Source organism: Ixodes scapularis, unplaced genomic scaffold, assembly GCF_016920785.2.
Source record: "Ixodes scapularis isolate PalLabHiFi unplaced genomic scaffold, ASM1692078v2 PGA_scaffold4__175_contigs__length_147842914, whole genome shotgun sequence".
Taxonomy (NCBI): Eukaryota; Metazoa; Arthropoda; class Arachnida; order Ixodida; family Ixodidae; genus Ixodes; species Ixodes scapularis.
In genome coordinates, this window is record NW_024609879.1 from 82,875,316 (window position 1) to 82,947,404 (window position 72,089).

The 72,089-nt window shown below is 45.2% G+C and overlaps 2 protein-coding genes and 1 long non-coding RNA gene across 5 annotated transcripts; 2 read left to right on the forward strand and 1 right to left on the reverse strand.

The window, feature by feature from the left end:
• The first annotated feature begins 8,854 nt into the window (after nucleotides 1-8,854).
• LOC120844512 (sulfotransferase family cytosolic 1B member 1-like) lies at nucleotides 8,855-23,126 on the forward strand. The gene is made up of 3 exons (XM_040216321.1): nucleotides 8,855-8,980; nucleotides 10,454-11,225; nucleotides 22,915-23,126. The coding sequence occupies exons 1-3, from the start codon at nucleotides 8,855-8,857 to the stop codon at nucleotides 23,124-23,126; spliced, it is 1,110 nt and encodes a 369-aa protein (XP_040072255.1).
• A 4,418-nt stretch (nucleotides 23,127-27,544) lies between these two features.
• LOC120844521 lies at nucleotides 27,545-32,492 on the reverse strand. Of its 3 annotated transcripts, XR_006078247.1 has the most exons (5): nucleotides 32,299-32,492; nucleotides 31,338-31,445; nucleotides 29,542-29,600; nucleotides 28,920-28,992; nucleotides 27,545-27,747 (listed from the first exon to the last, which is right to left on the reverse strand). It is a non-coding gene; the product is annotated as an uncharacterized LOC120844521 (long non-coding RNA). The 3 variants fall into 3 exon arrangements; XR_005716420.3 differs by lacking the exon at nucleotides 31,338-31,445; XR_006078248.1 differs by lacking the exons at nucleotides 31,338-31,445; nucleotides 32,299-32,492 and adding an exon at nucleotides 29,976-30,128.
• A 349-nt stretch (nucleotides 32,493-32,841) lies between these two features.
• On the forward strand, nucleotides 32,842-34,871 carry LOC121046067. The gene has a single exon (XM_040499765.2). The coding sequence runs from the start codon at nucleotides 32,880-32,882 to the stop codon at nucleotides 34,101-34,103; it is 1,224 nt and encodes a 407-aa protein (XP_040355699.2). The 5' UTR covers nucleotides 32,842-32,879; the 3' UTR covers nucleotides 34,104-34,871.
• Nucleotides 34,872-72,089: the final 37,218 nt, after the last annotated feature.

The following is a 72,089-nucleotide window of genomic DNA, read 5'->3' on the forward strand; positions in this document are numbered from 1 at the left end:
TTAGGCAGCTCTCGCTGCTCACGGGACCGCCGTTGTGGGCACTGGCTGCGGAAGTGGCCACGCTGTCCGCAGTTGTAGCAGGAGTCGTTCTGCCGCTGGGTTCCCACGTTGCCCCGTTCACTTCCCCGTCGCCGGCTGCCTCTCGGCTCCGCCGGATCATTCCCACGATGCCAGCCGCCTCTCGGCTGCCGCTGGGGCCTTCCGGCCATCTGGAGATCTTGCAGGGGTTCGTGCAGCCGCTTTCGCCGTCACGGAACTGCAGCCGGCCCCTTTCGGGGTTTTGCGGCACCCGCGGCGGGCTTCCACCCATGTGCGGGCCCTGGGGGAACCAGTCCCAGGCGCCTGGGGCTTCCCTCGGTCGGGAATTTAAGCTGTCGCTAACCCCGCCCGATGCGTAGGCATCGGGGTTCTCGTCGGAGGCGAAGGCGCCGTCCCTTTCAGGCGGGCGCCGAGTCGGAGGGGCACGGACGTGGACGCTGCGTTGCTGTGCGGGAGGAACCCATGCGCAGGAGGGTTCGAGGGCGTCTTCCGCTGGAGGCGGCGGCTTGTACTCGTCGCTGGCCAGGAGCAACTCCTGGACGCCGCGCGCCGCGCGTACGAGGTCTTCCACGTCGGTAAAGGTGCGTCCATGCAGATACACGTGGAAACGGGGGTGGCATTGGCGGATGATGCGTGCGACCCTCTCCGACTCAGGAGCAGCTTTCGCGGCTCTGTTGTACAGCTCTTGCATAGCCCGGATATACTCAACGAGGCTTTCTTCTGGGTGCTCAGTGCGACGCTCGAGCTCACGCTGGACCCTGACCGCGTACCCTGCTGGCAGGAATTCTTCGCGGAAGGCGGAGGTGAAGGCTGCGAGGGAAGGAAAAGCGGGTTGCTGCACCCACCAACGTCTCGCGCTCGCCTGTAGGGCCATGGGGAGGATCCTCTCGAGGACGTGGCGCTCCGAGGAGCCGGACGCCCGGGCGTAGACGTCCAGCTCTCCAAGGAAGTCGGCGACAGACTTCCGGTCGTCGAAACCCGTGTAGACGGGAATCGTGAGTCGTGGATGAAGCTCAGGCTCACGCGGTTGCTGGCCGCCGGTCCCGCCCGTGCCGGCTGCCAGGCGCTCTGTCACCAGCGTGAGGATGGCGGACATCTGCTGCATCAGCGCCAGGACGTCCGCGGTGGACGGGCCGAGCTCCACGTCGCTTTCGCTGTAGTCGCCATCCGCGGGCCGGTCCGGGGGCTGCTTCTTGGGTGGCATGTTCAAGGAAAAAGAAAAAGAAACACGGCAAGAGAAAAAAGAAAAGGACGCGAACGCGAAAAGGGGAAGAAAAAAGTGAAAGCTGCTTACAACTCCCTGTAACGCCGAATTAGAGCGCAGCTCTTGAGGAGGAGGAGGGAAGGGCACTGGGGGGGGGGCTAAACTAACCAGGGGGGGTCACTTGACCTTGGGGGGTCACGTGACCCCCAATGTCGATGATGTCATCACTGAGGTCACTGATGACGTCATCGTTGACGATCACGATGCGGGTACCGATGACGTCATTAGGGACGTCACTGATGACTTCACCAGTGATGATGACGATGACGATGCGAATGTCGGTGACGTCATCAGTGACGTCGCTGATGACGTCATCAGTGATGATGACGATGACGATGCGGATGTCGGTAACGTCATCAGTGATGATGACGATGACGATGCGGATGCCGGTGACGTCATCAGTGATGATGACGATGACGATGCGGATGCCGGGGACGTCATCAGTGACGATGACGATGTGGATGCCGGTGACGACATCAGTGACATCACTGATGACGTCATCAGTGATGATGACGATGACGATGCGGATGTCGGTAACGTCATCAGTGATGATGACGATGACGATGCGGATGCCGGTGACGTCATCGGTGATGATGATGATGACGATGTGGATGCCGGTGACGTCATCAGTGATGATGACGATGACGATGTGGATGCCGGTGACGTCATCAGTGATGATGAGGATGACGATGTGGATGCCGGTGACGTCATCAGTGACGATGACGTCATTGGGGGTCACGCGACATCGGCGGGGGTCACGTGACCTCAGGGGAGTCACGTGACTTTGGGGGTCACGTGACCTCGTGGGGGACACGTGACCCCGGTGGGGGGCTCGCGCGGTGCATTATGGGACATTTCCCATGATGCACCGGGGTCACGTGACCTCGAGGGGGTCACGTGCCCCCCCACGAGGTCACGTGACCCCGGTGGGGGGCTCGCGCGGTGCATTATGGGACATTTCCCATGATGCACCGCGCGGTTACGCCGACGCCGACGGCGACGGCGACGCTAACGGCGACGCCGACGCCGCTCAAGCCGGAAACGGGCCCCTAAGAGCTGCGCTCTAAAAAACGTAGAGTAGAAGAATTCACGACAAAAACCGCTCCGTCAGCGACGTGCGAACCGCGAACACTGTACTCGCCGGGCACAAAGAAGATAAGAAAATACAGGGAAAAGAAGAGACACTCGCGCGACAAATACAAAATAGGAAAACAGTACGAACCGTGTGGCCCGGACGATCCCCCGACGACGGACGAAGGAATCCCCGTTGGGCGCCAGGTGTGGCGTTCGACTTCCGTCGTCCGCCGCGGGAGATCGACCAGACGGCTCGTCCTTTTTACAAACTGAGTTTTATTACCATCGGCCAGTACGCTTGACAGCTGGGCGAACCGAACAGTCCTCCTGCTTGCTGCCGCACGCGCTTATGTCTTGTCCGCTGAGCCGAGGAGCCGCCCCCCAGGGCGGTGGCGCGTCGTTGGCCGGATGGGCGCGGGGTGACGGGCCGAGCGCCCACACAGTCGACAGGAAAGCCGCCTCTCTTATGTAGTTGACAAGGTGGATGGCAATCGCACGTTGGTCGACACGGGAGCAGAGGTCAGCGTTCTACCGGCCCCTATTTCAGACCGACAACGCAAACAAAAAACCTCTCCGCTCCAGGTGATCAACAACTCGCCCATCGCCACCTATGGTCAGCGGTCCCTCACAATAAACCTTGGACTGCGGCGCACATTCCGATGGCTCTTCATCGTTGCCGACATTAAGCAGGCCATCCTGGGAGCGGACTTCCTCAGTTTCTACAAGCTGGCCCTCGACATCTATTCACGACGCCTCAGTGACCAGACGACACACCTCTCCGTGAACAGCGTACTATCCACGACCACGGCAACAAGATTTCGAGCATTTTCATCATCATCGGCCTATTAGTAAATTCTTCCAAATTTTCCAAAGATCAAAAGGCCACAACCCAGACAGTCGCCGGTGAAGCACACCATCACGCACCACGTTGCCACCTCTGGATCCCTTGCTTTCGCTCGTCCCAGGCGCCAGTCTGGAGAACGCCTGGCCATTGCTCGTCGTGAGTTTGAGTATGTGCTCGAATTTGGTATTGTTTGTCCATCATCGTGCGACTGGGCCTCCCCACTGTATAAGGTCGCCAAGAGAGACCCAGGCGACTGGAGACCATGTGGCGATTACCGCGCCCTTAACGCCAAGACCCAGCCTGACCGCTACCCGCTTCCTCACATACAGGATTTTAGCCCGATTCTGGCTGGCTGCCAGATATTCTCTAAGATCAACTTGGTGAAGGCATACCACCGGAATCCGGTGGAGCCTGCCGACATACCAAAGACCGCCATCACCACACCAATTGGCCTCTTTAAGTATGTGAAGATGCCGTTCGGTTTGCGGAATGCCGTACAGACATTTTTACGTACCATCAACGAGATTACTCGAGGTCTAGACTTCGTCTTCGCTTACCTCGACAATCTTTTGGTCACCAGCACCTTACAGCCCGAGCACGAAGAACACCTGCGCGCTCCTTTCACCCTGTTCGATGACTACGTGTTAGTCATCAACCCAAACAAATTCACGTTCGGCGTGCTGGCCATCGAATTCTTGGGACATTTAGTGCCACCGTAAGGAATCAAGCACTTGGATGCACAAGCTACGGTAATTCGAGAGTTTCCTCAACCATCTCTCAAGAAACTGCGCGAATTCCTAAGCCTCCTAAATTTTCATCGTCGCTTCCTGGTGGGACGCATGAGGGGCAAGTTGGAGAGAGATTATGGAAGCGGCGCGTATACTTGCCTGTGGACCAGACCACTGTATTAGTGTCGTGTCAGTGCATCTGACCAACAGGGAATTACAATTTCTCAATTGTGACCGCCCTTAGTATACTGTACACTCAATTTTTAAAGGTCTAATTTGTGTCCTGAACGCGGTGTGCACGTGCACACTAAACATCGTAACACCCATAATCGTGTAAAGAGGGAGTAAAAAGGGTGTACGTTAGGAAACACACCCTTTTACACGATTTCTGGATATCAGTGGGTGTTAAAAGGGTGTGTCTTACACCCCTTACACGCCCTTTGTACGGGTCACTTGTAGCGATGGTGTCTGAAATCATGTAAAAAGGGTGCATGAGCGACTTTTACGCCCTTCATTCACACGGTGTGAGAGGGGCGTAATGTTGATACTGTCGAATACACACATGATTTCATAACCGTTCATGTTTATTGCTTTGGCGAAGCGGTTGCTGATGTACGGCGGTACAAACATCGAATATAATTAATCGTCACACGAAGGCGCGTATGATTAGGAAGTGCTAGAGAATATTTTGGCAACTCCGATCGAACTCTCCGTCCGACAGGAGCCGGAAATTGCGTGTCGCGCGTGCATCCGTTTTATCAGTTCAACTTCAATTTAAAAAAAAAAATCCCCTCCGCTCGCAAAACGTGACCGAAGACGTGTAAATATACAGCCCAGGCAACACACCGTATGTCGCCGATATTGGATCTAATCGAAAAGATTGTGCCCGCACCATTTTGGTTTAGCCGATATTTAACGAATGGGATGAGTCGCGCCGGTGATATCCTGACATAACGTACGCGACGCCGTTTTTAGTTGAGTGTTGAGAGTATCCTGCGGGACTCGGCTATGCCGGAGAGGTATTTCTATTTCTTTACCGCCTAAAATACGACGTTACAAAAAAAGATTAAGCGAAATGGAATCTGCTGCTTTTAGCGCGAGAAGTCTTTCTCGGGCAAAAAGCGACCAAATTACGTTTTGCTTAATCATTTTTTTAACTGAGCTGTAGCTTGGAACAAACTGAGGCGCCCTTATTTCGGGTAGCACAAACTCGACTGACTGAACCAATAAATACACTTCCAAACACTTTGAGGAAAAAAAAAAGGACAGGGAAAAAAGGAATTCAAACGCATAAACAAGACGACAATAAACGAGTTCTACCCAGGCAACATAAGCCACTCCTCGGCTCCACACTTTTCGAAAGGGAACCGCCACTCGAACAACAACAACTTCAAGGTCCCACACACAAGGCAACCCTCCCTGTGCTGTCCAGGAGGCAGCAGAGGGAGATTAGCAGCATTGCCCACCCCCTTTGATCTTTTCTCCTGATAAGCTTCCCAACTTTCTTTTCTGTCCGTGTGGCTGTGAGAGAGTGCGAAGACAACTTCTAGCGAATCAGAGGTGTGGAGCAAAACACGTGATCACTCTCCGTAGGACGAAAACGCTTGGACGAACATTTGTCACGCGACTCACTCTGACGCGCTAATGGGCTCACTGGGGTCATAGCTTTCGCCGCTTGCCAGTTTATAATGAGTTGTGGGGATCACGGAAGTCCGGTTTCCAAAAAGCGTCGGTCAGTGTTCTGTTTTTCGTGCAAGTGGGTCCTGAGTCCTGACGAGTTCCATTTCGCGAATGTTCTTATCCGTCGTGAACGGCCGGAATACATCTATGCCAACTTTTTTTATCTATTGGCCGTTTATTTCATCGGAGTCTATGGAATTATTGTGCTGTGTTTGTTGGACGCGTTTCGACATAGAGCTGCTCATCGGCGGACGCGACACTTCCGTTCAATGTAACCGACCGCTTTCATCCTCGACATTGTGTTTGCCTTGTTTCGTGCTGCTCGAATCAGATTGTGAATCTATCACGACAGACAGCTGCTCATCGGTGACCGCGAGACTTCCGTTGAATGTGAGCGGCCGCCTTCATACCCGGCATTGTGTTTGCGAATTGTTCAGTGCTGCCCGAATCAGATTGTGCATCTTTCACGAATTACATGAAGTCGCTCTCTTATTTGTAAGTACTTTGCAAGCATGCTTTTGATAGTAGTCCTGCGTCTGTCTCAATAGACCATTTTACTGTTTTCAAACATGAGCTGCCGCTTGCCTCCCAAGTAACTTCCGCTTGTTCCGTCTTTGCAAGCCTGTGGAGTTTTGCTTACGTCGCCAGTGCTAGAAAGAATAAATGTCGCAAGAAAAGTACAGTTGGAGATTTAACTAGGGGCTTGGTCGGATGGAATGTTCATGACCTTACAGAGGCGTACTGGTCCTAGTCTGGCCCAAGTATACTCGCACGGACTGCCACTGACCCAGAAGCGTCTTGGCCGTGGTAAAATTGCGAGGATAAAGGGGAACTATTTCTTTCAGTCTTGCCTTCGCCAAGCTTGATGATGTGCGCGTGAACGTAGTTTTGCCCTTTTGTAAGCCTGTAATTGCACGCACGTGCCCGCACAAGCAGAGTAATGGCTGCGGCCAGATGACCTGGTTGCAATCGTCTAAACAGACTTTAGTAGAATCTTTATCGAAAAATAAAAAGTGAACCCGGCATGTTTCGAGTCATTCACAGTCATTTCTTTGTTCAGTCTTTTGGGTTATTACACCCTATCTTATAAGTGTTGGTCATTGCGTTTTTCTTTTACCTGTCTTTCTGGCGGTGGTACACCCAATTCAGAGGGTGTACTGGGCAGTCATAACACCCTAATAAAACGGTGTACTCTGATATCACACCTTAATTTAAGGGTGTTCGGAATAGCGCCTTCATTTAGGGGCGTTAGGAATAACGCCCTTCTCTTAGGACGTTTTGCTACACCAATGAGGGTGTTAGTTATAGGACAAGCCATTTACGCCTTGAGGGGTGTAATGATGTTTAGTGTGTGGTGCGAATGTGGAGCGTACGCAGCGCATAATCTTCAGGAAGGACATGGGTGTTTGGAGCCAAAAACTTCATAAAACTGAATTTTTTTTTATAAACGGCGATGGCTCTTGTTTTTTTTAAATCTACCAAGTTTCTAATTTCGTGGATGAATATTTGAGTTATAACTCAATTTATAATGTCTATGCAGGCTGAATGTGCATTAAAGTTGACTCTAAAACATTGTTTTCACATAACACAATTTTTGGACTCGTTGAAAATTTGCAGGAGGGATATCTGAGCGTCTACAGCAGTCAGAAATATAACCTTTCTTGAAATGTGTTGCTAAATGTGTGAAGCATACAATGTTGATAACAGCTTTTCTAATATGAGTCTAAACATTTTTTATTTGATCTTTTGGTTTATTACTTGTTACCCATGCATTGAGCACTGAACTTCAATATGTTGTAGAATCACTAATATTGGGTGTATCTTAAAAGTACTTCCAACATTGTATTCTTCACACTTTGTAGTATATGACCCTGTGTTTTTTCCCTCTCATTCCTCCAAACAAAGGCAGGCAAGTTTTAATTATCTTCAGGACAATTCTAATGAATGAAGAAATTACCAGAGATATTAAAACAGCACAAAAATCTGAACAAGCTTATGCAGTTTCATTGAGTTTGGTCATAAAATAAGAAAAAAAAAGCTCCAAGACCAGTGTTCCCCAATAATGGTTTCTCGTGTAGCTGTCATAATTTTAAATTTTTTTAAATATTTCCTCTGATCACGCGTTTTGCAACGTCCTCCTACTGTCGCTGTTTCTTTCTTTATTAACTTTTACCTCTTTTGAAAAAGAAAGAAGAGTTTGTGCTTGCGCGGGCCACTGTGCGCGCGTGGAAGTAAGAGTAAACCTTTGGTTCATAGCGTATGTCCTGTGTCCTTCTACTTTGTGTCCTGTCCCTTTTGCGCTGTTTCTCATTATGTCGTTCAACCAAGCAACCCAGCAAGGTATTCTGTTACTCGGGCACCGAGACGCCGCCCAGGAGATTGATCCGGCTGCGTTCGGCTTCAACGTCGTGCATTTGTGCTGCGAACCACGTGCAAAGCGAACAGACGAATTGCGTCACATCGCGTGTCGCGAATTTATTTGGTGGGGTTCGGAGGTTCGGACTCGAACGGCAAGCATTTCGAGCCAAAAAGCTTCAAGAAACAGTCTTTAGTCGCGCTGCATATGCAATGTGAGCCACCCTGGCCGCCCGCTTCATCTATCTTATCCAGCCCATGCATAAGTGGCACCCTCTTGAATCGTCGACACGGAGTGCGGCAGCCGCGAGCGCTAGTTGAGCTCACTACCCCTCCATTAGTTCACAGCCACCCAAGCCAGGACAAGGGACGTCACGATGAAGGATATTTTTTGAATGGTTTTTGTAATTTTAATTTGCCTATAACTTTTAAAACAAAGCCAAATTTGAGGGACGCAAAGTTTCACTAAGTCATACGTTCAGCGCCCTTAGGTTCGGTGCAAATTAAAATAAAAACAGTCAAAAAGTCGTTCCAGGGCCCCTTTCAGCCCAGACGAAGTCCACACTACGAGGTGATGGGCCCAATCAGACAGCATCAAAAGGTGCACCACCATGGTGTTCCTCATGTTTCTGCACGTGTTCTATCACCGCAAAACGCTCATAAACACCAAAAAAATGCCTAGTAACCTGCGATTTTAACGCTACTTGATTGGTCCCTTCAACTCGAAGCGTCGGCTGCGTCTGGACTTAGAAACGAAGTGTAGTGTTGTTTTTTAGCACAGCCGAATGTCTGGCTGACGTCCAGTGAACGTTCACTGTGCATCAAAACCTTGATTACATTCAAAGTTTCAGATAATCACTTTGTTCAACTATGGATAATTTCAAACTTGTTCCTGCGACCATGATAATCGACGGAGATGCCTGCCCCAAGTATTATGATCGGAATCTCTACCGGCAAGCCATGAAATTCGTGCCTACTGAGAGACATATTATAGAGGTGAGTGAGGTTGATCCTTTTCGATTTAAACCAGCTCAGTTTCTCTTTCGGGTCGCTCTTCTAGAAAAGTACCATCACCGACATAACGAGCAGAAATCCTGAGAACGAATACAGGCTGGTGCGGGTACAAGTTATGTTTTCTGTTTCTCCCCTTTTTTACGTGCCTCATTCTTGGTCAGAATATGTTAGACAGAGAAATTAGTGTTTTTTAAAACAAACATGTCACAAAAAGACTTCCAATGAGCTTAAATACCGTGAAACAAGGAGAAATTGGTTGCATCGAGTATTCGGTAATAAACGTGGATTTCTTTTTTTTTTTTTTTTTTACTTTTTATCGGAGGCTGCATATAACTTTTCTTATATTCGGCCGGTGCAGTCTCCTCAATACAGTAGCCACAGTTAGTAAGCTTTGCATATTATGAACAAATGTATTCATGAGTGGACCACTGCGTCTGTCACCTATTGTTTGGGGTTCCTGGATTTATTGCATCTAGCCAAAGCACATGTAGTTGGCACAAAAAACTACACCTTGATAACATTTTATTACGTAAAATAAACGTTTTCTTTAACAAGCTGTTCTTGCCAAGGCAATAAAGAGGCATTAAAATACTGCATAAGAGGTTATGTACGATTTAATACTACATTAGTAACTAATATTTTCCATCGGCTTACAAGTTGCACAAAAAAAATAGTATGAGAAATCATTCGAACAAACCTTAAAGGAAAAAAGAAAACGAATCACTAAAATCTATTTTGTGATCATATGTGTCGTCTTTAATCAGCCGCCAATAGTAACCCCCTTGTTTCTTTAATATTTGGACATTACCGCAACAAGAATTGCAGGAATGCCTGATGAACGAGTGCACGCGACATCACCTAGAAAATAAGACCTAAGCACGAAGACGTTCTTATTGGATCCCCGACGCGTCCCGAGCGGCCAACACGCCAAAGCTCGCCGAGACACGCCGCAAAGCGGCAGACGCCTCCTTCTTGGCGTCACCCCATGCCAGCGTCGCGCTCGTAGTGAGACGCGCTGCACGACGCGTTGGCGTCGGCGCTAACGCGCGTATAAGGCGACCCCGCTTTAATCCACTAGTGGTAACGTGTGTGTGTGTGTGAGGGGGGGGGGGGAAGGAAAGCGCCGGCTTTGCGTTCTAGGTGGTTTCGGCTGTATACGGAGCGCAAGTTCGTCTGCTTCTCGCGCAGGGGTTGCAGTGACGTCAGAACGCTTAGTTCTAATGGGCTCCGACTGGAGGGATAGCGGGCAGATCTCAATGCTGACTGCCTTCAGGTCTACCCACAATTGTCGCAATGGGATCCAATCACAGCTCAGTGTTCTGAAGTTACCGCAACCCCTGCGCGACAAGCAGACGAATTTGCGCTCCCCATAGCCCGGGCACCGCCAAAGAAACGCCGTGCCGTTTTCATTCCGTAGATGACTGTAATCAACCGTGTCTCCTTTTGTGCACGCAGGTTACCTATCCCAGAAGTGGAACGCACTTGGTGCAACAACTGATTCAGCTCATTGTGAACGGAGGTCAGTCGGCAAAGACGTTTGCCGAATTCTCCCAGTCGGCCCCGATTCTCGAGCTAAACTCCCGAGAGACGGTGACTCGAACGAGACTCCTGCGAACGCACCTTCCGATGAACAGAATGCAATTCAGCGACGAAGCGAAGTGCGTGTACGTTGCCAGGAATCCCTGGGATTGCTGCGTTTCCAACTTTCACCTGACCACGGATTTTCCCGTGTTCGATTTTGGGAAGGGAAAATTCGAAGACTTCCTGGACGCATTCCTTCATGGACGGGCCGGCTTTGGCGACTATTTTGACCACGTACTCTCGGGCTACGCCCGCAAAGATTGCCTGAACGTTTTGTTTCTGACGTACGAAGAGATTCAAAAGAACAAGACCGACGTTATTTTGAGGTTGGCCAACTTTTTGGGTGACGCTTACGGTGCAGCGTTAAAAGACGACCGGGCAGCACTTGCGCAGGTTGTTGAGAAGAGCGAATTGCCTTTCATGAAAGAGTTAATTCCGAGCAGTTATAGAGATCTAATGGAAGTGTTTAGCCAGACAACGAGCTCAATAAATTCAACTCAATGTGTTAGTCAAGAAGGGACAAACGACGACATTAAAGTGGCAAACCTTGTGCGCATAGGAGGTGTCGGAGGCTGGAAAGCATACTTTTCGGATCAAAGCCGGAATAAAATGCAGGCCATGATTAGCGAGAAATTTAGGGGGATAAGTATTATGGATATTTGGAAATATGACTAAAGCATTAAGACACCATATTTACAGTATTTTTAGAGCTGTTTTCACCGTGCAGAGATTTTTGTACTATTTATTGATGATGGCATACGAAATGAAAAGCAGAAAGCGAAAAAATGCACAGCCGTAAAAACGCACTTCCAGAGCCTTACACGCTGGCTTTCACTTTTTCATAACCCTTATTTTGACCTAATAGATGATTTTCAACAATAAAATAGGGTGTTTTTGAATTAAACACCCTTTATTCTTGAAGGCTGTAAAAGGGGTGTGGAGAAGGACGGTAAACCGAGAGAAACACCCTTTTTGAAGGATGTTCGGCGCACTGACACCCGCCCTACCCGAGCTTATTTTGTCGACGACCTCGAGTAGATTTTGCCTGTACTAATGTTTTTTGACTTGGAGATACATTCCTTGAACTCGGATATATTATTCATTGGGCTAGACATTAAAAATAATAATGTTTCTGTTTTTTAATTTTTAAGAAATGGTGGAGCGGCCGGGAAAAAAATGCTTCTGTACGAAACTTGAGACCTGAGCCTTATCGGCAGTGTGAAAACTCAATTGCCTATTGTGTTGTTCAAGCAGCACACAATAGACACGCACATAAACGTGTATTACTACAGTTATAAAACTAAGATCAATAACTAAGATAAAACAGTTATAAAACTAAGATCAATAACTAACTAAGATCAAAGTACGGAATCCAGATCATATATTACCATATTAAAAAGAAAACAGAAAACAGCGCAACTGTTCAAGAGAAAGCCAGTCAAGGCTTGTGTCTTTGTCTATACTGTTGTTGGGAAACTTGGTAATTATCGAAACCATTTGTTATTCATCAAATTTGATCCGCTCGGTGTTTCCAGATAAAGACAGTCATGGGGTTTTCGTGACTATGCTTTGTTTTCAATTACATTTTTATAAAAGATAGCAAAACGTGCACACAACGGGACGGAACCAACTTTCGCAAGATATTAGCTTCTCTTGGTGAGAAAAATCGCCTGTCACCGTTGACACGGTCACCGGCCAGCGATGGCTGGTGGACCAACTCAGTGGCCGCCACGTATCCGGCCCCGCCTAGGGGCTCCACCCGGAAGTAACGGAACCCACCCCTGCAATCAAACTTTTACACGTTATTGAAAAATCGTAGGGAAATACATTTACAATTACTCAAGGCTAAATTGCAAACCATTACAATAACAATTACCCTCCTATGAAAGTAATTAAGGGACAGTTACCCAGAGATGTAATCTGTTACTTTCGTGGAGTTACCTCCGACATTATTTCCCTCAAGTAAGAAAAACAGGGAAGAGGGTTATTCAAGTTCTTATGGTGTCAGCATATTTCATTTATTGACCTTGAGTATTTTGAGCAGCAGCTGGCTCTTGAAAGTTTCGTCAGAATTTTTGGGTCATTTTTTACTAAAGATGTCGAACACCCTTTGAACAGCCTTTGAGCTTAGGCACTGGATGGGAGTGCCATATTGTGCCTCACGAATGCTTCATGCTCTGCAATGAGCTTTTTCAGCGAAGCATTGGAAGTACTATTTACCTCGGAAAAAGAGCAAGGCTTTGTCGTTGCAGCCGCTGCCTGTTATTTGAGAGTTTTAGTAGCTCGTTCCAATACCTCCGGTAGCACTGATAACGATATCTGATAAAGATAGGATGCATGCGCAAGGCGGCGGCGGAGTATCGGGTATCGTTGTCGGAGTGATCGGAACGATTTGATCAATTTTCTATTGTCGAAATTTCCCGCAGGGGCACCTGTGAAAGCATGTGTTTGGAGAGTGGCGTCTCCACTGACCCCGAGCCATACGCACAGCCCGCCCACGTCTGGCTGTGCGTGGCTTTCCCGTGTCCGGAGAAAAGAGCATCCTCGTGGTTGAGTCGAGCTTGGGGTAGGTTTGGACCCTTCGGGGTCCCCCGCGTGAGGCAATACACCACTTCGGCCCCCGCTTCCCGTAGACGGGTGTCCTGGCTTGGCCCGACCAGGACGGTTCAGTCAGTCGCCACTTTTTCTACTATCCCCTCCTTTCTTTCAGCCTTGTCTTCTCCTTTTTACTCGTCTCATTTCTCTTCCTTCCTTTTCACCTCCTTTGGCGGCAAGTGCTAACCTTGAGTGGCAATAGATTTTCTTGTCTTAAAGCACACTTGGTTATAGCGCCTTGATATTACTGGCAGAGCAACATACTAAGACAAGCCCTAACTCTTGTGAGGTGCTGCCTGTCCCCTTGTTGGGCTTCGTGGTGCACTCTCAGAAAAAAGAGTGTCTTATTACACCCTTTGTCCCATATAATACACCCCAGAACTTCAATTCGACGTAGAGCGCGCTATAATCGAACAGGCGGCCCCAAATTTTACGAGGGGCTTGATAGCCGTGTTGTACAACTTATTAAGATAGCTGATGTACGTATTATTGACCACAAAAAAGATTTTCGGAGTTTTCTTGGCCCTACTGAAAACGCTCCGTGTTTTCTTTCTTTGGTCTTTGATACGTACTTTAGCAATTTAATAAGTTATACCGCACCGTTGTCAAGCCCCTCGTAAAATTTGGGGCCGCCTGTTCGATTTTAGGGCGCTGTACGTCGAAATAAAGTTTTGGGGTGTATTATATGGGACAAAAGGGTGTATGGTGATACCCTTTTTTTTTAGAGTGTGGGCGGTACGCCACGGGTGCTGAATTTTCTCTGCCTTCTGTGGCGTCCTCTACCAAAACCTCTTCAGGACAAGCGTCCAAACGGCCTTGTCCTGAACTAACCAAAGTAATAGATGCTGAACCTGCAACCTACCCAAGATTCTTTGTTATTCATTCTGAAGATGAACAGCGCCCCGTGGGAAAAATGTCTCCTTTCGTTGTGGCAAAAGTTCTTGAGGATTTGATTGGTTATAATTACAAAGCAAAGAAGATGCACTCCAGTGATCTCCTCGTCGAATTGAACACTAAAGATCAAAGCATGGCGCTCCAGAAACTGTCCCGCATCGCAGATGTCCAAGTAACAGCTGCCCCACACCGCACACTGAATACCATTTGAGCGGTGCTCTCCGAGGACTACCTCCTACCCTCTAGTGAAGAGGAAATTCTCGAAGGCCTCCAACCATCGGGTGTCGTTGCTGTAAAGCGGATCATTTTCAAACGAGATGGTGTGGAAACTCCAAGCAAGCATGTTATTCTCACGTTCGAAAGACACACTCTCCCAGCATTCGTGAAGGCGGGATACCTCCACAGCCGTGTCCGACCGTACGTACCGAATCCCCTGCGGTGTTTTCGGTGCCCGCGGTTCGGTCATGGCGCTCGGAGCTGTCGAGGCAAGAATATCTGCGCAAAGGGTGGAAGCACTAACCACGTTGCTGACATCTGCGAGGGTGAAGTGAAGTGTGCTAACTGCAATGGTGCACATCCCGCCTACGCGCGCGCATCCCCCATATGGAAGCAGGAAAAAGAGATCCTTTCGTTGAGAGCCAAGGACAACCTGTCTTACCCTGAGGCCAAGAAGCGCTATGCCTTCTTGGCAAAGGGGGGCTTCCTCGAGGTGGTGCGTAGGAAGCTTGCACCACCTTCCGAGCCTCGACCCTTCAAGGCTGGGATTTCGGGAGGCCGTCGCTCAGCTCCTACCTACCTAGAAACCAGAGGTGGCGGCGTGCCTTCCACATGAGTGGGAGGGGCACCACTTCCACCTCAGGGAGGTGGCAGTGGTGCCCCTCACACTCAGAGGGACAGGCTGTCAAACGACATGCCTGCCCTGATTACCCGGTCTCCTCCTAAGTGGAAGGAGCGAGCCCCTCGCCCCAAGTCTCTCGAGGAGCCACATCTGGCTCGGTGATCTTGCCGCAGTGTCTAAACTCGGCACAAACCTTTTTGTATTTCATTGTCAGGGCAAGTGTAATTCCTGCAATGCTGTTGAAGCAACCTCTGCACGAGAACAAGATGCAAGACGAAGCCGCATGCTCGTCCCCTGTGTACGACTACATGTACACATAAGCACTCGTGCCCATCCGTACCTCCTTACAACGTGGAGCGAGTTTGTTTCAGCCGACGCTCCACGAGTTCATTTCGGCGTTGTCACCCCACGCGTTCATGCACTCGCTGCACCTTGAGAATCAAGTGTGCATCACAATGAACTCCCATCATCCATCACTCAGGAGAGGAACGAGAGCAGGCAAATGGGGTTTTTCCGTCATAAGAGGCAGGATAACCGAAAAAAAAAAAAACACGTTCCACAGGCGACAAAATCGGACGCGAGCTGTGCTATTTATTCTGTGAAGCAAGCAACTGATACCTGTGCTTTATTTGCAGGTTTTCAGTCATTTTGTTGCCGCACAGACGTTGAAATACATTAGTGGACAAAGAAAGGTTTAGAACAAACGTCAGCTACCGCGAGATCACTGTCTCCATCCGTGCGGGGGTGAAAAGTTGGGACGTCAGTTGACAAATCTTGCCCGCCCCCCTGTCCATCACCTAACCCCATTCCGCGAATGTGGCTATACGCGAGAGAGCGTGATCATGTGGCAAAAGGTACAAGTGCGACTGGCCCAAAGAGCACATAGTTTCCACAGCGCTGTCTGCTTAGGGGTGCACGGAGGATAGTTGTGCGTCGTACTGCGGAAGCCACAGGCCGGGGGTTAGCAACTTTCGTCCGAATATTGAATGACAAGCATCGAGGGCTAATTTTCTAGGGGAATAATGGTGACGTGCGGGTACAAAAATAAGGTTCCGTGCACTATGAGCAAGAGGGGAGTTCCACCTTTTCCTCGTCTTGAACTGCTAGCGGTATACTAGATTTAGGTCTACCCATTAGTCATTCCAACGAAAGCTCTGTCTTCTGATGTCCCCTCTCGTCTCCTCCTCTCCCTCAGTGCTTTGGTGCATACTCAAGTGCTCTGCGTCATGGGCAGATTTTTTTTTTTTTTTTGGAAAGGAGAGGTTGTGTTTCTTTTGCTGGTCATTTTTTTCTTAATAAAACAACGACATACTCCAGCTTTTCGGAGGAAAAAATCATTAGTTTTTGGTCACATAACAAATATTAGGTCAACAAAGCACATCTGGGCTAGTTTTTTGCCCGTAAAATAGGTACCTCTTTGCAAACTCCCCCTTCTCCCTTTCCCCACCCAACCACACCCAGCCTGACCTATAAATTTTCCCCTGCTCTTTATTGCACTCTATGTTCAAGTCAGATATTGTTCCTGTTAACCTGATTGACTCCTTTATTCTCTGCATTCATTATAGATTTCAAATCGTCCTGAATCATGGACGAAGCCTTGCAAGACTGCACTATTAGGCCCATTTCTTTTTGGTGGATCAGGTCTTGTCATGTTCCCGTCTTGTGGGTTCCTGTCGTAATTAAATAATTTTTTTTTTTGATGACAGTGCATACCTACTGGTACACGTCACACAAAGAGTGTGGTCAATCTATGCCACGGATTTCAATGAAACATGCGAGAAGGTATTTATTGAATAGATAAAGCTCCGTAAATTTTGATGGAAAGTCGATAGGTAGATATTCCCGTTTAATTTTTCTGGCTTTCCGAAGTATTTCAGCCTATCGTGGCATTGGTTTTTGACCATTAACACTTTACCATTAAGACTTTCAACAAAAAACTATCAGCAAGAAGGGTTCCCTTGTATGTGTTCCGTTTGTATTTAATTACTGAGCAAATGTTTATGCGGAGCTCAGTTTCGTCTGCTTCGTTTGCAGGGGTTGTGTAGACGTCAAAATGCCAAGCTCTGATTGAAGAATAGTGGGTAGGCAATGCTAGCTGCCTTCAGGTCTATCCACTATCCTTCAATCAAAATTCGGCATTCTGACATCACCACAACCCCTGCAAAACAAACGGACGAACTTGCACTCTACATAGACATTACCAAGTGTATTTCGAGACGTCTAAATGCTTAAACTTTAGACTATTTGTAACCATGATTTTAAAGAGGGTTCGCTAGGGTAAATATGTTTTCCAGGGCGTTTGCAACTGGCAAACATAAATTTAAAGAAGAAAAACATTGAATACATTTGTCCTCCGAGTTTTTACAGAACACACATCACTATCACAATCAATATTTTTATTTTTTCAAGATGGCCGTTTTGTTTTGTGAACGTTCTGTGACTTCGACGATTTACTTGATTTACGAGCAGCACTGCTCAGTCGGTACGTTAATATTGGTGTCTATTTAGCTCGTTATATTGTGGGTATCTTTCATTTGTACAGAAAGTAGTAGTTAAGGTTCAGATTGTTCGTACAACCCATTAGCTCGATTGGTCGTCTCGTCTGTTCTAAACTGCATGTGTTTGCTATTTGTCCACGTTCCTTTCTCTTCCAGACCCGTCACACTCTCTTGTTCATTTTCCTGTTTTCAGTATCTAAACGTTTGCTAACGACAATCAGGCCTTGTATGAATCCGGAAATGTAGAAAGTGCCTTTGCAGCGCTACCTGCACTGTTCTCTTTATGTTGCGCAACTGCGAGATAGGATTTAACTGTTTTTGAAATATTCTTTACGTACGGTGTTTTAAGATATCGTTAGGAAGCCGAGTTATGTTCGTAAAGGACATGTGGTTATGCAGGGGTGGATAGCACTTGTGTTGAGATGTTTTACTTCCGCATGTCCGGAAAGCATCCTCGCCGGGGCAGCTGTCAACAATCTAGTGACGAGCCGAAGTGGACGGTAATGTTCGAGGTATGAAACAGAATAGTACCCCGCGTTTAACATTTATTTGTTTGTTGGTCTGCTAGGCATCAATGATTTGCCTTGTTTGGCTGTGTGCGTTTATTTTATGCTAATGAAATGTGCTGCACCTACGACTGCTGCTGAGTTGCACTCGTCCAGGGGTCTACGACAGTTGACCGAACACCATTTCATCGAAGCATGTTTTTGAGAACGGGCGCATTTTATCGAAACTCAGTTTACAGCAACATCAAATATTGAAAAAGGATCGCCATTTAGTGAATCTATTCAATTGGCATAAGCAAATCTGGAAGCACCTAAATGCTAGCGCGATTCACTGAGGCATGTTTGCCTATGCTTCGAGCACTCGCTCTTCTCTCTTCGGCCGTAAACCAGGCAGAACGTAAAAGTATTCTTGCGAAAACAGCAGGGTTGTGACATGCACAGAAACGTGTCTATCATACTCTGAATGTGCTGGCCGCCCAAGCAAGTGATTCGATGACTGGCTCGGCTTCACCGTCGGCCAAGGCAGAGCAAGCAGTAAAGTTCAGTGAATTCTGTTTTCCTGAAAACAAATTTGCTAAAAGGAGGTTCGTTGCCATTTTCTTTAAACTGGGTGTCTTTTTGAAAGGATTCCATAAAATGGGAGTTTCAAACCGGTGCTTGTGAAAATACATGCCTCCGCTCAGGCCCTACACGCCAACGCTCTTAGATCTATTACTTGACAAGCTCCACAGAAAAGCAGCGTTCAAAAACAGTTCTCAGTTGCTATCACGCAAGCAGGTAAGGGTAGATAACGTTCCTAGCGCCACAGCGTCAATGCCTCCACGGTCAACAAAAAACATTTTTTGAACGACGCTCTTTTTGCATTAAGTATTCTGAAGACCTTATGTTTACTGTAAAAACCACAATAAAATCACTTTCCACCGCAGGTAATGTCCATCCAGTGTTCCACCGGTTCTGTCCATCGGACGGGCCGATAGTGTAGCAGGTGCCATTGAGCAGATGCGCCACAAAAAGGTGTCGGGCGTATTCCGAAGCTTGTCAACTGACCTAGATCTGAGAACATATATACACACATTTCTACCATTGCCAAGCGGGTCCAGATATTGTTGGAGATCTGCTGTGGTCGCTGAGAAATGTTTTTACGATGTTCACACCTTGGTCAATGCAAGCACATCTTTTTCTTAGTAATATTGACTAACATTTCAGCAATCAAGGATGTTCACACCGAAATGTTGAAAGCAACAAAGAAATTAAAGCTAGGCTGTTCTTGGGGGTAATTTTATATCTTGTTTCATTGTTAAGAACAGCACTGACTTTGTTTGCCCCATCATTGAAGCATGCATATCACCCGAAAAATCGTGTTCTTTTATTGTTGTGGAGGAAGCCTACTGTATTACCAGTAAAGGAGGCTGGTGACATGTCTAGGGTACACAATCATTGCCCCATTTCCCTACTGTATGCTCGTTTGAAAGTGTGAGATTGTTACACAGACATGGGGTTTTTACTCGCTAAAAACAGCACCATGGAACGCTGCCTTTTTTTAGAAAGTCGCTCAGTAGAAATTAGTTTCTGTACACTTGAATACACGGTGCCATTTCTTTTTTCTTGGAAGCAGGTCGATATTATTTATTTCGATTTATAACAAGCTTTTGATAAAATCAACCACAAATTGTTTTTGTAAAAACCCTTATTGTATGGTGTAGCATTGCCACATTTAAAATGGTTTAATAACTCTAGAAACTCGCAAGATGAGGACGGCAGGGAGAAGTTTCAGTTGCCCTCGCTCCAGCACGAGCTTCCTACCTTTGGCAATGCTTCAAGCCCGGAGATTTCTAAGACACGCCCAGACGTTCTCATTCCGTTAGGGACTATATCTAACATATCGGCCGAATCGTGTTAGGGTGTTGAATAGACTACTGTATGTTTTGTACTAACCTGGGGCGTGCCTGGAGGACTAGATGTAGAACAACAAGAATTGCCAGGGAGGAACCTTCTACATTCGGCAATGCTTTGGCATCTTTCGAGCCTCTGCAATGTACGCGCAGACAGAGCATGAGAAAAGGCGACAAGTGCTTGCTGGAGGCTGGGCGTTAAGAGATGCCCTGTGTTTCTCATCATGTCGGCGACTATTAGCCCCAAGATTTTCTGGTGGCATCTTGTTTCGTTCACAACATCAGAGGCCGTTTGATACTTCAGCACCATGTTCCAGATAAGAGAAAAAACGGCTTTTATGCAAGGCTTGTCAAAATATTAGGTGCTGAAAAATATCGGCCATCCACATTCAGTCGTTATTGAGAACTCTAGTGTATGTTTATGTCCTGCGGCCGCATTGAAAAGCACTGCAAAAGAGCGCAAGCATGCTCCTGATCTCGCCGCACCAGTCTCCTGCACAATAAATTTTGCCTGCTATGGTCACCAAATGTCAATAGATGCACATGCCAATCCAGCGAATGAAGCCAGCTGCAGACACTCCAAATGTAGTCTACCAATGCAACAGTAGCTTTGACTCCGAGCTAGGCAATCTCACTGCAAATGGTTTTATGCCATCCCTTCAATTTATTTATAAAATTCTATAAATGTTTTCGCCGTCCGTCGCATGGGTGCTGCCATCTTCAAATCACGTGGCGGTGCAACGATTTTAACTCTGAACGAATGTGCAGCTTGTATTTTTTTATCTTGTTTACTTCGGCATAAGTAAGAGAAAACGTGCCACCATACCCCGAAATACCTCCATTTCGCTGCGTAATCACAAAATAAGAAAAAATGCTTTTTTCCAACCTGCGGCCACATGGTGGCCGCAAATGTTATCTGTGGTGTGACATCATTCGGAGTGTTTTTTGTAAGTGATAGTGCCATTGTAAGATCGATTTAAGGTTAAGTTTTAAAAAAAATCTTGTTGTTTAGGCATGCAGAAATGCTTCAAAAGCCTGATATTGCCGCTAAAAGGGTATGAATTATTTGTGGCGCCATCTACCGCAAGTCAACAAAACCTGCCGTCACCTTCAGCTGCCGACGCCCGAGGCGCCTACGGCGGCTACACGAGCAACCCGGAGGTTTTGTCTTTCCCTCGTTCGACGGAGTCCGTTAGTCGTGGTCCGTAGAATCGTGGTATCGTTATCGTTCCTCGTGTCTCGACCTCGATTTCGACTTCGATTTCCCGCCGTGGCCGCCGGCGATGCCGACTGCGTGTTGTGTTCTGCTGTGCCCGAACCGAGATTTGAAAAGTCTACGGATCCGAGGCAAAAGTCTCACATATCATCGCCTACCGCTCGAGGAACCACTCAGGAGTGAGTGGTGTCGGAGGATCGGAAGGGACCCATGGAAGACAGACGTGCGCGTATGCCCCGATCATTTCGACGAGAATCGGGACTACCGTTGCATGAGAAGTATCCTTCGTGATGCCGGGCAGACGATGCCGAGAGCCCTCCTGAAGCCGGACGCAGTTCCTACTCTTCGACTGCCCCCCGCGACGAAGCCTACCATCCCCCCAGCGAACGAAACAACGCTGAAACGTCGCAGAACTTTGGTAAGCGGCGCTCTTAATTGCGTGAACGGTATTTACAACAGAGGTTTTATCAGAAGTTTCGGTTTTCCAGGGTGATGAGCCGGGTGAAGACCTGTACTGCTTCGAGGGCGACGGACCTCGTGAGCCTCGCGAGCACTGCGGCCGTTGCGGTCCCCGAGCAACCACACACGACGCAGGTGTTCAGACGTCTGCTGAGATCCCGAGGCCGGCTCAGCCGCCTGCCGTGAGAAACACTTCCGTGGGAACAGACCCTCGGCAGGGAAAGCAGTCCGTCGGTAGGCATTAAATTTGTTTGCTCTGTATGTTTATACTGCCTTGATCGAGATGCGTCTCGACGGGTAATCGGTCTCTTAGCAGTCGATGAGAAATTTAGCCAGTGCAGTACAACCGCTAACCTGGGATTTTAACGTGCATCACGCAGTAGTGATCACACGAACGCGTGCCGGTACGAAACTCATCCAGATCGAAACGGGCGGGGGCGGCGGGGATCGAACCCAGGAGGTTCCCGGCGCAAGCTTTCGCTCCACGATCCGAGCTGAGACGCGTAAGCCCACTCGGGGCATGAAACTGGAGCAGCCTTTATTCGTGTGCTTGACGTCAGATGGTAGATTAAAAAAAATTTAAATATGTGCATGATTAGTTCCATATGCCATTATATTGTGCGCTTTATCGATAGGATGGCAATAAAATCGTGAGCGATCGAAAGCGTCGCAGCGGTCGGCCTGCCACAATTGGCCAAATGCTGACTATGACATCAGCATAGGTTTTCACATCGACGAAAATAAGACTAATGTGATAACTTCAAATTTGACTGTGTTGGTAGCGTTGGTTTTAGAGCCCATTGATTGCAAGCCTCCACCATGCTTTTTACAAACACTATCGAACTTGTTTTTCGCACGATAATTACGTCTGGACAGGGAACCATAGGAGGGTGCCACCGTAACATACGCTCGACGCGAAACTTTGTGGGTCTCGTATGAAACGAATGGTCAAAACGACTTTCTGAAGCCATAGCGTAGCTTGTTTGTAAGGTGTCTGCTTCATATGCAGCGGAACCAAATTCAATCAACAAAGCGGGCTTACTTTTTTTTTTCTCGAACTTTTTTTTGTTTGTTGTTGTTGCGGTTGTTTTGTTCAGCATTTGGCAATATTTATGGCATTTCTTTTTTAAAATTATCACTGAAAAAAAAACGAATGTTGTCGACGAGACTTCGCTGGGACTAGATGGTATGGGGGTTGCCAGCTGGACGCCGCGAAGTGTGCATGTGCAGCCCTGGGTTTTCTTCACCTTTTGTTTATTTAACTTCTATTTTGTACTGTAGTATTGTTTGCTGTCAGATCAAACAGGACATATTGTTCAAGTTCATCGTTTGCTGAGAAATGGAGCTTGCGCCGGAGTGCATTTAGCAGAAATAGGAGCTAATGCAAACCCAGGCGGAATAAGAAGTTACATATTTAAACCTGTGTCCTTTCTTCAGACACGCAGGCAAACTCCTTCGCAAAAGGTGTGACCAGTGACTGGGTCCAGACTGATGGTAGCAGCGACACCGCCATCAGTGCCAGCAGCACGTCGATCCCAGTCCCCAGCGCATCAGACGACGATGACAGCGACGACGGCGACGACGAAGACGATGACGAGGTCAAGCATCCCACGTACGAGTCGTTCATCAAAGAAAGCTGTGTCGGGTAAGATTATAGTTTTTCCTTCTCTTGAAATAGAAATTATGGGAACATGGAAGGGCTTAAAGGGACAGTGACATGGCATTTATGCTCTAGAAGGTTTTTATTGGTACTTGGCATATCAGAGCCCAACTACCCAGAACACAATTTGCGGCTCGAAATTCGAATTCCTTCCGACCGAAAACTGCCTATCGAGAACTGGCCCGTTTGAGTCGCGCTCACTATCTTCTCCGTTGTCATGTGCCGTTTTCTATAGTTTAGACACAGTCACAAAAAATAATCACAGTCGTTGATCATCGAAAGCACACACTAAACACTAAAAATAGACAAAAAATATGATATCCATTTTTTGTGACTTCTAAAGAACAAGAAATGCGTCGATTTAGTCCCCTATATTTCTTCTTCCACCCCAGTTCGGTTTCGGTCTTAAGCTGTTGTGTTTTTTTACTTGATTAAAAATATATATGACGCTGTATTAAAATATTGATTCAGTAGACTTCTGACACCATAATAGATCGCCTGGCAAAACATAAATAAAATTTGTTGGGGGTGTCACTGTCCCTTTAATTTAACGCTTGAAAACAACAGTAGCTAGAAAATAAAACAGATCTAACTTGGGCCACAGCAAAAAGAAAATTTGGGAAGTATGCCGCAGCTTAAATGAGCATGCATTCGCCGTGGTCACGGGCACAAAATCTGTCTAAACTGAAAAGCACAGATTTCTGAAAGTATTTGCTCTAATTGAGGACTATTCCCTATCGAAAAGACCATCAGGAAAATTCTGATGGTCTGATGGTCTGATGGAGTCGTATTTTGGGACGTCTGATGGTTTGATGGCCTGATGGTCTGTTGGCCTGATGGTTTGATGGTCTATTGGCCTGATGGTTTGATGGTCTGTTGGCCTGATGGTTTGATGGCCTGATGGTTTGATGGCCTGATGGTCTGTTGGTTTGGTCTGATGGTCGAATGACCTGTCGTATTTTGAGACGCCTATTTTTTTACGGTTTGATTATGGTGGTTTTATGGCTAATTTGAAACAGTTTGAGTTGGCCACAACTTAAAAAACACAACAATATGTGAATACATAATCTGGAAACTTAATTATGCCATGCCTGGAGCATGACGAGGTGCATATCCCACTTATAATTTAATTATATTGTCCACTGCACACTGGTAATCGCCAGCCCGACATTTGAGTACGGCGAATGCAGCTATTAATAAGAATAAAGTCAAACCAGCTGCATTGCTTTGATATTTTTTATTATGAAGTTATGAAATCATACATTGTTTCGCTGGGTGGAATGGCTAGGTGGTACAGAAAAACCAGAAACATTTGAGGAAGTACTATTGTGACCAATATTAGTTGAAGCGCCATGACGCATGGCGTGTGGTACTATCAGAGCCGCCTGTCGGATTTTCAGTGAACCTCTCTGTTTGCTGAGGTTTAGGCAGGTTGCTTCTTGCACTCATTGTGCCACTATGAGCTGAAAATTGACACGGAACGGCATAGTGGTGCAACGAGCACAAGAAGTGATTTGTTTCTACCTCAACGCATACCAAGGTTTGCTGAACAATCTGAGAGACAACTCTCATCGCGTGCCACGTGCAGTGGCGTTTCAGCTCATATTGGCTGCGATAGTACATTTGTTCCATTTCAATAGTATTGGCAATATATAAAGTAACCTAAATTAATATGAAGGGTAAAAAGGCTACAACATGGGGTGCAAGCGATGGCAGACCTGCAACAGCATGGGCAGTCCGTGGTGGGACCACGCATCGGGGGAGAACAGGCAGCAAAGGGATGAGCCTGGACATATCAAGGGCAATTCAGAGATCAGCAATGAGTCCAAACACAGGACGACCATTGACATACGTAAAGAGCACAGTGGGCCTAGAGACGACTAAGGGGCAGTAAGAGTGACATGCTTCATTGTAATTGTGTGACGATGCAACTTTTTGGAGAGTGAGCGAGCACGGCCTGATGGGATGGCAGTAGTGACCAAGCAACCCACAGCCTTTTTCAAGTGGTCAGCTGATCAACAGACTACTTTAAAGTTGTTTGCATAAACATTTAGATATATTAACCTCTAAATAATTTATCTATACTATCATTTAAAATAATTGCTTGTATACCTGAGACCCAAAATAGTATATTACTTAATTAAGGAAGTTAGAGTATAGATGCACATACCTTTGTAGTGATTTCTCTTGAGATTGGACAGCTTTTCTGACAGGTACCGCCGTATCTTCTGGTGCCGGGCTGCCCTTTCAGCCTGGCGGTACCTTTCTCCCTCAGGTGTAGTCAAAAGCAGCCCGGAATATTGAAATTCCAGGGTAATTATTTTTTGCAGTGCTCAGACTTAAAACAATATAGAACGTCATAAATACAGGCTGGAGGGTCATAGTTTGAGAAGACCAAGGGTAAATTAGTCTCAAATAAAAGCAATTAAGTGGCAGCTGGCACCTAACAAACCTTCAACGTTTCTTAGTATTTAAAGTGTTCAGAGATCACCATGAAAGCAAAAGTACCGCAGTATCCTGATTTATGTTCCACTCCCAATAGACAGCTCACCCTGGCTTCTGTTAGATTCTTTTAAGCACAAAACAGGTAGCCCATGTCTATAAATTTCACTGCTAGGCAAGTGACCTTGTAAGAAATAGGAGCTACAACTTTAGATAAGTAGACAATGTACGTTGGAAACTGCTTATACTTGGTTATCATCCCTCGCTGAGGTAACAGCTTAGACACGCCACAGAAATAAAAAAATAGCATCATGAGCACCACAAAGAACAATGCAGTTCTATATGAAAACAATCTTTCACACTCCTTGAAAGATCTTCATTCATGGCCTGGCTCTAAATTTAAAGGTAATTAAACAGTCTTTCAATGCGCACCTGGTGGAGGCCTCTGAAGCTTCGTTGGGAGGTAATCTAGCAATGTTGGGGATCTTGGACGTATTGGTGACATGGCGAAAACCGCTATGTAGCTGCACTACACATCGGAGCAGCGCCGCTGTTTGGAGGTATACTCAACTGTTGGAGTAATCTCGCCCTGAACGCGATGACCTTGACATTACTTATCTCACACATAGGCGCTTAGACGGCTTAGTCCGCTTTGGTCCACGTAAAGCCCACAGGTGTTTCAAATGGCTAGGCTGTAACACGTCTACAACACCACTATGCACCCGAACGGCACAGCTCGTAGCCACGCCAGCTTTGCCGGATAGCCCACGACGCATCGAGCTCTCCGTTGACTTCTCTTCGAGCACTTGCTCGAGTTTGTTGCTTAGAACGAAAAATAAAATGATCTGTTCAAAATACAAATGTGCGATTATTTACGGTTATTATCTGTTATGATTGACTCATTCTTGGTGGGGTACCCCCATCACATGTACAGGTGTTAGCAGACAACCTACTAGAGTAAAATCTCGGTGATACTAACTGGTACGAATTTCGGAATAAAGCAAATTAACAAATTCCCCGGCCGAAGTGCATTGTATACGACGTGAAAATTTTTGGGTGTTCCGAATTCCTCTACGCGCTGCGACGGCTGATACGAATGCGTGCTCCACAACTGATAGTGGCAAGGAGGCCACGATCGGCGACTGTAAGCTTTCAAGGCTCCGGGCGGCTGATTGCCTGCTGCTGCCAGGGATCAGCACTTTACCCAAAAACTGGAGCTCAAAATTACATGCATGTTACAATCGGACCCAAAAACCAAAACAAAACAAAATAGTAAAAAAAACAGTGCAAAGTGGCCAGCCCCATCACCATCAACACATGTTTCAAATCCAATCCAATCTGAATCCAAAATCGCTTTTTTTTGTTTTTGCGATCTCGTGGAATGGTGTTTCAGCCTTGGAAAAGCAAAACCGATTTTACTATAAGGTTACCTCTAAAAAACAAAGTAACAGCGTTGGCAAAAACAGAAAACCGAGTGATGTTGGTGGTGTCTTCGGTGTGGTCCACGGTGACATGCGAGCTTGGTTGGAAAGACAAAGAAACCGAATGTTTGCTTGCAAGTTTTTGATGTAGGGCTTCAACAGCACATAGTGTGGGCACTTTCTGAGTATGTGCATTTGAGTAAATGTTTTCCACAAAGTGTATGTTGTTCAGCCGTCATTATTTTATCTGCGAAGTAGAATCGACATTTATCTGCGCAGTAGAATCGACATTAATTAATGTTTTCAACATTCGTGGGTTGATTATAACCGTGTGTTACTATCGGGGGCATGTTAGAATCGTGTAAATTGCATACAAGATATTTTCTGCCATAAATAAATGCACATTCATGCATTCCTTGTGTTTCAAAATATAAATTTTGTTTCGCTTTCGTTGATACGAATTTAGCATGAAATATTTTACGCGACTCCGCGAGATTCATATCAAGATTTTAAAAATGTTTGCTTACTGAGAGAGCCTGCACCTTGCGCTGAGTGAGCGGGGCAAACGCCTCCTCTTGCCTCGCTGCCTTTGCCTTGTTGGAGAGGGTGCCGGTCACCGACCTCTCCAAAAGCACTTCCACTCACCCTATGGAAGCAGCAGTGATCTTGCAAAACATGGAGTCGCACTCTGCTTTCCGCATGTTGCCCGCATTCCTGGTTGACGTGCACACCTTGCCCGACATGGATCTGTTATAAACAAAAGCGAGAAACAGCTTCACATATACCAGTCGTTGACGTAGAGTGGTACTGTATACTCCAAGATGCATTGAAAATGCACTAAAATAATTAATTACATTAATGAAATTTAGGCCTTCAAATTTAAGACAGCACTACACATGAATTCCTATCTTCATGGGCGTCTGCGAAGCTGATGGGCCTACAGAGCTTCATGGCATCTGCATGAAACAGCTACATAATCCCTTAGTTGCATCAGGTGAGCATGACAACAGAATGTTTTCCAGGCACTGGCTGTAACTACAATTAAGAGCCTGGCTACAATAATGTTTTAATGACTTCTTGTTGCAATCGGTTCAATCTACTGTGCTTACGTTATCTCAGGAGTGGCCATAGTGAGGCTCGCGAGCCGCACGCGGCTCTTTGCGGGTCCAAGTGCAGCTCGCGGCTCCCTGGAAAACGTGTCCCCTAGACGAAAAGGGTTCTTGAATTTAGAAAGAGCTACAAGTCTTGGCAGCCTGGCAACACACTACATATATACATCTGGAATGCTTTTTGCGACATAGATACGTCGAGTGACCCTGTTTCCTTTATCGTTCTAGAAAGACTTTCAACCGTATACGCATAACAGTTGTCAGGGGCAGTGACTGGCTAGTGAATCGTGTATTAATTTTTGCTTAGCAGTGGAAAGGACCTTCTGATGCATAGTGTCATTTATAATGTAGTGATTGCGCAGGCGAGCTGGTGGATGTTAACCATTTTGTTCTTAGCCCGAGACTGATGCAGGAAAAGAGGAAAGTTTCAAAGTAGAAGAAAAATGAACAGTCGAGGACACGTCTCTAACACAGCTCAAAAGAGCTGTGTTAGAGACGTGTTCTCGACTGTTCATTTTTCTTCTACTTTGAAACTTTCCTCTTTCCCTGCCTCAGTCTCGGGCTAAGAACAAAATAGTGTCATTTGTTGTTATCGCCCATTATACTTGTCCTCTATGGAAATAACTGTTCCCTCCATATTGTTTCTTGTTAAAAGTAGTCCCCCCCACTTTCTTTTTTCCAGCGACTCTAAACTTTCGTAGTTTTGTCTGCGGCTCTAACTCCATGTCACTCTGGCCACCCCTGCACTATCCTAAACTCTTTTAATGTATATTATACACTGAATGAAAGTAAAAAGTTTTTCTATTTTACCATTCCTTCCTTTTCTGGAGGCCGATGCTAGGATCCACGATCTCATTCTTTGCAAGGATGTCCTCGTCAGCAACTGAAAAAAACAATTTCACATGAAAAAGGTACAGAAACCAAATTCCAGCGCTCATTTTATCGCTTTAATGAGTTGCAGGTTGCAACATAATCTCAAAAATACCAGTCCTTTGCTGAAGGGCACAAGCAAACTAATTTTAAAGCTAATCAAACAATCTTTCAATGTGCACCTGGTGGATGCATGTGGAGCCTATTTGGGAGGAAATCTAGCAACATTGGGGAACTTGCTACGTAGTCATGACGTAGGAAGGACATTCCTCGGTCATTCTGCTCAGCAACAGAGCGCAGCCACAACAGTAGAGTAGAGAGCTCTTTGCCGTTTATGCCTTCTTTCTCAGCATTATTGTTTCCACCCTTTATGAATGAATATCCTCTATGCAAGATATAAGCCATGTGTTGCATATGACATGTTCGGCTCTATCACCGCACAGCAAACTTCTCTCATATAATGCAGGTTCATTAAAAAAGTTGCCTTTTTAATGCTAAAGCATGGGTTCTGTTAGTACGGTAAACATACGAGTACCCAGAGGTCAGGCCATAAATGACTTACGTGTTAGGCAGTAGGGCCCTACAGCACCTCCCGCATCAACAGCCGAGCCGCAGGTAGTCCTGCAATTGATAGAGCAGGGTAAGTCAGAAAGGTGTTTCTAGCAGCTCTGCCGGTGTGATCCCTAGCAGCATTTCTCAGGCATATTGGGGTGTAGGCAGAAAGCATGGCATTCCTCATCAACAAATCATGACAACACATTGTTGCCGGCATCAAACTGGATCCCTGTGCTATTTTTCTTTTGTGATTTAGTTGATTCTTTGTCTTCCTTGTCACTCCCGACTACTTTACTGGCCTTTGTAAAATAAAGAAGGCTTGGTAAACTGCAAAGCCTTGACTGAGTGGTGAAGCAGAGCAATCCCAAGGAAGTATAAATGTTAAGGACTCGACATGACATTACGCAGTGTTGGGATTCCCAAGCTGCTTTCTACACTCACATTTTGTGCACGACCAGCTCTCTTTCTGCATCAGTTGGATTGGTCAGTTGTGTGCCCGTTTCGGTCGCTGCTAGCCATATGTGGCTGGCGCTGCTTTTGAGAGCCTTGCAACATCGTCACTTTCAGCTTTTGTCCTGACATAAACCGCATCTAAAAATTTAAATAGCGCGAAGATTTAGCTTATGGACACTCCCAGAAAAAATAGGCTGTACCACATTACATAGAGAGGTAATGATATTCTGGTGACAAAATTTCCACAAAAACTGCTTTGCGTTAGAGCGCACAAGGGCTGACGTTCCTGGGAGGAGCAGCTTTCTGTGAACTTGCAAATGCTTCAGCTGCCTGTTTGCGCCTGGCCAGTTCAGTTGCCATTTCCTCTTGGGTTTCTTTTAGGTACAGTCGGGGACAAAAGTCCCCAGTACACGCAAGCTGCGACTGAAACGCATTCCTCTGCCATCTGCCGGCGGGTCGCCTGGTTTCGAGATCACAAAAAGGGCGCACGTGCGTCCTATTGTACCTGCCAACGTGTGCGCTTTCCCGCTCTGCTGCGGCGCGGCGCCTAACTCGGAATCGGGTGCGTGGTACCACTTCGGAGATAGTGCTTACTGACATGGCACCTATAAAGCAAGAAGTCACGGCAGCTCAATTAAGCGATAAGCTGAACTGGTTATAAAGCAAGGTGCGCTGACACAACGAAATGCGGCGCAATGCCCCAGGCGGTATCTCGAGTTTTGGAATGTATAGCAGACGCTCGTCAGCCGCCAGCGCTATCTCCGAGGCAGTACCATGTGCCCGATTCCTAGTTAGGTGCTGTGCCGCAGAAGAGCAGGAAACGCACATGTTTGCAGGCAGAGTGGGACGCGCATGCTCTTTTGTGTGATCTCGAAACCAGGCGACCCGCCAACAGGTGGCAGAGCAATGGGTTTCAGCCGCAGCTAGCACGTCCTGGGGACTTTTCTCCCCGACTGTACATTTGTGATCATGAATAAATAAATTGGTCAGGAAGCAATGGCAGCTGATGCAACATCAATGCAAGCCATGTATTATATGACTCGCATGAATCGACATTGAATCAGCCACGATTGTGTGCCTTAGTTTGTGCTGCGGAGCGCAAGAGGTTGGCGCTTTGTTCATTAAATGGACAGAAGCGCCACCAAAGGACTGACACTCAAGCGTGCTCTTTTTGCACCGAGTATTTCTCGAAGTGCAAGTCATTTCTTTGCGCTGACAGAAACGTCGCCGAGACGAGGAGTGCAGTGGATCGCTGCCTCATTTCAGTCGAAGAATGCTTAACCCAGCGAGTAAAATGATTTGATTTCAAAGCCAGGACCATTACGGAAAAGGTTTGTTCCCGAATCTCACATGAAAACGAATTACCCATCGAACAGTAGCGTTATGATGGTACAGCGACAGAAAAGTTGTCGAGATGAGAGGACAGTCCGATCGCTGCCCTTTGTAGAATGCACAGCCCTGCAAATAAAGATACTTCGATTGGAAAGCGAAAACGTTGCGGAAAAAGTTTGTCCATGCATCTCGCCTGAAGACTAATTAATGTGCTATTTATTGAACGGCGGTGTGCCAGTATTGGAGTAGCACATCGACAGGTTCCGTCTCGCGCTGGAAGACGGAAACCCAAAATATCTGACAAGTTTGAGAGTTTCTTGTTTTGACAAGCAAGTTCAAGAATGTTGTCTTTCATTTGAATCTAAACAGCATGCATGGTCAATAAATAGATCGGTCAAAGTAACATTCAGCATATCTGGTCGAAGCGAGTCTTCAAACCTTTCACAAATATTAAAACATTCGTAAAAATTTCCTAACGTCGCCGGGGATTTTTCTTTTTTTTTTTTTTTTTTTTGGGGGGGGGGGGTTTACTTCACCATTTTACAGAGCCCTTAATTAATTTATCTTCAAAATAATTTTGGCATCCGCGAGATGCTGGGTTTGTCATAAAACTGTGGTCGGAAGTGGCTCATAGAGCTCGCCGACAGCTTCGGTGTGTTGCACTACTGTACGCTATGCTTCGTTTAGTTGCTGCGCTCGGAGTGTGAAACTCGGAACGGTGGAGTACGAGTAAATTAGCGCGGACTTAAGGCACAGGAGCAATGGCGGCTTGTAGGGTGCCATATGATGTCACCTGCAAGGCAGTTCAGTCCACACGCTCAACTGAAGTATTAGCCCATGCATTCATCTGCCTAGCTTGGTGCCCCATATAAGCAGTCTACAATATTCACTTTTAATTACAGTCGCAATAAAAAAGAAAGAAAACGGCAATTGCTTGTGGCTACGTCGCACTTTGGGATGGTAAAAAATACGCACTCACCCGTCAGTTCGAGGATCTCGGCGTCGTAATAGCCTCCTCGAGTGTTCGCGTCGCCGTCCCCAGACACCTTGTACGCCGTCCTACGCTCGAAGTCGACCACATTCGAAGGATTGCAGTTTTTAAATAAAGCCCTGTGGACGTCGCTTATTTCTCCGTTCTCGCAAAATCGAGTTAAACCTACCGAAATATCTAAAACCTCGAAAACACTGCACGAGGAAGGGTGAGGCTGCCGAGGCAACAAAGCGCACGAAACAACTGGATTTGGATTTGGATTCGAAGCTTTTGAAGACGCAGTTGCTCGAACGGATATAAGCGGCGAACGTTTTTGAAAATATAAAGTATACATTAAAATTAACGGATCGTCGAGTGTCGAACACTGCGTATGAACTTGAATGAAAACATTTTTGAGAGAAATCTGTCAAGTGTCAACACTGCGTGTAAAGAAACTGGCGCCGCAAGTAGCCGATGCGTCGGCAGTAGCCGATACATTAAATACTAACTCATAATTTACGCAACCCTCGACAGTCCTCCGCCCGTGGCGGGAGAAGAAGAAGAAGCCGTTCGGAACGGCAGCGAGGAACATGATGTCTGGTGGAAACACCGTATCGGCCACTGGCCGAGTTAACCCCGTATCATCCGACAACAGTACAAGCGACTACAAGGTAATCCTTCCCCGCTTTCCAACCGGAAACCTCATTCTAAACTCCGTATTCCTTCATGCCGACATAAGCGCAAGGCGTTACTCAGCGCCAGACTTTCGTGATGCCCTCAAAGACGTAATAGATCTCCGAGACGTAAAGGCAACCGGACAATACCAGATGAGCCACATTTGGATGGTCACCTGCACAAACGCGCTCGCGAAAGCGAAGCTGTGCCAGCAGAGAGAACTTCTCGTCAAAGGACGAAAATGTCTGGTCATAGACCCAGACACTCGTGACATCAAGATAAAAATCATTTGGTTACCAGACCACCTTGAAGACCGACGTGTCGCTGAGGCTCTGCAGGCCTACGGAACCGTGCGAAGCATGAGCCGGGAGAAAAGGAGATGCCCCGGCATGGAACATATGGACACATTAAATAGAGAAGTGAACATCACACTTCACGACGACATCACGATTGAGAAAGTGCCACATCTCCTGAAGATTTTTGGGTGCCAGTGCCTCCTACTCGTTCCAGGACGTCCACCTCTATGCCTCAGGTGTAACAGAGTTGGGCATGTACGCCGCCAGTGCAAGACCCCCCGCTGCTTTAAATGTGGAAGGTACGGGCACACGACTGATACGTGTGTCACAACGTACACAAGTAAGCTCCTTGGACCGAGAACCCAAGAGGCCGAAGAACAAAGTGAGCTGCTTATGGATGTCACGGAGGTCCTCGACGCCTTGGGGCACACACCACCGGCATCAACGATGGAAAAGTTCGTGGAACAGGAACACCCAAGGACAGCACCCGCCATCAACGAATCTAAGGATGACCCTGGGGGCCTCTCGGAGCCACCACCACCTGCCGAGGACGGCACGTCATCCTCATCATCAGAGTCAACGATTGTCAGCGAGGCGGTTACAGAGTGCGACGATGAGCATGACGAGGCGGATGCGGAACCCACAATCATCACACCGGCCTCTGAGACGTCGAGACCAACGGATGAACCAGAAGGAACTTCAACGCCCCACCCGACCAAAAGTTCCTCTTCCGAAGAGCTCCCTTCGAAGAGGTCCAAAAAAGACCTCCAGCCGGCAGGAATGCGGCACAAGCCGTACTCCAAGCTACTGGAGAACCTCAAGGGTACCGAGAACAGCACCTAAAATGTCCTGATGTATCCCGCCCTTCCATTACATATTCTAACGCTAAACGTTAGAGGTTTAGGGTCTAGAAGGAAGCAGTTTCAGCTGTTGCGTCTTTTGGAAAAAGAGAAAGTTGACGTTGCGGCAGTACAGGAGACAAAATTATCTACGGATGAAGGCATCGCAGACGCATTAGAACCTTTTCTTAAGGATTACGAAATCTGCGTTAGCCAAGCCAAAGGAGTCTCTGCCGGATGTTTTCTTTTTTTTCGTAAACAGCTCGAGCTATCATCAGTTTCCATTCTTAATGACCTGGAAGGGCGTCTTATTTCCTGCGACATTAGTTTTAGGCAGATAGAATGGCGCTTTATTTGCCTGTGTGCTCCAAATACGCCTAGAGAAAGAACATCATGTTTTGAACTTATTTCGCCACTTTTCAACACAAACAGAACAATAGTTGCAATGGGAGATTTTAACTGTGTTTGCAGTCCAGACGACCGATCGGTGTCAGAAACTAGGTACGACGGAAGTGCCGCTGCTCTACGGAGCACGCTTCAAGACCATAACCTTATTGATGTTGCTTATAAGAAAGGTGAATCGATACGCTACACCCTTTTCCAAGGAACGTCTCACGCACGATTAGACAGAATATATGTTTCTGGTGATATAATCGACTCCATGAGTAATTATCAAGTCAAACCAGTTTTCTTTTTCGATCACTGCCTGGTATCAGTCTGCTTTGGGCCGCGCAGACTCCGAGGTGTTCATCTGCAGTGGGAACACTGAAGCTCAACCTTAGGCTTCTAAGTGATGAGCAATTTTCAACTAACATCTCCTTACTTTTGTCGAATATATTGCAAAACAATGACATGCACATCTTTGCGAAATGGGATAGTTTCAAGCAAGAAGTAAAAAACATCGCAATCGAACGCTCTACAGTTGCATCATATAAGAACAAACAACAGCAGCGTGACCGTTTTAAAAATTTAGTAACTCTGAACGAACTTGAATGCTTAAATCCAGGCGCGTACAGCGACGATGTCAACATAGTACGAGCCCAGCTTCAAAAATATGAAACCGAAAGGTACCGCGGAGCATTAATTCGCTCGCGAAAAAAACGCTTTCTCCTCGGTGAACAACCTACAAAAAGATCTCTGGATGACGAAAGGCGTAACGCACTGTCAAAGGAAATAGTAGAAATCAACAAAGATGGATTGATAATCACCAACGCCACTGAAATAGTTAAATCTTTTCACCACTTCTACACAAATATTTTTGGAACAGTAATACCTACAAAAGAGAAAAGTGAAATAGAGCAGCTACTAGCACAGATGCCAAAACTTGACGAGGAAGATCGCAATCTAATTGAAGGTCTCATAACATTAAACGAAATTAAGGCCGCCATTAAATTTCTCCCAAATGGGAAAACACCGGGACCTGATGGACTAAGCGGTGAATTTTACAAAAAGTTCCAAGACATCATATCTCCTGCTTTACTCGCTGTAATTGAGGAATCTTATATTCAGAAAACACTCCCCACTTCATTTTACCGTGGACACACGGTATTGCTGCCAAAAACAAAAGATCCTGAAATGCTTAAAAAGATGGAAAACTACAGGCCAATATCACTCTGCAACGTAGATTATAAAATTTACGCTAAAGTGCTGAATGAAAGACTTCAGTGCGTAATAGAAAAACTGGTAGGTGAGCACCAAACTTGTGGGATGCGCGGCAGAGCTATCCAAACGAACGTACATGTTGCCCGTTCCGTCCTAGAGTCAGTGTCAGAAAATAACGACCAGGTTGCACTTGTACAAATAGACCTTACAAAAGCCTTTGACCGTGTGAGCCATTCATTTTTATTTGCCCTTCTTGAGCACGTAAACGTGGGAGAGACACTTTTGGAAGGAATCCGACTTTGCCACATGCGTAGTTCGACACGACTGAAAATCAATAACACACTTTCCGATGAAATTAAGATCAAATCTTCCGTGAGGCAGGGCTGCCCTCTCTCTCCCCTCCTTTTTGCATTGTATTTAGAGCCCTTGTGTCTTAGCATCCTGAAAACAGAATGTATCCGTGGATACTCTGTAGCAAATGTTGAGGTAAAAATCCTCGCATACGCAGACGATGTCGGATTTTTTTGCGTTGACAAGAAGAGTGTCAAGAAAGCGCTTGACCAAACAGCGCGTTACTGCGCAATCACAGGGGCTTCAGTGAATACATCTAAATGCAACGGCTTCTGGTACGGTTCCTGGGCCACCCAACCACGTTCTTTTGCGGGGATAGCGTGGAACCAGGGGCCGATCACATATCTCGGAGTACCGCTTTCACAAATTCGTAGTAGCTCGATGTACTGGTCCTCCCTTGCGACCACACTGAAAAGGAAGGCGGATGCGTGGAAAGGTAGAGACATTTCCATTTTTACAAGAGCAAGTGTCTGCAATATATTCCTTGCTTCAAAGCTTATGTACGTCCTTCAAGTGCTCCATTGCGCTCGAACTGACATCCAAAAATTCCATTGAATATTTGCCACTTTGATATGGTGCTCAACGTGGGAACGTGTAAAAAGGGACAACCTTTTCCTCCCTCTCGAATCTGGTGGTTTAGGACTATGTCACATTTTTGTTCGCCAGTTAGTGTCAAGATTTTTTTTCTTTAAAAATGCCAATCACGAGTTCCTTAGAGTCATACTCCAATCACGCCTTGCTGAGAGTTTAAGTTATCTTGTTGTTTCAACGGGCGAAACGTCGAAAAATAGGCCCTGGGGATTTTTAAAGGAAGTTGTAGATACCTTCAATTTCCTAAAAACACGGTTTTCATTGGAATATTTGTTTAGCGTGTCGAGGAAGACACTGTCGAGGAATATTACGGATAGCTTGTTTTCTCTGCCACTTTATCGTACCCGCTTCACGCTAGAACCTATCAATGATGTTTTCAAAAGAGTAAAAAAAAATGGGCGTGCCTCCCGCAACCAAAACATTCTTCTTCAAATTGCATACATCAACCTTACCAGTAAAAACTTACCTCCAGGAAAAAGGAATATTTGTACCGTGGACTGTTAATTGCAGACTTTGTAACAAGCCAGAAACCATAGAGCACTGTTTTATTTATTGCAACGACGCATTTTTATTTTGGGACGTTCTGCAGCGCACGCTAAAAAAATATCTAATTCTTAATGACTACAGTCTTCGCTTCCTCCCGTTCGCCGAGAACGAAACCGTCCCGTACGACATGTTCGCTCTGTTGGGACTACATAGCCTATGGAAATGTCGAATGATTGATAGGCATGCAGAGAAACCCCGTACAACGAAATCGCTTTTCCTGGAGCTTGTAGCGCAAGTGAGGAGCGTATACGCTTCACCTCTTAGTCAACCAGAGTGGTTTGCCTTGTTCAATGCATGTCTAACTCTCCCAGATTTCTGAAAAACTCCATTGACGATATATTCTTTTGGCAACATTGTATTATACTTGTCGAGATTTTTGTGTTTAAATTTATCACACCTACTGGCCACATGTACAAGATGCCAAATATAAGGTGCGTGTGCGACATTGGTATATAAATACAGTGTGAAAGCGAATGTTTCGTAGGTGTATATACCCATAAGTGTCAACATGTTATGTCACTTCTAAAAATTTTCCATGCATTAAAGAAAAAAAAAAAAAAACCTCTGCCCGTGGCGCAGGTGTAGCGCGTCGGCATACGGAACGAGAGGTCGCTTGTTCGACTCCCCCCGGGAAAAGGAAGAAAACTTTTTTTTGTGTGTGTGTGTGTGTTTTTTTGTGTTTTTTTTATTTTTATTATATCTCTGATGGTGGCGGTGGTGTTGAAAACTTTAACTCAGTCTAAAACCCCTGCGAAGCTGCTTCGTTAACGACCGCCCTGGTCCAAAAGGGTTCTAATGCAGCTGAATACTGAATAATGCAGGTTTTTCTACCTTTCCTGTCGCCGGTTTTAGCACCTTTCGTGACTCGACGTGTTTCCGCTCAAGAACTTTCAAGGTCGTCTGAACGACGAGACATATAAGGCTTTTCCTTAATAAAAAAAAATCACATCAACTCATTGACCACGCGGCTGCGGCCCATCATATATCATACGCGAGATTCAACGACAGCTTTTTTTATCGCGACATAGCCTCAAATCGCCTATTTTGTAGCGTGCAAAGTTGCGGAGCCTCGTCGACTTTGGGCCGCTCATTCAGCGGTGGCGCATTCCCCCGACTATTTAACCTTTGAGCAAAGTAAAGCAAAGCAATGGCCGCGCGGTCTGTTTGGAAGCTGAACTTAATTGCCGCCGCGACCGTCCGATGCGCACAACGGTTGCGGGGCTCGGGGGGTGCCGTGTCTATAAAAATTAATGTGTCGACGAAAAGTCTGTCCACCTTCCGTTGGTAATGAAAGGCGTAGATGAAGCATATGCGAAACGATGAACCCTACCGTGAGTACGGGTTTCCACGGTGCGTGATTGCAGACGAACGCACACTTGCCGATGAATTGGGGACTCAGTGAGTAAAGACAAATCGCGTGACATAGTTGTGTCAGCACCTCGCGAGCCCGCGACTCATCACATGCTGGCAAATATGTCGCGACCCATATATCAATTGTTATTAAACGCCGATGACAGCGCCGTCAGAATACCGCGAGCAACAATTAATCAAGCACTTTTGATAAACATTGTGCGCAAAGAAAGTCCCGACGGCCGGGAAATAAGGCGCTTTTGATGGAACCGAAGTGAAACATAAAACTTCTGACGACCATTAGACCACCTCTGACAGCCCATCAAGAGTGTCCAACAGACCATTAGGCGCCGTCAGGAACTTCTGACGGACCATCTAAGCGCATCTGATGGTCCATCAGGACAGTCGGATGGTGCGTCAAGAATGGGCTGATGGTCCATCAGACTTTCTTGATGGTCCATCAGACCTTCTTGATGGTCCATCAGACCTTCTTGTTGGTCCATCAGGAAGCCTGATGGGCCATCAAAGAAGTCTAATGGTCCATCAGGACAGTCGGATGGTGCGTCAAGAATGGGCTGATGGTCCATCAGACTTTCTTGATGGACCATCAGACCATCTTGATGGTCCATCAGGAAGCCTGATGGGCCATCAAAGAAGTCTAATGGTCCATCAGGAAAGTCAGATGGTCCGTCAGGAATGGGCTGATGGTCCATCAGGAGTGGGCTGATGGTCCATCAGACTTCTTTGATGGTCCATCAGGAAACCTGATGGACCATCAGAAAAGTCTGATGGACCATCAAGAAACTCTGATGGTCCATCAGGAAAACCTGATGGTCTTTTCGATCGGGTTTTTGTCAGAGCCGTTCTTACTTAGAAGATTTCTAGGATACCCTGTCTTTCTGGAATGAGCCAAATCACTGCCATTGAAGGGCAGGGACATGAGAGTTTGGTCAGTCAGTAAGCCTCTACGATAGTCAATATCTATTTGTTTTATTCAGATTCGAGTGGTATGATCATGTTTGAAACCACTGGTGGTTATAAGATGACCCTTGTTAAAAAGCAAAAGCCAATCGCCTTCGTTGTGGTGAATGCTTATATTGTTTTTGTCACACAGAGAAGGCTCGCAGTATAAAAAGAAAATAAAACGCTACGGGTAATCACACAGAGTGCACTGTCAGTTGCTAGCATTGCCGCATTATGATCAGCATGAAGCATGATAATTTATGACGGTGCCCACAAATTGTAAATAAATTTATAACTCATTCTAGCACTGTGAGCTGAGAAAACATTCCAGCCCTTATATTATGTGTGTGTTTTTTTGTGTCAATGCATTCACACAACCCCAAGTAATTAGTTTTCACCAATAATCACTGTTCGAAGCATCTACATACAGTATATAGCTGGGACGCAATTTTTCTAAAAATCGATTAACAATCATAAGTAGCCATAAACTTTTCTTATAAAAAGACACCAAAAAAATATGCAGTGTCAATGTAAGGCATCAATGTTCTGTTCTTTGTTGATACGCTGAGCACAGAAATGAGTGTCAAACACTAAATATTCATAACTTTTACAGAAAGGACACCTTCACAAGTGCAGAACCTGCGCAACAGGACCGGAAGTTCTTGGCATTCGAGAGTTGCCTCCAACAGCTGTTTGCTGTATGCAAGACTTGCTACTGCCCTTGCGACGTGTCCATGAAGGGGGTTGGTACTCTGCTCGGGGTACGGACCTCTTGTCCGGCAGGGCACATGAACCGCTGGGAGAGCCAACCGTATAGCAACGGCAGGGGGACTGGAAACCTGCTCCTCACATCTCTCGTACTCTTTACGGGTGCCTCCCCGACCAGAACGCCGCGCCTGATCCAGTTGATGAACATCCAAGTATTCTCAAAGAAAACTTACTTCAACTACCAGCGAGCAATTTTGGTCCCAGCTGTTGAAGAGGTGAATATAATGCCACTTCTTTCATTATCTCACTTTTTTTTTTCTCCCGATGCTGTGTTTCACTGCACTTTTTATGTAATTATTGCACATTTTAGTAGCACTTTTCACAGGTGTGGAGAGACGAGCAAGAGAAGCTGATGGAAGAGCTCCGCGACCAGCCCCTCGATCTCGCTGGTGATGGGAGGAGTGACTCTCCTGGCTTCAGCGCCAAATACCTAACGTATTCCCTGCCAAATACGTAACGTATTCCCTGTCAACGAGATCCTGCACTTTGAGAAAATTCAGGTTGTAGATGTGAGGAATGATTACTACCACCTCCTTACACTAGCTTCGTAATCACATGCATAATGAAGCCTTCAACTACACCAAGTTATTTATACTGACACATTTTGCGGCCCAGCAATATCATTTAGTGATCTTGTAGAAAAAACAGAGCTCCATGGCTTTTGATTAATCACTGTGATTATGAAAAATGCTCGCTAGGGTTTGTAGTCCGCGTCTACCTAAAATAGTTACAATTTCGTGTCTGGTATTGTCATCCTGCAGGCGTCTGCACACCTATCCTGTCCTTTGAAATAATTTCTACACCTTTGCCTATAGACCAACACGCGGGCCTGACGTCACGCAGCTGCGGTGGCGCTGGCGGCGGCACTGCGCATGCGCAAACGCTTTACTTCACGCGAATTTTGTTTCTGCATACGCAGTGTGCCCACACCTGGTGTGGGCCATGATCCACTGTCTCACTAACATGACGGTGGTCTAAAATCGGAGACAAGCTGTGAAATGAGATTCCGGTCCAAAGCTAGATGGCAGAAGGTATTTTATTTAGAAAGCAAATAGTTCAGAGCCTGTGAGGCGGCAGAATACTTGAATATGTAAAATACATGTGATAACCATTGCAGAAACTGGAAAACTACTTGCGCCACTTTACGGAAACTTTGCAGTGCTAAGCGGTGCGCTGCAGCGGGCACATGGAAAAGGACGGTCTCCTGTGGTCCCCTTCTTTCACAAGGGACACCAAGCTCACTGTGCATTCCCTGGCCACCGACAGGCACCGTTCCATCGGAAAGCACATGCGGGAAAAAGAACCGGCCATCCTGCACTACTTCGACGTATTGCCGCGCGCGCGTGGCCTAACGGTTATTGCGCTTGCCTCCCACGCAGAAGGCCAGGGTTCCGTCCTTCTTCTTTACAAGCCCGACCGGGGACGCCCATGGACTTCTTGAGGGTTGAATGATGTCGTCGTCGAGCATCTCCTGCACTTGATATTGAATCACTTTCCTTTCCTTTAAGCAGACTCGATACGGCGACTGGTGGACAGGGAGTGCGTCGTCGTCGGTAATAATGCGATGTTTCGCCATTGGCGTTTGGCGAACTTTCGATGTCGTGGCAAAACAGTCACTGTATTCGGCGAGGAGATCAACCAGTTGCCGGTGCTTCGAAGCTGGGAGCTCGGGGTCGATGTCGAGCGGCGGCGGCGTCGTGCTCTTCTGCTGTGGCGACGAGGTTTCCTCGGAGACTGCGGTGACCACGGCTGGCGCCTGAAGCTCCTCGACGTAGCCCATGGTGATACCCTTCGTTAGGTGCTGCGGTTCCTCTCGAAAGTTTGTCACGAGAACAGTTGTTCGTCCTTCTTGAAGATCCGTTACGCTTCGTGCGACGCCAATTCCTTTTTCAAGGAGCAGTTGGACGCTGCCTTCCAGAAGAGCTTCACCGTACATGACTGCGTCGGTTATGACGGTGACGAAAACACTCGACCGCGGCGGCAGATTCACATGGTCGGTTATAACTCGGATCGCGGATGACGCAGTGTTGGCCTCCACCGGCGGCAGAACAGGCTTTCGCAGCGTCAACTGGTTTGCCCCGAGGTCGATGACGGCGCCATACTTGCAGAGAAAGTCCATTCCGAGGATTACGTCCCTCGAACAGTCTCGAAGAACGATGAACTTGACAGGGCACGTCTCACCATGGATCTCGACGCGAGCAGTACATCTCTCGACTGGTGTAATGAGGTGTCCTCCGGCGGTTCTTATTTATGGTCCATCCCACGGCGTCATGACTTTTCGAAGGCGGCGGGAGAGCCTCCCACTCAAGACTGAGTAGTCTGCTCCGTGTCCACGAGTGCCGATGCGTCGAGGCCGTCGATCACAACGTTCAGGTTGTTGGACACCGATGCAGGAGCGTCGTTGTGATGCGTGGCGTCGGGAGAGTGGGAGCGCTCCGTCGTTCTTGGAGGCTCTTTACGTCGGTTGTCTTCGGCAACTCCACCTCCAGGGGTTGCCGCGCCTAGTTTCCCCGGCGAGGAACGAGGGGTGACAGGCTTTCACGTCGGGGTCGGTGCATCGGCGAAGCTGGACGTCGCGGCGATGGCGACCGGAACTCTCGGCCGGACGCAGGCTCGGGGGACTGGGGTCGTCGCAGGTACTCGTCGATCTCCGGAGGGCGTTCACCATACCGGGGGCGCGGGTCGTTTGGGTGGAACCCGCGCAGCCCGAGTCGTCGGTATGGGCATCGGCGGTACAGATGGTCGGCTTCCCCGCAGTGGTAGCAGAACGGGCGTCGGTCGGCCGTTCGCCACACATCGGTCTTCCGGGGTGCACGGGGCTCCTGGCTGGCGTACTGGGGCTGGTCGTCGCGGCGTCGGTCGTGCTGCGGCGCAAGAGACTGCCGTCGGGGCGCCGCGACATAGGCGCGAGGAGGAGGCGGTGGCCGTCGGGCCACTGCGGCGTAGGTCACGGTGGGCTCCTCGGGTGCAGCTACGTTGGCAGGAGCCTCCAGTTGAATTGCCCGCTGAACCTCGTCGCGGACAACTTCGGCTATTGACACCGAAGCCGGCTGGTGGGTAGCAGGCAGGAGCTTCATAATTTCCTCCCGGACGACGTCCCGGATGATCTCGCGAATGCTTGAGATGCTGGAGCCAAGGTCGCAAGTGGACGGCGGAACCGCGCTGACGCCGGGTAGCCTCTGGTAGTGGCTGGCTCGGGCTTGCAGTGCACGCTCAATGTTCGTCGCCTCGGTTACGAATCCTTGAATCGTCGTCGGTGGGTTGCGTACGAGCCCACCGAAAATGTCGTCCTTCACGCCGCGCATCAGGATACGCAGCTTCTTTTCCTCGGTGGACTGAGGGTCGGCACGGCTGCTCAGGCGGAGGAGGTCTTCAACGAAGCTGGTGACCGTTTCGTTGGGTCCTTGAGTTCGTACTTGAAGGAGGTCTTCCGCTCGCTGTCGTCGTGTCTGGTTCGTGAATGTCTCCTTCAGGCCAGCGATACAAGTGTCCGACGACGTAAGCGACGCCTCGTGGTTCTCGAACCACAGCCTTGCGGTACCCTCCAAGGAGAAGTAGAGGTTTTGGAGGCGCTGCTCAGTAGTCCATCCATTATGGCGTGCTACACGTTCGTAGTGCAGAAGCCAGTCCTCTACGTCTTCGTGGGTCTCGCCATGAAAGTCGTCGGGGATCGCTTGGCAACAGGCAGGTAGACGACGGCGGCGGCGGTCGGGGACTGCGATTGCTGGTCGTCCATCGTCGGCCTCGTTGGCTGCCTGGTCCTGGGTGGCAGAAGTCCGTATTCCGGGTGTAGACCTTGGGTTCGGCGACTGGTCAGAGTTTCAGGTTCCGCGTTGAGTGGTCTTCTCACAGGGCTTGGAATCGGGCTTGCACTGCGGGCCCTGGGAGGGGAACGCTGCACGGGCATGCGGTACCCCGCACCTTCACCAAAATGTCACGGGTGGTGACCAAAAAAAAAAAAAAACAGGAAATAAGCAGCAAGAAATAAACGTTTAATGTGGCGAACTTGTGCCAAAAATAAAAGGGTACAAAGATAATAACAGAGCGTCGCGGGCGTCGAAGTCGGCGTAGCAGCACAGTCGAACGCTGGGGCGAAACTGACTCCGCCCGCCTTGCGGAATCCCTTATGTACCCTCGTGGGTTTCTGGATCGTTCGGCGTAGAAGGTTCGGCGCGTAGAACATTCTAACCTCGAATCAGCAAGACGGTTCTTGAATTCACCAGAACATCGAATTACACTGTCAACAAAATGTGTAGCCGCGGCCAGGAATCGAACCCTGGCCTTCTGCGTGGGAGGCAAGCGCGATAACCGCTTGGCCACGCGCGCGCTGCCTGCTTGGCCAGCTGTGCGCGCGGCAGTATGGCACGTCTCAAAAAGTAACTATCACATGCTATAATCCACTTCAACTTCGCCAATCTACGCTGCTTGCCGAATTGGCGAAAGCTAGGCTCGAGCAATGTTTCGCTTGACTCGATTCGAACAATGTTTCGCTTGTTGACAGAAGGACAAGCTTGTCACCAAGCGTGAATGTACAACTCAAGAGTCCTTTCTAACAAGGCGTCCCTGGTATGTCGGCGACCACTGTTTGCCTAGAATAACTATAGGCATTTACATTTTCTTGTGATGATAGATATTTTTTGCATTGTAGTGCTTTCCAAAAGAAAAACTGAAGTGGTTTTAAATTTGGGAGAAAGCACAACTACATTCATATTTACTTTACATTTAGAATTGTAATTATTGTTTATATCCTCATTTAAAGCTTGCTTTACGAACAGAATGTGTTCAGAATAGGGCAGAAATTATGCAGCTATAAAAATCTTCACTTCCTATCCTTTTCTCACTCATATTGCTTGCCTCTTTTCTGGCATGTGCTGGGCAGTTGGTATTGAAAGTCGAAATGAAATAATAAATTTAAATTCAAGTGCAATGATCTCAGGTGTCACTCACAAAAGGCGTGAATATGCGTTCTGTGTAAGGTGGTGAATACTTTCTTGTAGACCGGCTATTGGACAAAGACAGACTACTGCTGATTTTGTGCACTCATCAATTTGCAGGAGTCAATAAGATCCTCAATGCTGCAGGCAAGAGCCAGGACTGCGGGTCGATCGCTTAATGGCCCCAACCAGCAGTAAACCACTTGTATTGGTGTGCCGCAGCTAGCCAGGGCAACGCTGACCTCCTTGTGGATGCCTGGCGCAGCATGACCGCGCACGTAGTCAACATCCACGCAGACCACCCTGTCATGTACACCACATGCTTCTACAACCGCATCGAAGAAGGCGAATGGCTGGTGCAAGGTGAATCGGTGTTTCACATATCTCTCAGTGTTCTACAGAGTGTAAATGGCTAAGGAGATGGCCTTTAAGAAATATGATACAATAATATTTAGAAAGGTATTTAGGTGAACGTGCGAAACATGAGTCAACTAAAGCTTTCCACAGCAAACCTTTGTCGTGTTTTTCTGTTTGTTCTAGACACGCCTTCGCATGCCCGGTTCGTTGACGTGGTGACGAGCAAGTCCTTGCTCAAGGACCTGCACCAACTGTCTCCACACACCCAGACTTACGCTTTGGAATCTTTCCATAGCGTGCTGAGTGGTTTTGCACCAAAGTGGGCTGCATTTCACCCAAAAGGCATGCTTGCCAGGTATGTAAATGAATGAATTGTGCAGAAAACAATCCCGAGGTGCCGCATCATAGCAAAATATGGAAGTTCCATCTATGTGTGTGACATGCATTTTGGTGCACTTCTTACCATTTTAAAATAAAATTTCTAAAACTCTATTTTCTTTTGTTGTGAAATGACCAATAAAGATCGCTAAACTCTCACTATTTTACATTATATTTTGGTGTCTTTTATGCTATAACACACTGCCAGTTCACAACTGTAGCTGTGAGCAGATTGAACAGAGTATAAAATTATTCGTTGCTACACAAAGCAGGCAGAACAAAGACTCCCATAAGACTAGCAATCCTCACTGCTGGGGTAAACCTAAAAATGCACAGATTGTGAACTGCTGACAAAGGGAGCGAGCAGCACATCAGGGCACAAACCACTTTTGGGATCTGCTCTATACCTGGTGGGATCGCATTTTCTATTGTAGGACCCGCATAGCTGCGCTGCACTGCACTGTAGGAGTGTCACTAAGTCACCAAAGCTGACTTCATTCGAGGCCTTCGGTGCAACTGACGCACAAGGCGTTTTGATGGTTGAGCCACATATGTTGGGCAGCTACATCTTGTAGGGTTTATGCAGAAAGCTCTCAGCAGTAGGAAAGGTACATTATTTTGCGGAGAACAGAAACAAAATGGCTTTGATCACAAAACATCAGTATATTTTGATTCATCAAGCTACTTCAATAATAGGCTTTGCTCTTGGAGTGGTTTGAGCTTCAGTATGCATTCAAGAGAATTATAAGGTGTAAAAAAGGTGCTCAGTTGAAGTAGAGTTTCAAACATCTTTATTCAGCATTGAGGTACCCGGTGTACGAGTCGGAAGCGAATTTTTCACGAATTCTTGATACCACGCAGACTGGCAGAACTCTTCTGTTGTTGCGCCCTAACCGTTTCCACATCCAGCGCACAAACTGCTTGTACGCCACAAGGCGAAGTCTGTGAAATTAACAAGAACGAAATATTAGTAATGCCACTGTGACATCCATGATTATAAATAGGGTTTCGTGTTTTCGAATTTTATTTTTCTTCAAATTTGGAGGGTGTTTTTCGAAGGTTATTTTTGTTTGATTCCCCATACTCCGGAATTCGAATTGTAAATGCGAAGTGCTTCTTCTTAAAAACAAATGGAGATATCCAAGCGTAAACGTATGCTGGATAAAAGAAAGAAAAGCAATTGTATTAGTGAGTATTTTCTTCAGTTGTATTTGGCATTGGTCAGGGGTGAGACAGGTGAAGCATGTTCTGGAGCAGAAAAATCTGGATTTTGAAGCAGCTTAGGAGCACCAAATTGTCGTTTTGGAGCAGCAGTTTATGTATCTTGGAGCAACTTCGGAGCAGAAAAACCTACAGTTTGTAGCAGATTGAGAGCATAAAATGTTAGAGCAGCTTATCAGCAATTTAAATCATAAAAATTTTTATTTAAATCACATAAATTGACTTTTTTTTTTAATCGTCCTTTTTTTATACTGGTTCCAATAAGTCATCATCGTCGATACGCACCGAGATAAAATATAAAAGAAAAAAAACGGAAAAGGCAAATGCGAGTCCAATGCACATAGATGAGGACAAGAAACGCAGGCTTGCTGCAAAGTTAGATGGGCACCAGGTACATCAAGCTTATACGAACTGGTGCCAAAGCACAATTGTAATGCAAAACCTTTTAAAGCGGGGATTTGAGAGCATGAACAGAGAAGCACGGTTAACAACCAGACATCGATCGGTAGCTCGTAGAAAGCACGTGCAGATAAATAACACTCTCCACAAGAAGTAAGTCACAAGGTAAATAATGAATTGGTAGAAAATCTATGAACAGCACATGCACGCTAAATACGAGTGTGTGACCGATTCATTCGATTGTTCACGCACTGGAAGCACGTGTGGGATAACCGAAAGTACTCAAGGCGACGGCGCCGTCCATTTTGACGTGAAGATTACGGACACGAATGATCAATTATACAATGGAGGCGCTCAGTAGCGCTTTTAGGAAAACGTTTACTCTCAGAACGAAAGAAATGCTTCTTAATCTTGATAGCCTGTGCTCGCGGCTAGACAGCAAGACCGCGTGACAGCTCACCGGTAGCATGCACTCACAAATGACAGCGGAAAATAGTAGGCAAATTGGGAAACGACCACGTATCAGAGGTAGAAAGGGTACTACAGCTGAAATCTTCGAATCCGGCGGTTGTTTGCGTCACCTTGTACCTGTGCCGTGTACTTTACTATGACAAAATTAAGTGTGGCCAACCAAGCTCTCGTTTCCCGCTAAATCTAGCATCGACGCAGACGTTTCTTTTAAGTTTTTGAGTTATTTTGGCTCAGTGTGGCGCAATTTTGACTGATTTCGCGCTTTTGGCGCTACTATATATAGGAGCAGAAAATTGGGTTTGTATCAAAATAGCGCAATTGGCACAGAGGTCACACCCCTGATTAGTGTCATTACTACTGAAAATACTATTCCATCAACCTACCGCGGGAGGTAGAGTGGTAAAAGATGTAATAGAGAAGTTTGAAGTTTGCTGCTTCCCCGCTTTACGCAATTTCTATGGTCCATAGCTTTCGCAGTTACGAAACCACAACCTCTCTCTTCCTCCAAAGTAGAAATAATATGACCAAACTGGAAACATAAACAGTAACTTTTGTCGTGACCCGAAAGTACAATGACCTGTTGTCCTGACCGAAATTTGAAACATAAGTGGGTTGGCATTTTCGCAGGACCATTGACTTTACGCGCTGATCAAACCATTAATTGTGAAATACTTTTGTGTGTGTCTGGGGAGGGGGAGAGATTTGCACATCGAAATTCTGAGTTTATCGTATAAATCAGAATTGAAAATTTTACCGGCAGGTGTTTTTCGGAGTTTTTCGGATTTATCGGGAAACACTGCATTCAATGTATGAAGTAGATGTCGGGATTCATGCTCCCATGGGTATGAATCAGGACTATGCAAGTCCAAAAATATAAAGTCGAGACACATTCAAGGTTGAAAAATGCAATGAGATTTAGTCAGCAGATTTCGACGTGAACTGGAGAACAGCAGAAATGTGCAGGCTTAAAAACAGTGGATTACTGGGAGTCATATAGCATTAGGTGTGTGTCTTATTGTACTGTGTGTAAAATTATTGAATGCAAGTAATAAACATTTTGTTTCAAAGCTGTCTGTTCCATCATTCGTAAGCAAGCTACCCGGTTGGTGACAGGAGCATTTGATTATGGGGTGCAATGCCTTCACCTAAATACCAACTGGCGATGTAAACCAAGTGCAATAAATATGGTCCCAACAGTTAGACTAGATACCTAAGTTTCACAATGTGGCAATATCCAATTAAAAGGTATAAATCATTTTTGAGAAAAATAAAGAAAATATAGGCCAAGAAACTTCTTCCACGTGATGGCAAACACAGGGAAGGCATTCAACAGATTTCTAGGTTTCATCATTGTTATTGATTCCTTCAGTATACACTTCTGGTCACTCTCTTTAGTTAAAATTATTTCAGTAGTGTTCTTTTAAGTCTCTCAATTATTACAATAAATCACGTGTTTTGACACAGCTGAATACAGGTCCTTATTTTTCTGCAACATTTATACTAACTTCAATCGGTCCTCAATGCATGGTTTTTCAAATGATGTGTTCTATGAGTCAAGCGAGAATTTCTAGCGGTCCTTGGGACATGTCATGCTGTGGGCTTATGTATTACTGACTTTTCTTTGTTACCTTGTGATATATGGCAAGCTGTATCAAAATCAATTGCAGGTCCCAGCTGAACCAAGTGGGTAGACCCAACCATGAAAGACCGCAAGCCGCTCTCTTCAAGCCGTGCAGAGTGTTATATGAGGTGAGCAATCATTTCTTTGGTACATGCCGTGCTGGGGGTTTATGTAAAACTGGCCTTGTACAGTTCAATCCAGTTTTACTTAAGGAAAAAGTGGATCTCTATAGTTGGATGGTGCACGGCTGCATGCACATGCACCCGGTTTTTATATGTATGCATATGTACATATATACAAGGATTCCTATTTCAATTCAAATGAACTTTAAAGAGACAAAAAAACGGTGTGAGTGTTAATTGGATGCCGCCTTCACTGTGTGTGCGTGGAGCTTGGAATACATTACATTCGGGGAAAACTCTTCGCATTATGTTATTCAAAACTAATTAACCAAAATTTTCGTAATATTTTTAATAATGGTATTGGGGGATATGCTTCAATTCTAGTTAAAAGGCAGTGAATATCCAAGACTAACCCTATTGACATAATTTGCAAATGGCAACAATTTCGAGATATTCGATGCTGAAAATCTGCCTTTTTGATCTCCTAATTCAAAAATATTGCACTCAGAAGGTCTCAGGGTGTCATGCGGACGTGGTTGCTTCGGACGCACCTTCACTATCCTGGAAGTATGACACCGATGCATCCACCAAGGACACACTGTCGAGATAGTGACGATGTACCCGATATGACTATGTCACTCTTCTACCCACCATTAACGGCATGAATTCTTGAACTGAAGCTGAGCGCGGTTTGTGCATCCGTCATTAAAAACACAAAAGTTGGACAATGAATGCCTCGAAGCCGCTTGGCTTTTCGTGAATGGTTTAAATGGGGATAGCCTTTAAATATTGACTGGCTTTTAACACTGCAGTTTCAACATGGTTCATAATGCCATTAATTACAAGGCTAACAGATTTTGGTCAATTAGTCAACATACTGTGACAATTATTTTCTTTACAAATGTCCGCCGAGTCCCACGAACACGCAGTGAAGAAGGCATCGACGTAACTCTCACGGCCTTTTTTTAAAAAATGCTGTTAGCTTTCAAATAAAATGCTGTGTATAGATGTAAAACCACTTGTAGATTTTAATCGTGCATATCATTGTTACAAAGCTCTGCTTTTCACCAAATTCAGCATTGCATTTTTTTATCGCAACCTTCCAAACTTCAGCAAACCATCCAGTCTAGTACTCAAAATGTATTCTATTCGGCAATAAATCAACGAACTACTACTTAGTTTGCTTTTGGCTTCATAATGAAAATAGTAGGCATGTGCGAATCATGAATTATGGGCTTAAAGTGGATAACGATTTGAAGTTATTAACATTTCAGTTGAATATCACATAGTTTCTGCACCCCTCTCCAAGCCCGCAAATTCTGGGTCCGTTTACACCAAGACAATCTCGGTGGCCCTTTTGGGCCACCGAGATTGCTCTTCTCTTGACAGAGACAGCTCATTGTATATTTTGTCAGAACACCTTTCTTACAAATTCGAAGGGTGCAGTGAGGTGAAAACGCAGCAATGTATCAGGAATAGCTGTAGAAATATATTTTTATGAGCACCTTTTAAAGTATAATTACCCCCTTCACCGTTGAAAACCACAGCCATCAACCTCGCCACTGACGATGTGCTGCATGCTGGAATTTCGCTGCAGTGGTTGGTGTTCGAACGGGGGAGCACACATGGCAGGCGACTGTATATAAAATGTAGCCTGTGAAAATAATTGCTACAGCTACATGCGAGACATTATTATCTTTGCTGTTTTCTGTAACATTAATCTTTGGGTTTTTCAGTGTAGAGGAGGAGGCAAAAAAATTAACATTGGCCAAGGGACAAATATTAGCATGTACCGTTATGGTCAGTCGGCAGCCCTATACGGTTTATAATGCAGGGTGGCGAGGTGAGAAGGGTGCGTCCGTGGCAGACATAGATTGTAGCACCTGAGCTCCCCGCCTTCGTCGGTGTTTGTCCCTTTTTTTCAAACTTGCCTTCCCTTGGCTATGTTCGCTGGTACCGTTAAGAACCCATTATCGCACCCAATGAACGCTGGCGCCCGATGACACCACCTGACAAGCGTGTCTGCCCAAACGTCCCTGTTTTTCGCCTTCTGACTCTTTTGGACATATTTTTTCTCAACTGTGCATCCCATTACCCAAACAATAACCTCAAAGGTACACAGGAAGGCTGCTGTCTGCAGAAAAAAAACCGGCCGCTGTAAAAGCGAAATGTGAGAGCAAAGCAAAAAATCACTCTCATTACGAAAACGAACCAGTGATGCGTCGGGGTTTTGGCGTGGCTTTGATTTCTTTTTTTTACCTCCAATCCTGTCAGCTCATTTCCAACAATAAATGTAACAACATACATCGCAAAAGTATTTGACTACTGAAACAAAAATAGATTTCGCAAATGCATCTTGGTACAGAAATAGAGATAATCAAAATTGTATCTAAGATTATATGGCAATACTTTCATGCCGTGATGTTGCCCTGATTGTAATTCCGCATTCGTTTTACATTGCTGCAGACGCCGGTTACTTGTTTAAACATAAGAACTCTATGCCCGTGTGGAGGCTGATGCTCATGGCCTTAACTGCAGCGAATAATAGCAGTTGACGAGAGCAAACATGTTTTAGCTTTCTACATAAAAATATGTTGTACTTCATTCTTTTACCGGGCGCCAGATGAGAGCATCCCACCGACAACATGTGTCCTCTACACCAAGCAAGAGCTGGACGATGCAGACTTTCTTCACCTTGATGTGGATCGTGAGCGCTTGTTCTTCGTTTTTAATGCAGAAGTGGGGCTGTGCATGCTGTTGGCAGCATATTGGCTGTTCAGAATCCAGTATGAATGCAAGGCCTCCAACACGCTTGTTACTCTGGAGAGGCTTTTCCTTGGCTTGAGCGACACAACTCCAAGGATAGTTGTAATTTTGCACAAAGTTTGCAGACAGGTACGTGATTGAAGAGATGTTTTGTGAGCAGTTTTAAAAGTTTATAATGCACTTTTTTCGTCAGTATTATCAGGTTCATTTTTATTTTGCTTCCAGAACGCATAATAGAGGGTTTTATGGAGGCGTGTTTTCTTTTTCTTTCTTTAAATGTTGGGCCATTTCTGGGATAACTTTTGCTGAACTCCTGAAGCCGAAGTGCTTAGAATTTAACTGTACGAGTTCCTAATCCATAGTCGTCTTCCAGAACTTCATAATTTTTCAAGTACGTGAGCAAGAGGACAACGTCTTCTACTCATATATTTGCTTTTTTTTCCGTAGAGTGCAAGTTCACTCTGTGATATTTTTCATTACATGCTTGCAGATAGCATTCTTTATGTCATGGGATGAATTGCATGCATTGTATTTTTCATTTGTCTTTTAGGGTTCAATAAAGGTTCAATTTAGCGCATTTTAAGTGATGTCATAATGAGCTTCACTTACTGAAATACTGCTGTGGTTCAGTCAAAAACTATACCACGACTTCTACTCTGCTTTCAATTAGTAATCAGATGCGCATAAGGAGACAGGTGATAAGCGAAGCGTGTTGCATGCAATCCTCTGAGACAAACAAAACATGTCACTTGATCTCCAACCAAAAAATCTCTACACGCCTCGTTCGTGGCAGCCCATGATGCTTACATTGGTTCAGCCGTGTAGTACGACTCTTGGGGCACTGTTTGCTTACTTAGAGTTCGAGAAAGGGGGGCACCGTAGCACTTCTTAATTGTCCATGGGGTTATGACCTAGCTTGCAAGGGGCTCTTTTGTATTACTTCTTTATGAGTCGTGTTCAGTGTGACTCATTATTTCTTTATCACGTGCCTCGTATGTGGTGATGTGGCAATTCCTCTAAGCGAAAAATCTGTCAATGTGTTCATAAACATGATAAGCTGTAAATCATATAATAATGATATAAGAATATAAAAAAACGTGTATGATTTGTGTACCATTTACCAGTTCTGATATGTATATTGGACACATTCCTATAAACTTTTCACTGGGGCCTGTACTTCATTTCACCCTTCGTCCGAGCGCGGCGGACGCCACCAGCCATCCCAGCCAATCCAGCGTCGAGAGAGCGTCATGTGACCTTGAACTCCGCATAACCAAAACGTCGCGTGAAACTCTCCCGGCGCCGGATCGGCTCGGGTGGCCCAGCATCCACTGGGCCACCCCAGCGGGCGCCCATTCCATGCCAAGCACCCTTTGCCAAGGATGTTAGCAAGCACCTATTATGAAGCGTGCCTGCCTGAACACCATGGGGGTGTTAGTCCTAAGACAAACTGATTTACACCATTTAGTGTGTAAAACACTATTAGTCTGTACTCAAGGCTTCTCTTTCACATTAGTGCCAGTAAGTTTGTGTAAGGTGGAAAATATTGTAACTGAACATCGTTGCATTTTCCTTTCACCTAAAGTTACATTTTTTTTTACGCTGCACTACAGGTGGATTTTAATGGTGGGACCACGGACGACTGGAATGGTGGTCGCAACCAGAGTCGTAAGACGTAGTACTCAAGAAGTTCAATAAATATCGAGCGACTTTGCTGCAGCTTCGCTTGTCATTAATATGTATGCTGCAGCTTTGTTAGTCATTAGTATGTAAAAGTTTCTGGGAATGGGTTCTCAAACTTGAGCTCCCGAAATTCTGGACAGTCTTCTGAGGAACACCCAAATGTTCTGGCAGTCTGTGATAAATTATAAATGAATTGTATAACTGCAGCCACTTTCGGCCGGTGACTGGCCGGAAGTCGATGGCCACTAGCTGGCCAAACGGGAATGGCCAAGGGCTGTCCAAAAGTGAATGGTCATTGGCTGGCCAAAAGTGAATGGCCACTGGCTAGCCGAATGTGAATGCCCACTGGCTGGCCAAAATCGAAGGGCCAGTGGCTGGTCAAAAGTGACTGGCCAGAAGTGACTGGCCAAATGGGAATGGCCTGTGACTGGCCAAATGGGAATGGCCTGTGACTGGCCAAAGGTGAATGGCCAGTCACTGGCCAAATGTGAGTGGCCAGTCACTGCCAAAGGTGAATGGTCAGTCACTGACCATATGTGAAGGGCTTTTCACCAGACGAGGACCAAAACACTGCTATTACCGAGCCCTTTGGCCAAGCTTGGCCAAGTGCTTGAGCTGAATCTCATTTAATAAAATATTTCAAGCTATGTGTAATTGCACGAAAAAACAATTGAGTTTTTCTAGAAATTGAAAAATACAATATTAAGCAATATTTGTGCGGGAAATAAAAAAAAGCACTGCATTTTTTCTAAATTTCACACGATGCACCCCTGAAAACATGTAATACTAAATCACCAAAAAGAGTGTATTTATTTAAAAAAAAAGTTTAGCCTGGTTTTTGTTGGAGGAATTACCGTTGGGAGCTTTATGTCTTATCGACAGCTAGTACTCGAGCACCGGATGTTACTCACTCAGTCGTATTAACGTCTGGCCGGATGCTAACGGTTGTAAAATCTGCTAGCATCCGGCCGAATGCTAGCAAGTTTTATAACCGCCTGGATATGACATATGAGGAGCACGAGATTTGGGGGAGAAAAAAATACTGTAGCTTTCAACTCTCTTTATTTTGCCATGTCGTTTCACACCTGAGACAGTGGGGCAGAAAAGTAAAATCCGCGTAGAAGGTGGCTGAGAATGATTGCAGTGTGGCTTTGACCGCTTGGACTCTTGTGAATGTACAAGTTGTTTTTTTTTTGTTGTTTTTATTTAAAAATGCTTTCAACAAAGCCAATCTCTGCTTAAAAGGTGGCTGAGAGTGGCTGTGTGCGTATATACAGGGCGTTTTTTAAGCTTAACATATTTGTTTAAGAAAAGCTACGAAAGGTACACGTATGCGGTTTGTTCAGGTGAGTTATACCGCCAGGGGGAGATAGTATATGGGGCTGATCATAACGATCAGTCGGCTAATTAATTAAAATGTGGTAATTAACTTTTGATTTAGTGAAAATAGACATATGGTTCCAATTAGAAACTTGCTGAGTGTTATCGAAAACAACTAAATCAGTCGTTTTCAGAAATACTTTGAGCGCGTGAGAAGAGTAGCAGCGCATAGAGTTACGACTCGTGGAGCAGCTACAATGCTAGCGGTTGCGGCAAGGCGCCTGCGCGAATTTTTTGTCTCTTATCAGCCCCAGCTTTGTACCTGCTCCACGAGTGGTAACTTTAGTGCGCTGCTACTCTACTCACGCGTTCAAAGTCTTTCTGAGAATGACTGATTTAGTAGTTTTCAATAACAGTCAGCAAGTTTCTAATTGGAACCATATGTCTCTTTTCACTAATTAAAAAGTTATTAACATATTTTATTATTAGCCCACTGATCGTTATGATTAGCCCCATACTCTATGTCCCCCTGGTCGTATAACTCACCTGAACAAACCGCATAAGCATAGCTTTCGCCACTCTTTTTAAACAAATTTGTTAAGCTTAAAAAAGAAACTTTGTATATAGTATGTTTAAGCAATTAACCAGTTATCAGAGTTTGAGACTTTCCCTTCTTTGTCTGCTCCTACGACTAAAAGTATTTAACATTTCGACAAAAAATTTGCGCCCTTACCTTTTGTTCACTAAAAGTATTTCTTTTTCTGCATCACAGTTTCTGGTGTTAAAAGGCATGATTAGCTACCACCAGCACGCCTGCGCACTCAAGCTTTATTGTTCGACGGAACCTCCTCCTGGCGGACGTTCCTCACTCATTTTGAAACCATGTTTGAACAAAATGGGCGGAATACGTTGACTAAATTTCGAGAGTGGGTAAATAAGTTGCGAGGTAGGCTTGGCGATTATCTCGAAAGAATGCCTTCTCCTTGCCGCTCATTATACGAACCGCTCGTTCAAGCAGAGGAGTCTCGTGCATATTCTAGTTTATAGGTTCCGTTGAATTTCAATTCACACAGACTTGACCTCAGTATCGCACGGGATGATCGATGATGATGATGATGATTGGGGTTTTATGGTGCAAGAGCAACTAAGGCCATATTGCGCCAAACAGGTTTTTCCAAGGGGCTTACAGGTGTAATCTAAAAGAACTGCAAGCTACAGCTGGTGTAGTAAAAGGCTAGTGTTATGGAGGAACTTTAGAACTCGATCGAATGGTATAAATGGTTGATCGCCAAGCAGAAAATATGGATGAAAGGGAAGGTGATCTCGAAAGAGTTCTGGAAAACATAATCGGCGCTCCTGGTTTAAAGCGTTGCAATGCCACAGGATGTGCAAAACAGTCAGAGCTTTTCCACAGTTGTCGCAAATTTTAACATCCTCACCACAGAACAGGTGCAAGTGAGTCAAACGGGTATGACCAATTCTTAAGCGGCAAAGAACCTCAACCCGACGGACTTTATGGAACGAACTCTTCCATACTCCCAGTTGGGGCTTGATATTGTGAAGCTTGTTCTCTTTTTCCAAACCCCAATCCAACTGCGATGAGTTGATAATCGATTTCTGTATTATCGGTTTCAGGTCTCGGTGCGGCAGGCCAAGAGGCAGTTTTAGACATTCCTTTGCAGAGGCAGCAAGCAAGTCTGCGTTCTCATTGCCAGAAATGCCCACGTGGCTCGGGACTCAGCAGAATTTGATCTGGTGTCCTAGTTGAAGTGCTCGGTTTAGTCACACCCGAAGACATTGCACGAGAAGGTTCTTGCTGTCTGCTAAGGACGAAACGGCTAGAAGAACGCTCTGGGAGTCGACAAACAGAATTGCTTTCATAATATTGTTCCCTAATAAGTATTCAACAGCCATTAACATACCGTACAATTCAGCAGTAAACATATTTGCATAAGTGTGGAGTTGTTGAACTTTCCTGAAGGTAGTGGAGTAAACCGCATACTCCAAGAAAGTTGATGTTTTTGATCCATCAGTGTAAAAGTGTGAGTAGTCCTTGTATTTCTGTTCCAATTCGGCAAACTCCCGCTGAAGAACGAGTGAAGAAGTAGCTTTTTTTCTGACTTGGACAGTGACCAGTCACAAGAGATTGGCAGAAGGTCCCAAGGCGCAACTCTTTCATTGCCACTCAGCAAAGCAGCCTCACTGAATGGGAGATGGAGCGATGTTGCCATGCTCTGTACTCTGAAACTCAGGGGCCGAACAAGGCTCGGCTTGTTTTCATAGAGTCGGAACGATGTAGAAGGTTGAAGGGCGTCGAAAGTGGGACGTTGAGGATAGCTGTATATCTTGTAAGCATAACAAAGACTCAAATATTGCCTTCGTCTTTCCAAGGACATTTGATGTGTATCAGCATACAAGCTAAGTACAGGTGACGTTCGAAACGCTCCCGTGGCAAGTCTGAGCCCCAGATTATGGATGGGGTCCAACATTTTTAGGGCAGACGGACGCGCCGAACCATAAACAATCGCGCCATAGTCCAGGCGGGACCGCACCAAGGAGTTATAAAGTCGCAAGAGGCACCGACTGTCAGACCCCCAGGACGTATGCGACAATACTTTGAGGATGTTTGATGAACGTAGGCATGTATGTTTTAACTCTTTCAAGTGGGGTATAAAAGTGAGCATTTTATCAAATATTACCCCTAGAAAGTCGTGCGCCTCCTTCACAGAAATAGCCACATCATTTAAGTGCAACACTGGATCTGGAGATAGGCCACGGCGGAGTGAAAAGGGAACGCAGACTGTCTTTTCAGGAGAGAACTTGAAGCCATTTTGATCAGCCCAATTGCTCATCTTATTGATTGTGAGCTGAAATTGTCGTTCATAGCTGGACAGGTTACAAGAGGAAAATGATATCTGCACATCATCCACATACATTGAATAGGATACAGATGGTGGTATAACCTTAGCCAAACTATTAATCTTCACGGCAAAAAGTGTAACGCTTAGTACTCCACCCTGAGGGACGCCGTTCTCCTGGAGAAAGACATCCGAAAGGATGCAGCCCGATCGCACTTGGAAGGTCCAACCCGTCAAGAAACTTTGAACACAACGAAGCATGCGACCTCGGACACCATATGAATACAAGTCTCGAAGGATCCCATATTTCCAAGTCGTATCATAAGCCTTTTGTAGATCAAAGAAGACAGAAACAGAGTGCTGGCGATGAACGAATGCTTCCCGAATAGAAGTTTCCAAGCGGACAAGGTGATCTATCGTGGAGCGGCCCGCTCGGACGCCGCACTGATTTCTATCAAACACACCCTCTGCCTCTAAAAATGTACAAGACGGCGATTAATGAGTCTCTCGTAGGTTTTGCCCAGGCAGCTTGTCAGTTCAATTGGGTGGTAGCTTGTCGGTAAGGAGGGGTCTTTGGTAGGTTTTAGTAGAGGGATTATGTGTGCCTTTTTCCAACAGTCAGGAAAAGAAGCAGCATCCCACAATAAATTAAAAAAGGTGAGCAAACTGTTTAGAGATTCATGCGACAGTCTTCTTAGCATTTCGTATTGAATCCTATCCGGCCCAGCTGCAGATTCTTTTTTGACGGCAAGAGCCAACTCAAGCTCACACCGTGTAAATGGCTTGTTATAAGGAACACCCTGGGCACCAGAAAAAGAAATAGCTTGTTTTTCTTCTGTTGCTCTAAACCTCTTAAAGGATTCACTGTAGTTCACTGAGTCAGAGACTTCCTGGAAGTGTTCACCAAAAACATTTGCTTGTTCCTCAAGGGATGTTGCTGATGGAAAAAGGGGAATCCTTAAAGACCGATAGTCTCCCCTGATCTTCCTAAGATGATCCCACACTTCCATTGATGAAAAAAAACTACTCAGAGATGTGACATACTTTTTCCAAGAACTGCCTTTAGCTTGCCTTCGCACCCAGCGAGCTTTGGCTCTGCTTTTCTTGAATTCAAGCAGATTCTGTGGAGTGGCATATCGTCTAAAGATGCCCCACGCCTTGATTTGCGATTTCCGTGTTGTGGTGCAGTCATTGTTCCACCAAGGCTTGCATTTTTTGGGGAGTCGTCCAGAGGTCTGGGGAATGCTATGGGATGCGGAATCTATAATCTCTTCAGTAACGTACAGCGTGGCATCTTCGGGGCTCATGTTTACAAGAACAGATGAATCAATAAAAGCCTCGAAACAAAAAAGAGACTAATCAGCCTGTTCCAATTTCCACCTTGGAAGTTGTGTCGGAACAGAAGGAATTTTTGAAACAGCTTAGTACATCATGACCTCATAGATATATAAAAACCACAAATGCAACATATATATCCAAGGAAATTAACATAATAGAAAACGGCCGCCGATTTTTGTGGAATTAAACATCTAGAGATATTAATACAATTTTGTGGACTGAGGCTCTAGAGATTTTAACGCCTTTACGTGCACGGTCCAGTTTTAATTATAATGAAAAATAAATCTTTTGCTGTTTTCATTGTGTGTGTGGCTTCCTTTACATCTTAGTCAACAAATTATGCAAAATATAATCTAGGACCTATTGAGAGACACTAATTGTTCATCGTGATGTTTGTCTCCACCTCCAAACTTAGTATTTTTCTCACCATTGGTTTAGTGGCCCGAAAATATAAACACATGCCTCTGTGTCAAATCAAGACTCTAGGGGAGATCAGGACGTACAGTACTAAAAGACCTCCTGAGTTTTCACCTTTGTGTGAGGGCGGGCATTGTCTCCTCAATATCTGTTCGGCCGCACACGCCGGTAATGTCGATTATTGGCATTGCACCTCCTGACTAAAAGTTGTTAGGTAATTCATTACGTTGTGAGGATCCGCGCGAATCGGCGTGTTGCAACCTTTCCACACACTAAAGAAGGGTATATTTTTACACCCATTTGACATATATGACACCTCAGAACTTCAGTTGGACGTACGTTGAACCGACGCTTCAAAATTTCACGAGCGGCTAGATAGCCGAATTATACAACTTATTAAATTAGCTATTCTAAGCTTGACTGAGTGCAAAAAATGATATCGGGCTTTTTTTTGCCCTACTGCAAAACCTTTTTTTTTTCTGCAGTCTTTAACACATACCTTGTATGTATACTTTGTTTGTATGTACTTTGGACATACTCAAAGACTACATACTGTAGACTTTGATACATATTGTTTAATATGTTCTATCGAACCATCATGAACCCTGTCGCAAAAGTTGGGGCAGTCAGTTTGACCTCAGTTCGCTGTACGTCGAAGTGAAATTTCGGGGGTCGTATATGTGACAATGGGTGGAATGGCTCCAGCCTTTTTCTTTTAAGTGTAGGTTTTAGGCGTTGGCAGACGCCTGAACCGCGGCTGATTATCCAGACTTGTTCCTCTTCAATCTAAGGCTCAAATGATTTCATTTTATTCAAATATGCACTCAATGTGCCTATTGGGTTTTAAATAAGTGGATGCCAAGAAAATACAACAAATTCAAAGCAGTAAACAAGAGAACATAAGAAAAACGAATAACATGTGGTTATCCGTCTAATAAAGTTGCAAGCCCAGCTCTCAAGATAGATGAATTCTGAGTATTTACAATGTTTTATCTGGATAAGAATTCCATTCAATAATAAAGAATTGAAGAGGTGAAAATTTTTACAGGTTTGATTTTGGTGAGGGCAAGTGAACTTTGTGAGAATCGGCAGTGCGTGGGTTATTTTGAATGAAATTGGATAATAAAAACCTATATTTTATGGTCAATACTACTACAAAGTGTGTAGTGAGTCAAGTCTGTATTTGTCCCTTCTCTCCACGAGAAGAGCGATATCGAGATCGTTATGAGTTATGTGATTTTTGTGCACATATATTATTTGAGAATGAGACGTGCGTCATTCTTTTGAGCCAATTTTATTTTTTGATTAAGTGAGACGGATTAGAGTTTCATTATAAGTGGAGATTACAAAGATTGAGAGAGATGAGGGTTTCATATTACATATGCATACTCTAGCTAATGGTGAACAAGGCCGGTGTGGGCTGAATTTTCTGTTTCCCAATTGGCCATGTGCAGTGTTCGTCTTATCAAGCTGAGACTTTACCAAGCCTTAACGGTCATGTGATTGACAAATATTTCGCAAGAAATGTTTCATGTGAAATAAACCCAAACATATTTATACGCGTGAATATGTAAATATCTTTGGGGAGCATATTTATCTGTATCTCCCATTTTTGCAGCAATTTTTGTAAAAAAAATCATTTTGACGCTTAGTGCAATAAGAAGTACTGAATATTTTTCTATTTACTACACAATCAGCATACAAAACAACTGTTGTCCGGAAACTAGTTGGCAAGTCATGGACATAAAAATATAAATTAGAGGGCCCAGCACTGTCATTGCGGTAAAACTAAGTTCATTTACGTTGTCGTGAGATCAGCATTCTTGGTCATTGTGACTACTATGTCTGCGGTTAAAGAGAAAAATTTAAATCCATTCTTGCGGAAGGTTCTAGTTAGAAAGTGCGTAATTTAAGAAATTTGTTATGCTTCACTTTACCAAACGCTTTTCGAAATGCAAAACAAATTGCGCGGGTTTCCGAACTAGAGTGAAGGCTATATACCATATAAATTTGTCACAAACTCGAAAGTTTGAAGCAAACATTCAACGATGCTCATACCGCATCTGCAAATTTCTTAAACAGCGCAGAAACGGTTCTGATGTTATCCTGCTGATATTTTATTTTAACTGAAAGTTTATAACAACTCATCGTTAGTGACAATCGTCGCGCGCTACTACAGCGGTCACCTTTACGCAATTAGCATAAAATTGCACACATGTGTAAAGAAAACATCAATTGTGCAGCTTGTACATTTTCAAATTACTACCTTTCTTTTTATTGACAGATACAAAACTATGAAGCTCTATGTTTCCATTACCCTAGTACGCCTCTAACTGCATAAATGTAACGTTTATTGGTGAGTTTAAGTTAATTAAAAGATGGACCGCTGCGATTATCTTGGCATTTAATGTTAGCCATAAATCACAAATCAGGTGCAAAAACAAAGTTCGATTAACTATCACAGTTCATTTTTTTAATATGTAAAACCTTATTTCAAACTACGTGTATATGTACGTGAAGTTGTTAACAATGAAGTACTAATGTGACATCTCATTTAGCTTCGTTTATTATTTGCGTGCTCCAGTCAGACGCATGTATATATGAGAAAAAGCTTTCGCACAATTAGTTCTCTCCTGACAATATAGTTTCTGAAGGGCACCACGACGTCTGCATTACATACTGCATGAAACGTATGTAAAAAAATAAAACGAAAGGTATAACAAATTTCGATGGCAATTTTATTCGTTATGTTCTCCCGAAGAAATTGCTGGGGAATAAGAAAAGAGAGGGAAAGCTTTACCGTAGTTCTTCAGTGACGGACCGAATGCATGGCATAAAACCGGCGAACCCAGAATTAACACAAGCTTAAACCAATGTGAAAAAGTTTTACTTACACTCTGATTGTTTGACACAACAATACCTTGTCCAAAATATAAGCTTCATAAGGGGCTTCTATTTTCCTAAAAAACATTAAAATGTACGCACCTCTAGTTTCTTCCGATTTGCCTAAAATCACTGGGTCATGGCAAAGTACCGACATTGCTTTTCTGCCAACTAGCCGGGCACAGATACTAGCATAAAAAGTACCAAACCTAGCAATGTAATGGGCTGATAGGTTTTAGTTACTACGCCAACCGCCATTCAGGTTCATTGAAATCTTCGTAGCTTCGAAAGAGTCATTCCGAACCAGTCGCTCCAAGATCGCTATGGAGCATTATTATATTAAAAGCGTTCATTGTAAATATAAGCGTATTTGGTAAAAGGACAAAGAACAAAGAGCATGTTGGTCAATATACAAGAATACAGCACAGTTTTTGAAAGAACTGTGCTGCCTGGCCTTGTCCCTAAGTGCTTTTATTCTTTCTTTGGTTATTGGTAATGTGAATGCAATAAACTTTTATCGTGCTTAACTCCACAGATATCTTCCACTGATATTGTTGCGTACTTCAAGAGAGGAAAATATTTGTCTATGCCTCCAAGCACCAAAACTGCATGTGGTGACGGTGGTGATGTGGTGAATAAACAGGTCCAGGAGAAACTCTTCATTATATAAAACAAAATGGCGCCCAAACGAAAGCTTCAAGTTATTTTCCCAGGTTACAGTGAGAAGAGTTACGCAAATATTTTTATGCGGCACGCCCGCTTTTGTAGCCGTGTTTTAAAAATTTTTAATCTTCAATTTGTGTAACATTTCAATGAAAACCTATCTTAATATTTTAATATCTACTTGAAGGTACACTTCTTCTTTCCCATAATTCATATTATCCACCTTTGCATAACGTCAACCAATCAGGTATACGCTTTTTCCGTGACAATATTACTGCGGATAAAGAAGACACTTAGATTTATTCAGTCATATACAGAAATGAAACAATCATTTTATTCCCACACTACCACCACGAGGTCCTGAGTTTCCCAGCAGCGGTTTCACTGCATTCTGGTCAGGCGAGAGTAGCAAGCTTAGCTTGCACAACTAGCAACTTGCATCGTAGATGTAGTACTTCTGCGTTGTGCCACAAAGCAGGTCAAAAATAAAATCACAGCAGGTGGTGTTCTTGTTCAACTTAGACTCAGGCACAAGTAGAGCACACGCCGTATCTGCAAGATTCAAGTAGCTCAGATAATTGCTTTCATCTGTACATACAACATCAGCACATACAACCTAATGCCTCTGGAAAAAAAGAGTGCCCTGTCAGATATGCGCAAGGGGCTTTTATTTACGACTTATTTACGCTTTTATTTAGGACCAAAGACAAGAAGAATTGGATTTGCGGCCTATAATCCTGTCTTAGAGGGGTGACGTAATCTGAAGTATGTAGGAGGAAAAATACGGGAATGGGAGGAGGTTCAGGCTACCATCTGTGAAACTTGTTCCCCGTCTTTCACTCCTTAGGAGATTGGGAGTTGGAAATAGCACACAAAAGTATATCTTTTAAATTCAAAGCTCTCACTTGTTTTAGGGCAGTTTTCTTTACTCTTAGCGGAGGCTGTGCCTAGGGATTATATATTTTTATTCACCACTAAAGGTCGAAATGACATTCGGAAAAAACTTTAGAGAAACAAACATAAAAGCTAACACAAGATCACAAATTTGAAAAAAAAAACTGCAACCGTTGAAAGTTCGTTCCCCTGTTAGAACATGAAACACTCAAGTTACACTCTTCGTTATGAAACTGTTCTTACCGCTGACGTAGGTGCTCCTAAGAACGGCGCACTGCTCGCACTCCACATACGCTGCGTATACCTCCAGTGTGGGACTTCCTGAAAATACGTAAACAAACATTGGGTCAGTTTAGCGAGAGATTTCTGGTATATTGCTGTTTTATATCAATAGATAATTTAAAAAAAACGTTATACTCAAATACGTCAAGAGTTAGATAGTGTATACATTTTTATAAACAACTGGTGCTTCATTACATTATACACTAGATATTTCGGCAAGTCCCAGAGCCATCTGCGAGTGAAATCATAATTTGTTATCCGCGCTGTGTTAAAAAGTTAAGTAACCAACTTACCTAACTTTAGATTGGCTCTATTACGAAAACAAAAGAATTTAATATAATTCGAAGAAATTTGGGATGAGGACATTTCAGTAACACTTACCACCTGCAGAAGTAATGCTCATGATATTTTTGCCCGAATATCCAGGAGCCGACTGAAGGGTCGCGCTTGCCGTACTGGGTGAAACGTGTGAGAAAAAAAAATATTAGGAATAAAAACGATATACTTCGACGAAACATCTATACATAGCTTCAGTTTCTAAAGCTAATGTATTTGATCTAACTTTATTAAAGAAACGTGTGGGCTGTGTACGACACGGCCGCATGTTTTCGGTTTGATAACGTCTGCGTGCCGAGTCTAGTGAAATGAAACTCGAGGATCGGATGCAAATATTTTATTTTGATGTAAACTATTTAACGGAATTAAACACAACTATAAAATTGAACGCATTTCTTTGTTAGTCGCACGATCGGTTGAACATATAAAATATGTAAATATGAGGAAAGCTCATATTACTTGATGATACGCAAGGCACCGAGCGAGACACCTGTCAAGATAGAACGCGAGCGTACTCAGTCAAAAGTCACACAGGCAGTCGATACCAGTGCAGGTCGAACCGCGAGTTATATTTGGTATTTTAAGACAAAACTCATCGATGGACACATCCGATTGATTGTAGGACGATGGTAGAAGAAAAAAAGAAATATATCGTAGCATTTGAGCAGCGATGTGGTCCCGGGCCTCCCTTCGCGCCGACCGAAGGAGGCGGCACTCCCTCCCGGATCGGCTTACAATTCACGGCACTGGGATGGAAGACCGCCTTTACGAGCGCCGACTATAGACTTGTTATAATGATCTAGAGGGAAATGTCCTGTGCATTCTGGCCGCTCGGTAACATTGGGGCAAAGACGCGGACATTTGTGGAGTCGGACGCGGACATCCGACTCCTTTCACGGTGCTCGACTTCGTCTAACATCGCCAAATGTGATCTAACAACAGGAACCCTTCATTTTAATGGGAACACACCAGTGTCTTCCTTTTGTCAGGTGTTTTTTTTTTATATATATATAGTTTACTTTACAATATCGTTTGTTGTAAATGTGTGCTATGCACTTTCCCTTATACATTTTCCTTGCTGCACAAGTTCCCGTGCAAGCACCCCTTCCCGTAAGACGTTTTAAAGACGGAGCTTTTTTTTATATCGTTTACTGAGCCACACTACGTCCCAGGCAATGTCTTATTAAGTTTTCTAGTGCGGCACATTGAAGGAGAAGTAGAAGATTTGAAAACAAGGAGCCTATAAAATGACAAAACTTAGGGACTCTGTTTCCTTTAAACCACTACGCGCAAGTGTAGTGGAACATAAGAACACTACGTTTAGAATTCTAGTACTGAGTATATAAAGCGTTTTTTATGGGTTACAAGTTTGAAAAAAATCGGGAAACGTTCACTAATACAGCTTGTATTCTGAATTATACGGCCTGGGATAATTGGATAATCAAACAAAATTTGTTAATTAACTCTAATTAGAGAAAACAAAATAGTGTTTTCAAACAAAAAAAAAACTAGCTGAGCGTCGTTGAAATCCATTATATCAGTAAATTCTAGAAAAACATCTAACGTGTGAAAAGCGCAATAGTTCCCTAAAGTTACCACTCCTGCAATAGGCGCAAGGCTGGCGGGGCGAAGAAGCAGATAAGAGACGGAAAAACCGCACCGGCGCCTTTTGACTTTACCAGTCTTGCGCATGTTGCTTGAGTGGTAACATTAAGATACTACCGCGCTTCGCACACGCTCGAAGTCTCTCCAAAACTAACAGATTTAGGGTTTTCGATGACGCCCAACGAGCTTCTAATAGTAGCCCTGTGTTTTTCATTTAATAACATGAAAACGTAACCAACGTATATTATGTAATAACCGACTTATTGACACTATTAACTCCCTTTATTATGTGCCGCTGTGCAAACTCCACTGCAAATGCCTCATTAATGTGGATTCCCCGATTTGTTTTAACAATTGGAAAGTTTAAAGACACCTTTAATAATTTGCGGTAGAATTACTTGAGGCTAGCGTTCCATGGGGTGCATTAAAAAAAACCAAGTACTATAAAAGGCCTCCATGTAAAAAAATATATAACTTCAATTGTTACGATTTTTAAAGCATGATATGGTTTTTAATAGAGCCCCCCACAACCCCGAATTCCAAAACTTCGTCTGTCCGTCCTTTTGACTTTTCGTGCATGAGTCCATCCGTTTGCCGCTAGATTCAGCAGGGGAAATTGACGTTACGCCACCTAAACAAGAATACACTTTCCTCGCTTAACATAGTAAACACTTTGATGACCCGAAACCTGTCACGAGGCTTAAACACCAATTCAGTATCCCCTTTATATTTCTCGGCAAAATTGATGTCACTTGACTTGGCGTCACGTTATCTATAAACCAATCTATAGTCGGTGACAGGACAAGAACGAAGTGGAAGCTCCTCCCACCTCTTTCCACTTCAGCGGAGCGAACGGAGGAGAGGAGGTAGCCTCCTCTCCTCTGTTCGCACTACTAAAGTGGAAAGAGGTGGGAGAAGCCTCCACTTCGTTCTTGTCCTGTCACCGACTATAGTTTTGCGGCTAGATCTAGCGGGTAAGTTAAAGTCACGTGACCTCTACACCTATTCAATTTCCCGACGAAACGATGAATTCAAGTTCAATTTCGTTACCCTCAAGGACATTCCCATGACTGTCCTATATAAACTATTTTAAAAAGGCGGAAGAAAACTAGACATTATGATGTAGATGACATCCTCAGTGTCTTCTGTACAAATATAAACGTTTGCTCCTCGAATGCTTCTCTGCGTGTACCATAAAACTTTGAATATATAGTTGCTGAAATTTTTTTTTATTTATGAATTAAACATGTATTTCAATTGCTTTTACTCACCTTCAATTTTATTGTTTCGAAAGTATAAGTCCATTCCCCTATTACTGTATTTCCGTTAGCATTAAATTCTAACTGGAGATATTCGTCTTCAATTATGTTTCTAAATTAAGTCAATTATTCTTATTTTATAGGATTGATATCTTTCAATGTTATATCTAAATGTGTCTAAAATGCAACAATCTTCAAATTATTCATTTTTGCTTAAAATAAAATAGCATCTTGAATGAATGAACTCCTGCTACTTTATACAAACCGAGAGATAGGTGCAAACTTCAATTTACGTAAAAAGCATCCACAGTAACCAAGTTCTAAAGCAAAGACCAAGTCTTCAAAATGTGCCATATTTTTACGCAACCTAAAAATTACATTGTGACTATTACTGCGTGCCTGATTCACTTTTTTTTTAGCTTGTGCAGCTTCACAAGATAAGATGTGATGGCTGTAACAATCCTGCGGCGTATTCATAGGAAACATACCGTAGTAATAGGTTTTACTTACGCAGACTGGCTTCCGAAATCGAAACGAATGGGATAGGCGCCATTTACGGGTGGTCCGTCTTCCGAGTATTTGACGCATTCGGTTGTTCCGCCGAAGACTGGGTCAGATTCATAATTCCTGTAGATTGTGTACCAACTCTCCGGAAGAGGAAAGCACTGGATCGGAAATAAGGTGAAGCAACTTTGTGAACTTTAAACTTAACCAAAGTATTCAACAATTTATACTCTAGAAAGAAACGACGAGGAGTACATATACACGTCTTACTTTTAAAAATAGTTTAATAATACATGGAAACTTTACATAGTGCCGAACACAGGGCCGAATAAGCAGCGCTCGGTCACGGAATTCCAGAAAATTCGCGTTTCTTCTTACTCGGGGCGTTTACTTTTATCATTTTGTCCTAGTTTCTTGTTCTCAAAAGTGCTTGTTCATTCTGAACCCGAACGCCCGGTGCTCGCACCTTGTGGGCCTAGTTTTCGTGATGCACGTTATGCTTGCGTCACTTTTTTTAAATTATGAATTCACACGTTTTACTGTTTGAAGTTACAAATACGCATAAGCACCACATTTTAAGAAGCATAATGTCAATCAGGAAGCTGACAATAGTTACCTTATTTCTTTCTTTCTTTTTTTTTTTTTGTTTAAGGTTTCGCTAAATATTCACAAGAAAATGCTAAAAAACGAAGAAAAAAAACGCAAGCTTTTCATGGCTCGCCGTTTAGAAACACGAAAGAAATCGAAGTGTAATTCTTCCAAGTGTTTGGAAGAATATCTAACGAGTAACGGGTAACTACGTTACACGTTACTCGGAATAAGTGGCGTACGTACGTTACCGGTTACAGTTTTAAAAAGTAACGAGTAAGTTACTACGTGACCGAAAGAAAATAACGCGTTACCTGCAACGCCGTTGCCCGTAACGTGTTACCGCCAACACTGGCATAATGTCCCAACCAGTGTTGTTTTTTTTTGTTTTTTTGTTTTTGTTTTTGTTTTTGTGTCTATGTGTACCTTCAGGTAAAATGCTTGTAATATCCAAATTCACGGGACAAAAATACGCTAGAAATCACGTCTACAGGTTTTTTTGTTTTGTTTTTTTGAAGAATTTCTTTGGCTCTTTTTATTATTATTAATAGTGCATCGGGTGGATTATTGGGCATTGAAGACAGATGTTTGAGTAAATATACGAAAATACACTCCAATATAATCCCACAATGCTCTCACTGTTGCACTAAAATCTACTGATACTGACCTTTGCTAAGTCCTGATACTGCTGAAGGTCCGGATTGAGCTCTGGCCATGACTGACTTCCACTGCAAAACGTCAAGCATATCAGTCCAGTTACGGCAGACAATGTCAGTGTCATGATAGAAGTTGACTTCATCACTTGCAATTTAGCTTTGTAAGACTGGTTTAATTGCGAAAGCGCACTGTGCTGGGTTTTATATAGTAACAGGAGAGAAACCGTCAGTAAGGTTCACCTCTATAACATTTAACCTTCGCACGTGGGCAATTTTTATTATGATTTATTTTCAAGCACGAAAAACAACTGGGTTCTACGATGCCATTAAAATGGAGCCGCGTGATAGCGGAGATTGCAATTTCGCTCATTTCAAAAACCCGAAGCACACAGGAAACCAAAACAGCAAAAATGTCGAGTCCCACCGGAAATGTGACTTGGGAAAATTGTATTCTCTTGATTTTCCGCTCGTATATTTAATAATAATTATTAAAAAAAATACAAAACAATTTCATCGGAGAGGTCCCGAATTTAGAAAATCGACTTTTTAGAAAGTTCGATATTTTTAATGCGCATGCACGAACTATCCCTGGAAGCGGAACGGGCGGCGTCTGTAACCGCGAAAAAAGCGAAAGAAATGCTCACTCTCACATTGGGGGGGGGGGGGGGGGGGGGGGATAAGGGGAGGCCTGGCCTTGCTTCAGGGGAGCGCGCGCTAGGCCGCCGCTCTCGTGCCAGGCAGATACCTCGGCATTCTCACTCATGAGTGCGATCACTCACGATCATTCACGCTCACCGTCAGATTTGAGGTGATCGTGAGTGAGGCCGCGAGTCTCGAAAAATTATGTGTGAGCGTGAGTGTGATCGTTAATTACGTGAACTCATGAGTGTGAGTGTGAGTGTGAGTCCTGAGAACTGAAGAGTGTGAGTCTGATCGTGAGTGTGATCGCGAGTTCTGAGAACTAATGAGTGTGAGTGCGAGTGTGAGCCCTGCGAACTCATGAGCGTGAGTTTGATCGTGAGTGTGATTGCAAGTTCTTAAAACTCTTGAGTGTGAGTGTGAGCTTGAGCGCTAAGTGAAGTACTCATAAATGTGAGTTTTGAAGTCTCTTGAGTGTGATTGTGAGTTTTGAGGCTCATGAGCATGAGCCTGAACCAAGACGTGAGTCTTAGGGTGGATATGAGTCCGGTGATCGCATTAGTCTGCGTGATGCAAGGAGGTTAGAAGTACTAGGAGGGGGCACGTTGCAATATTGGTGAAGCCTAGTCATAAAAAAGTTTAAACGATTTTGTGCCCAGCGTGACCGCAGATCTGTCTGGCGATTGGTGCGCGTGACATGTCACGTGTGAGATGGATGGTTGATTGTAGAAAGACTCATTGCAGGCTTGCGCGCGCTCCGTCCGGTAGGTTTTATCACATCGAAGGCTAGACTGTGGTGTCTTCTAGTACCCCATAGCAAGACGAAGGCTAGCTACGGTCACGTGATGTGGTCGCGTTGGCATGGTAAGTGAGAAGAGTAAGGAGGAAAGAGAGAAAGAGGCGAGGCGTCAAGGGAGCATGGCTTGTGGAGGTTACGCGGCTGACGTCATGCCCTCTCCTACCCTTCTATTCTCCATGGCGTGATGACGTGAGCCTGAGGACCATGGCCATGATGAGTCGCGGTGAGCGCTGGTATTTTCTTAGCTGGGTTGGTCACGTGAGCTCCCGGGCCGTCTTAGTGGGCGAGGAGACACTCGCTTCGCAAGTACTGCGTGGGGTTCAGGCCTTCAGGGTTGGTTTGGGTGTCGCTCGCCTGCTCCTTCGCCATGTGAACGCGCCGGTTCCTGTGGAGGGCGGAGGAGGGTGGGGGGGGGGGGGGGTGCTTGTTCTTGCAGGCTCCTCCTTGTCAGCGCCCTCCGCAATGTCTCAACCAGCTGTAGAGGCCAGAGGGGGTATGAGGAAGGGGGAGGGGGGGGGGCCGCTTCCGTCTCTCCTCGGCGTTCGCTCTTCGCTTCACGGCAGACTGCGAGACGCCAACGGACTGATGGCGCCTCGAGGCGGCGCGGTAACGTCAAAGTTGGGGAAGCGCTCCAGACGGCTAGCGCTCCTCTCTCTGTGGCATAGAAAGGTTCGTGTGGATTTCGGTTCCTGTTGTCAAGTTGGTGTCAGTGGGCACAGAATTTTATGATTGCGTCAACTATAGCGTTCGCACGGCTGCAATAAAATTAAATGACTCGCATGATCCTGATCAGCACCCGGAATTTTATTTTTCCGCGCACCTCAAC

Coding starts and splice junctions, on each gene's coding strand:
- LOC120844512 (XM_040216321.1), top strand. CDS start 8,855: ATGGATAATTTCAAACTTGTTCCTGCGACCATGATAATCGACGGAGAT. Junction 8,981..10,453: donor CTGAGAGACATATTATAGAG/GTGAGTGAGGTT, acceptor TTGTGCACGCAG/GTTACCTATCCCAGAAGTGG. Junction 11,226..22,914: donor CGAGAAATTTAGGGGGATAA/GTATTATGGATA, acceptor TCCTTTCTTCAG/ACACGCAGGCAAACTCCTTC.
- LOC121046067 (XM_040499765.2), top strand. CDS start 32,880: ATGATGTCTGGTGGAAACACCGTATCGGCCACTGGCCGAGTTAACCCC.